Here is a 72,089-nt window from a genome sequence, read left to right as displayed (position 1 = left end):
TGGCGTTCGAGAGGTCACAGTGACCTTGGCCTTTGACCTTTGACCACCAAAATCGAATCAGTTCATCCTTGAGTCCAAGTCGATGTTTGAGGCAAATTTGATGAAACTCCGTCAAGGCATTCGTGAGATATCACGTTAACAAGCTGGAAAATGGCGTTTGAGAGGTCACAGTGACCTTGACCTTTGATCTTTGACCACCAAAATCTAATCAGTTCATCCTTGAGTCCAAGTCGATGTTTGAGACAAGTTTGATTCAATTCCGTCAAGGCATTCCTGAGATATCGCGTTAACAAGCTTGAAAATGCCGTTCGAGAGGTCACAGTGACCTTGACCTTTGACCACCAAAATCTAATCAGATCATCCTTGAGTCTAAGTCGATGTTTGAGGCAAATTTGATGAAATTCCGTCAAGGCGTTCCTCAGATATCGCGTTAACAAACATCATACGGACGTACGGACGTACGTACGGACAACCCGGATCCATAATGTCTCCGGCCTGGCTATCGCCGGCGGAGGCATAAAAATGCTACCTTATCTGTAAAGGGGAGACTCGTGGGTACCCATAGAACCCATTTACATTCAGATATCTTGAGGTGAGAGGTCAAGGACCCTTTGAAAATGGCCATGCAATTTCTTTCCTCGCAAACAATTTAGCCTAGCTTTGGAGCGTTATTTAGCCCCCTTCCTGAAAAGCTACTACAGTAGCATGACATGGAAGCTTCATATGATACCAGAAACTGTGCTCTGGCTTTAAAACTAAGCCCGCTACAGCCATTTGAATTGTATCACTATGAAACTGGGAGATTAACAAGAGAAACTACCAATCGGGAACACAGCAGGAGAAAGGGTTAAATATAGGGATATCCTCCTGCGCAAATCTGGAATGTTGGCAGGTAGGCTATGTCTAGGGATGCAGCGGTATGAGTTTTTGATGGTATGATAACCTTGGACAAAAATACCACGGTTTCACGATATCGCGGTATTGCGGACCATTTGTGTTTTTACAATAGCCGAAATATTCCCATACAGCCGACGTCATCTTTTTAGATGGGGGGAAAGTTCAGGGGGGTCTTTGCGTTCTCCTGCTTCAGCCATTATCACACGGTTGTAAATACATTCAGGGACAGCTCCTCACTGTGCTCTAGTCTCGGTAGGCATGCAGCCAGGGGGAGGGCAAACTGCACTCTGCAAGCGACCTGGGCACTTTGTTTTGGGAAAACAGCTGATACCGTGGGGAAAGTATGACGTCAAATCTTAGTGGTTTTGATACCGTGACTTTTTCAAACCGCGGTATACCTTTAAACGGTATCCTGCTGCATCCCTAGCTATGTCACATGCTTTCGGTGTTTCCCCCCTAACCCCCCTAAAACGTTTTTTTTTTATTGACTCGAGGGCCACACTGAGTGAGTACGGCTAGTCTCTCCCCAGACTCAAATATTACGTTGAATGCAGCCACTGCTGGTTTTGAAGGCAGGTTGAATTTGAATGAGTGACAGGTCATAGCACCAATGAGAGAGCGGTCCGAAAAATGGGCTGCGCCTCCCATGTCATCTGATCGCAAAGTCTGATTGGGGAAGACTGAATCCACCACTGGCCAATCACTGGCCAAGTGAACGGTTCTCTCCCATAACCAGCCGGCTGGGGGGAAGCGTCCCAGACCCAGAGAGAGCTCTGCAGCATGCAGTAACGTAGTGTATCAGCTTAAGAACTCTCATGGGTCTGGCACTGAGACTAGGGGCCCCGAGCGAGGGCCGCCAGTTGCCCATCCCTGAATCAGATCATAAGAGAACAGATATTCACATTCAAATAGCATACAACTAGGACTAGAACTAATGAATGCTCCCGGCTCCAGAGCATCGAATTCTAAAAACATCGCACAAAACCCAGCACAACGAAGGAAGAATATGCAGACAATGTCAATTTTGCCCTCAAGGGGAACCTCTGGTTGTCCATTTGCCTCAGCACACCTCCTGCTGTGTGCTGCTGACATCAGGACACTGGTAACTCCTCTGATCAAACATGACATTCCACTAGAGGGAATTACATGCTCAGATGATAACAGAGAAGGTCACAGTGTGTTACGGCAATCTCACCCTATTTTGCAGATACTATGGGTAATATTACTTTAAGAATTCATGCAAACTGACTACAAGTACAAGTTTACTACTGTCGTCAGGCATGCTGAGAATTAAAATTGCAATGGAAATATCCTCACCAAACAGCAACAACAATTCAGACATAAAATGATTAGTAATTTCACTTAAATGCTCTTGCCACAGCAGGTGACAGACCAAGAACAATTTAGCATCCAAAAGCAAACAAACAAACAAAATGAATCCATAAAACATGTAGGCCAGGCAGCATAAACTCACACTGAATATCAAAACATAGGAGCAAGCGTTAAATGGTTAATTAAAATTGTCAAACTACAAAGCTTGAGGCTGACTTTACAGAGATAGTTACTGATGGCTTAATCCAGGTCAATAAAAACAGCTCTCTGAATTTTTGATCTGAGATGGGTCCATCTAAATTATAGCTTATACTGTATTTTCTAGAATATAACAGCTCTGGCTTTAGGTGTGTTTGTAATGTTCACAAACGTATGATGCTATTCATTTTTTTTTGAGTAGGCTATAATATTGAGGTGGCTGACTGAAAAATAAGGCTCATGAAAATTGCATTTCCAGCCCTTCCCTTCCCATCATTTGCCAACATTGGCTTAGCCTTTAAAAAGCCTCAGTATGGCAGGTTATGCTCAACCCATCAGCTTTACAAGGCAACTACTCTGGATTGTCAATAACGTTAACAAAATAACTGTAGACTTCATTTACATGTTTGTTTATGGGTATATACATGTACAAGCATCAAAAATTGGATCTCGGTGATTCTTGACTTGCATTTATTCCAATAGACCAATCATTGATTAGAAAGAGAGTGTTCCCTCAACAGCAAATGGCTGATGGCAATGCCAGATGCCCAATAGCTCTAGCGTACCATAATATTCCCATGGAAGTAGAGAACCAACATTATTCTCTCCAAATAGAAAATCAATTCCTTAGCAGAATCTTTTCTGCTCGCAATATCCTAAAGAAGCTGCTGCATTCAAAATGAATTAAGAAATCCCTGTATGCCATCCCTTTTATACTATGTATTTATTCAATATTGACGTAAAATTTATGGCATAAATACAACTTGCTCAAAATTCAACGCATCCAAAAAATAAGAAGTCTTTGCATGGGGGTAAAAACACACAACAGGGAGCGGCAAAATAAGTAGCTGTATCCCAGCGGGTCATAAAATTAGCTCATATTTCACAATTAATTCCTTAACTTGTATCTGCTGTATTTAAAATTAAATAAATAATTGTTTTCCTTTCTTCAGTCAAGTGTCATGGGTGGAGAGAATGAGCTCCTGTCAGAGCACAAAGCTCCCCTCAGAAGTCCACTTTGCCACGTCTGTTGTTAGGACCGGGTCCACATGGGGCCAGATCTGATTGGAAAGCCCAAAGGGAGGAGCTGCACCAGTCACAGGGGCATTGTTAGTGCCTCCAAAATGGCCAGAGAAGAATGACTGATTATGCAACCACAGCCAGGGTTACTAATAGGAATTCTATTTGAATTTCTAACATAACAGATGTTTGCTGGGCACCTCCATGGAGTGTGCATACACAGTTATGCTAATTCTCCAGTGTTTCCCTTCAAGTTAGCTCAGAGTCATTAGAGCAGCCAGCTAGCTTGGATCCCTCTGTCAAACTAATAATTGGCCATTATTGATATTAATTAACATTTTTGCTCCCTATCTCCTTTTTGACCTGCTATCTGTTGGTAAATCCAGTTACTGAGTCCTATTAAGGCAATACAATCCAAGGCACTCTATAGCAGTTCAGTTGTGAGTCATTTATCAGAAAGTGAGCACAAGCCAATTAGGAAGGGGTGCAGAGCGTTGTCTTCATTCTCCACTGACTACTTTTTGATCTCCATTATAAATTTCTAATAGGGCAGATACTAACCAAGGGAGCGGGGGGGAAGGGGTGCCATTGCTCACTCCCACCCGGGATGACAGGTGAAAGGGACTGGTAATAGTATTGGCGCTTGATGAGGCTACAGCATCATCAGCTGCTATTTTTGTTTTGTTGAGACACATCATGGTGCAGCTCCTCCTCTACTGCTGGTCAGTCACATTCATTAGCTGAATACTTCAATATTACAGCAAGCCATTAAATTGGTGATGGGTCCTCCTCCAAAAGTAATAGCTTTCTGTCTCTCACCATTATGATGCAATGAGCATCGGAAGCATTGCACTCTATCGGTTTATGGGCTCAGATCAAGAAATCCTAATAGGTATATATCGATCAGTTTATTTTCCACAAAAGTCCAAAGGGACTGGTGGTTGCAAGAAAATATATCAAAAAGGCTATCAACAATGGTTGGATCTTCTGTAAAATCAATAGTGAGGCATAGATGGCTTGAGTTTTCACAGTTCTCTCTCGTCATTTAAAAAGACTGTAGGCGATGGAGGGGAGGACCCATGAGACCTTTGTAACGTAGCAACCATACTATATGTTTGGTAAGATACAGATTAGCAATACCTAATCTGTTTTGCTATTCGTGAAAACACGGCAGGCTCGCTGTTTTGAACTTGATAACCGCAACGGTGGAGTTCTTCGCTGTTCGAACTGTACATTTTAGGAACGAGTGGTTCGGCTCTGAGAGCCTCAATAGCATGAGGGATCATGAGATGTTGTTCAAGTAGCCTATGTGGCTTGTAACTTATGTTCCTGCTTGCTGAATCCAGATGCTGCTGTGGAAGCCCAGGTCTGTGACAAGAGGTATAGCAGTCCCGTAACTGAGCAGTATTTAATAGCCTGGATTCAAGTGTAAAGGCTTTCTCCCCTGTGCATTACACCCAGAACCTAATTACAAGTTTCATCATCAATCATGAGCGTTATTTATTCAGTGAAATGAATTTCTAATTAATAACTGATGAGCATTATGGCCTTGAAGACTGTAAAGCAATTAATTATGGTTGGCAATAGGGAATATCCCTTTACAGGCCTACGTGGCGAACAGTCACAGCACAGCAGTGCCAACAGGCAAATGTCCACAAAGAAGATGCACTGGATTGTTTTTCCACCTAAGCTTTATGGCGATAATTACTTTCACGAATGTTGTCTTGGGGCTGTCATACTGTTGGGGATGAAATGAGAGGTCTGTTGTTGAAAAACTGCCGACACAAAATGTCGGAGGCTATTTAAATTTTGTTGAATGTTACAGTATGAAATGCCATCTTCAATGCTCCATTGTCTAAGTCCACTGATTTTTTTATTTATTTTTATTGCATTGCAGCCGCTTCTATAAGTGACTATGTGTGTTACTAGCACGAGATGTGAGCACGCGATGTGTGTGGATGAGATGTGTGTGGATGAGATGTGTGCGGACGAGATGTGTGTGCTGTGGACGAGATTTAGCCTAGGCCACTCCCCCAGCTCCCCAGTTGGCAGACTCGGCACAGAGACAAAGGCAGAGGGAGAGAGAGAGAGAGGGAGGGAGCGAGAGCGTCTCTCGTTTCGAGGTCAACAGCAGTTCAAAGCCGGTAAAACACGCACGCATGCAAGCATGCACACACGCATGCATGCACACACATGCACGCACGCGTACTGTATGCGCCCGCACGCACACACACTCGCACGCACGAACAGTTTAAGAAACGTCTGGAAATCAATGGAGAATTCATTTCCTCATTGGCGAGACTTTGGCACGCTATGGAGACAGCGGCTCGAAACACGCATGTGCGCTGGCACACACACACACACACACAGTATCAGAGAAGCAGAAGGGTCGGACTTGCAAATCTGCACCGCTTACTTCAACAACTCACCTGGGTGTGATTTTATCATACAGCAAGACGATCCAGTGTGCAGCTCAACTCTACATAGTATAAACTAATCATTTGTATTTACTTTTATAGTGAACTTTGCCGCTGAAACTATCTTGGCCAGAGGTCAAGGACGCAAGCAATATTGCCATTTGCCTGGTTTCTGATTACAAGGAATGTGTCCTTGTAGATAACAAGCACAGAATCTGTACTGAATTTGCCCTTTGGGACACTAATAAACTTGAACTTGAACTTGTACTGACAAATGGCATGTATTCAATTCAATTCAATGCACTGAAGCATCACAGCATAATATTGTTAAATTAACAGCAGAGAGTGGGGCTTGGTTAGCCTCAAAAGGGCGCTAGATGGCTATACTTCTTTACTAGTCCCAAAAGATCTTTATCCAACTCACCGTTTCTGAGAATTTCATTTAGCAATTTTGGCCAGGCCGCAAGTATACTTTTTGCAACCCAGTTTAGGTGAAACCACGCCCCATACGCCACGTCACTTCCGCTCCCTGGCACCGAAGCTGGAAAGCTTGGAAAATACTTGGGAAAGATGAATGAAGATCGCCTGTTCTGCAGCAGAGCTGATATACTGTATAGACTTTATGCATAATATGACACATTAATTACGCTGATATATATCACTTTATTATTTAAGTAATAAAACAGATATTAACATTGTTTTTTCGTGGCTTTTAAAAGTAATCATCTCTAGTAGTAGTATGTTGGGGGCTGCAGTGTCACCCACGCAGCGATTTAAAGGGATACGCAATAATTTTGAGAGTTTAGGCCATTTGCCATATTGCCGATATTAAAACTAGAACGTACATGTCTTTATTTTCAATCTGCGTGCAGTACTACAAACTGTGGTAGAGCCCTCGCTGCTAATAGCTTAATGCTACAATGGCAGTCTATGGTATTTTTGCTTACTCCCGTTCAGTCGTCCAAAATGCACATTCCAACAGCGCCAGAAACACTCACATGTACATGTTGTTACTCGTGTATTCACCACACGATGAAATAATAATCCAAAGTTACGTGAAACGGTAATTTTCGTAGTAAATCCACACACCAAGAACTAAACAAAGAGTTACCGAACAGGAGTATAACCGAAGTTACTTCCTCCTTTGCCATGAGGCACAGCGCATGAGCCACATGAGGGTTTTGCTAGCTTGCTAAGCCATCAGAGCGGCGCTTCTTCCGGTCGCGACATGCGGGCGTGGTTGCAACTTGACATTTACACGAAGCAATTAAAAAATAATCAAGTCTCATGCAACACGGTAGTTTATTTCACTAAAACAAGCTAGCTAGATTGGTAATGTTTCATCTGTCATATTGTTTTTCATTTTCTCTCTCTGGCTACAGTATATTACTGTATCAAGTGGGGAGTGTCATTCATTCATTGTAACTTGCATCTTTGTATCTTATTTTGTATCATTTTCTAGCTGGACATAATATAAATTTGGGCGTGTTGTATCAGGTTTTCTTCTGCCACTACTTTCTTTCATTATGGCGAGAATAGGAAAAGAGCCATCAGTGCACCAATAGCCTACTTAACATTTTGATTGGCTGTTGCATGAAGCTAGTTTCACAAAGTTGAGAGGTTTGCAACTGTTGTTGCAGCTGAGTTTCAGACAAGTTTCAAGTGCGTTGCAGAGGGCTTTAGACCATGCAAATCATTTGTAACTTAGTTTCATCTCAGTTTCAACCAACTAAAGATCCGTGAAAGTTTCACCGTGAAAAGCCAGCCACACCTTAGGGTTTTTCATGCAACTGGCAACTCACATACTCACCAGTTGATGCACATTTTAAATGTTAGAAGCTCCATGTCTTCATCCTCCCTCATCGAGGTTGATGCCTATCCTAAACAAGCACAACACAGCAGTAATAGGGATGAGTTGATGTGTGTGTGTGTAGTGCCTTTTAAACATGAAGTCTGGATCATGTCAGGCTAGAGAGAGCAGGATATTTTCAGGTTTTACCTTTTTAAACATGAGGGGTCTTTGTTTAGAAACAACTGGATATGAGCCGTTTTTTCTGCCAGTGGGCGGGGGGGGGGGGGGGGCGGTGGTAGCATGTATCGATTACAAGAAATGTGATAGGAAACAGCTTTAGCGAATTTGTAACCAAACTCCATTCAAAAACATGCCGTTTTAACAGAGGGTCCATTCCTGGCATTGTGCCAAAAATGAGGCAGTCAAAATGGTGGTCGCACCGTCGTCAACCACTGTGGGTGATTTATTTTACAAGTGGCATTCAAGTCATATCTGACTAGTTTTAAATTTATTTCTCCCCACAAAAGTTAGGCTAGGCCTATACTGTATGTCTCGATATAGGCTATCAGTCAGTCAGCTCCTAGTCTCGCTAGCCAGCCTCTCTTCCCTTCCATCAGAGAGTCTGGCGCCGCAGGTTTCCATTATGGGATTGCGAAAAAAATGCTCTTCTTGGGCAGTGCTTAGCGTTAGTGCCCTTGGAAAATAGTTCTTCAAAACTTGCCATTTTCAGCATGTAGCAACGAGTTAGCCTGTAGGTTTCTGCCGTTAGCTTTCTACACTAGCTAGTTAGCGTCGTTGTTTTCACATTCGGCGGGCGGGAGCATTACAGCGACACACATGGGAGCTGATTGACATGGTCGGAGCCAATGACAGAGCGTGTGACAGAGCTTGCAAGCGGGGGAGCGGATATCCTGCTGCCACCGAAACAGCCGCTCGAATGGGAGAGCAGCTTAAGGCCATGGCACACCAATCAAACATTCTCAAACAAACACCAACAAACACCAACAGACAATTGTCTGTGAATGTTGGCAGATGTTGGAGATTGTTTGAAAGCATGGCACACCGACCAAACATATTCAGCACAACAGTCCCAAACATGTAAAAAAGAAACACCAGAAAAATAGAAACTGCACTGTGTTACAGCACATAGAAGATGGCTCAGACTGACAAAGTTAGTTATACATCTGTCGAGTAATACAATGATACACCCAGTTTATTTATTTTGTAGCGACAGATGGCATTAAACGCCACACTCACGTGACGCTTCTTGAGAGAGAGGTGAGGGAACGTGCATATTTCTGCAGACTTTATCGAGGGACCATGAAGGCGTCATGTGACAGGCAACGCTAGTTGAAGCCTGGACCTGGATGTCCTGCTGATGGCAGCTGCAACAGTGTTTTCTCTGCTATCAACCTGGTTAATCTCGCTATATTCTTCATCACAGCGGGTCATTACCCACTGTGCACTTAATCGTGCACTAGTTCTGCATAAGCACCTGCAGCTCTCTCCTTATTTTACTGACGTTCTCAGTGATCACACGGCTGTTTACATGTGTTTCTGAACGGCTAGCTAGTTATTAGCATAGCTCGTTGTTAGCCGTCATGGATGTTCTCTCTCTCCCTCATTATGTAACCTTGCTGCGCAAAACATTACTTATTTGCGGGAGTGCATGGGAGAAGTCTCCCGCTAGTGTTGTTGATGCCCAGTGTGATGGCACATGGTTGGCAGAGAAACGTATGTTTGCTGCGTCGCGTGTAACGTTAATTTAGAGGAGGCTCTGCTCTGCCTCTGACCAAACTGACCAGACAACCGCATGCGGCGCGCATGCGTGAGCTCCGTTTCCATGGATACGCGACTGAAAACATGGGAAGTTACAGACAACAGCGAACAGCGAACAACGCCGGATTGAACAAGTCGAATCCTGGCAAACATGACAGAACATCGCCGAACACGAACAGACAAGGACAGACAGCTATGGCACACCAAACGAACATTTGTCTTTGTTCGTGTTTGTTCGTGTTTGTTTGTGTTTGTTTGAGAATGTTCGTTTGGTGTGCCATGGGCTCCTAGGGGGAGGGCTTATCCCTGTTGCCTGTTTCCATGGCGCCAGACTCTCTGACGGAAGGGAAGAGAGGCTGGCTAGCGAGACTAGTCAGCTCCTATCCTCTCCGCAGTGTGGACGCACAGTCACACAACACTGCCTGCCTCAAATGGCTGCCTCACACAATAGAATTGGCTGCATCCAACTCGATAAAACTTCTCAGAAGAGACTAACGTCAGCGACAAATCTGGATCTTACACCGGCGGCCGAGGTGAATAAAATACGGAGTCACAGGAGTGCGCGTAGGCCGGCTAATTGTTGTTTAACATGCAGGCCGACCGGCTAGGAGCAGGTTATAATACGGATTCCACTGCATGTTAAGAAGTGTCTTGTGTGTGTGGGGGGGGGGGCGCAAATAGGTTTACTCATTGAGTGCCAGCCACTTTTGGAGAACGGACGCTCCCAGTGCCAGAGTTTCAGAGCGTTTTCAGTGATTTCTCGAGGCCCACAGAATATTGTGTGATATGTAAGGGATAATGTATATTGAGGCGGTGATTACGGGGGAAATAATGACCGACAGGTGGATTGAGCCCGACGCGCCAGCGGAGGGCTTAATCGTTCACCTGAAGGTCATTATTTCCCAGTAATCACCGCCTCAATATACATTATCCCGCTTAGAACACGGCCTACAACTAAATCATTCAATAATCTGACAAAAATAATTATTCAAATAGATTTTTTAATAGCGTTTTCAACGACAAAGCGGTTTCATTCGTAATTGGCACACAAGACACCACAGCTGCAACTGGTTGGCCTAATTAGTAGTGTCTTGCTGACAAAAAGCTCTTATCAACTGATTAATCCAGGTGTGGCAGAGCAGCGGTCGGTTGTCGAGAAATAATGACCGGTGAATATTGTTGATTGACCAATCAGAATCGAGTATTCAAGAGAGCCGTGTTCTAATACTATGTAAACACCAAACACGCACAAAGAACGAGGAGACTCTATTGTATCACCAGCAAAAAAAAGTTTATTGATACCATTTTCCGTTCTTTAGTTATCAGCCGGAGAAGATAGGTTGTTTTGAGCAAAAACAGGCGTTTCAAATTAGAACCTGAGATATTCCGCCTTTTGTGAAATTAAGCATTTCAAGCACATTCACTGAGTCTGAAGCTAATATTTTCTGATGTAGTGACGTGGTGTAGTTGTGTGGTGCCCTGCGTGCCCCACCCCCCTCAGCTGCAAACTCCTCCCCACACTAACACACAGCCTCACGCACCCAGGTCTATTTTCGGAGTGCTCCGTTTTTGTGCGCCGGCTCCCAGCGCGACACGGAAAAGCCAAACCGGACTGCTGAGAATGGTTTGGCCCTTCGGCGTCGGGTGCTGCTTTTCTGGCGGATAATCGTGTGGAGAAACTATACAGCAGAGACAGAGAGGCTCAGTTGTGGGCGCAGATTGACTGCTGTTCGCAGCCAACGTCAGCTCCAGCCAGAGCCATCTTTATGGCTCTGGCTGCAGCATGAGCGGTTTCTCTTTCATCACGGGGCTTTTTCCTGCTGTTTTCCTGACCTTTCTCTAATCTGGAGAGCACTGTCGCCACCTAATGGGTCTGTAAAATAGGTTATACACCTTCAATAGCTCCCATATTTTTATAGGAGATGTAATAGGCTTTGATCCACGTCCCACCGTCAAAAAACGCAATTGACGACTTTAGTCGTCATTGGCACTCAACATTACTATCCGAATTGACGACTAAAGTCGTCATTGGCACTCAATGAGTTAAAATGAACACCTACATAGCATTACCACAAGAAAACACGGCTAGGTCGGAACCTAGCATATGGCCAGCGCGATAAAGCATTCACGAGCATCGACACTCAAATCGGCGCGCAAATTGGACTGGACAAAGCCAGATATTGGGCCCGCTTGCGCTGGCCAAAAAGTAATGTAGTACTAGTATAAAATGTTATGATTGCAATCATATGCAATCATAGATTGCAAGCTAGCTTTCTGTTTCCTTCCAAAGCAAAGACCAAGCAAGTCCTCCATGACACTGTAGTCTCGCTTGGCAGATGTTTTGCGCTGTCCCCAGCGCAGGAGAGTCTGGCTCCTCTTATGGCTCGTGCAGACTACAGCGACGTTTGTCGCCTGCTGTCGCTGTTGCCCATTCATTTGGATACGTTGCCAGGTATCCCAGCATGCTTTGCAAGGTGATGAGCGGCGGACGACAGCGACGAGAGGAGGGGCCAATTTGAAATCAACCAGTTGAAGACAGAAATACAGCAAGACAGCCAATCAAGCTGCAGCACCAAGCGACCAGCAGGCGACAGCGGGCGTCTACATGCGACAAACATCATAGTCTACACGGGCCGTGACTCTCAAGCTGGTATACATTCAGGCAGTGTCTCGTCATAGACGCGTGGTCAATGGGTCAGCATGGGGGAAATCCTCCCATTCTCCCCATTCAGCATAGTTAGCATTTAGCTGCTAGCCCAGCCAAGGCAGACAGGATCGGGGATTCAACCCCCGCAGTAAACGCACATCTGAATAGATGTCTATGTCTATGTACCGTCCTACCATTTGTCCTACTGACACGATGATACCGGAAGTAACGTTTTGTGGGCGTTCCCACACAGACCGACTGTATCTATGGTGGGAAAAAAGGCTCCGTTACCTTTACAACCATCCATGGAAATTACCAAGCAGGCCTGCTTTATTGCACAATCCAAAATGTCGTCAAAATTTGCCATTTTCAGCGTGTAGGTTGCTAGCTGCTAGTTAGTGTTGTTGTTTCAGTTAGAGTGACCGCTCGGAGGCATTTGAGAGCGACTTGCAGGGAGTGGAAAGGGATTTCCCTTCGCTCTGACTGAAATGGTCGGCACGAATGGCAGAGCTTATTATCCCCACAGCCTGCTTCCAGTGAGTCAGACTAATGACACTTACATGACTGTTACTTGACTTGAAAAAGGAGTCAATCCGTTTCCTTTTGTGCATTTCCTCCTTTTTGTCTTGCATAACCTTAACAAAAAGAACAATGATAATGTTGATCAATGTCAAACTGGCTAGGAACTATCCCTATAACACTATACAATGTATTCACTAGGGATGCACCGATCGATCGGCACGTGACCGGAAATGGCCGATTTCCACGTGATCGGCCTCGACCGGTGATCTGCGCCGGTCACTCTAAATAGCCGATTCTGTGAGCCGATTTTCACGTGACGTGCGCGCACCCGAAAGCAGTGAGACCGAGACGGATGAGTTGCAGCCTAAACAAAAGCAGCCACTACACACATGCCACAGCATGTCTTCGTCGGTGCGGAAATTTTTCACTGTCAGTGAAGACGATACAAAGCTTGCAGTTTGTCACACATGCAAGTCGAAAATAAGCCACGGAGGGCCAGGGTAGGTTGGAGTCCACTCCAGTCTGAGCGGCTCGCTTCACCTCACCGCAGTCACCGGCCCCTCTTCCCTGACCAGCTGCAGTCCACATCACCGCTGCCTGCTGCTATCTGTCAGTCACGTTGTAACGTGGATACAGGAGAGGACTATTTGTTTTTCGTATTGCGAATAGAACGACGAACATAATAATAAAACGCATCAGACCAGTGTGCAAGGTTTTCTGTGCGAGATGATTTTTTTTCCGAATGGCGGATTAAAAAAAACTGACTCTGTGAGTCAACTCAAACTCATTTCCTCATCTACTCAGCCAAATCCACAACTGTAGAGTGGGCATGGCTTCGAAGGTCTCTGGGCTCCAGACCTAGTTCACACCGGGGACCCAAGCCTTGCCTATGCCTTGCCTTTACCCACGCTTTTAAATAGGCGTCCGTTTTAGTCAACGAGGCTGTGTACACCGGGCGCCTGAGCGTGAACCCTGCGTATACCCACGCCTTGCCTGTGCCTTGCCGATTTTATCGTTTAGGCGTGAGTTCTATTTTCAAGCCGACTAGGCGTGTGCAGGCAGGCTTCTTCTGTCAAGCCATGAAAGAAAAACGCGACAATATCCGTGGGAAATGGCAAAGTCAACTGAATTTCAAAATAAAATGGAGTTACTACAACAGTGTTGAGCAGAGAGAGAGAGAGAGAGATTGACGGGTGGCTATCACGTGGGGCTTTCTCCCTGTCGGCAAAACAATCTTCAGGAGAGAGAATAGCGACCGAAGAAGCAAGATGGACAATGTTGTTGTGCCAGCACATATTCTTGCAAGATTACCTCTCTAAAAAGTCAGACTATATTCAGACCTGGTTATACATATCCAGCATCAATAGAACATTAAATATTAGGGATGGGCATTTCTAGCAAAAACACTATTCGAAATTCGCTGGCCAAAGTCGACTTTTAATCGAAATTCGGGAGAAAAAAAAATGTAAAAAAAAAAAAAAAAAAAAAAAAAAAAAAAGATTTGTTGAGTGAAATGTTGCATTGTCTCCCCTGATTCTAAGTATAGTCGAATCGCTTGGTTTGAGCAAGTAAAACAATTTTTATAAGCATTTTAAGCAAGGTTTATGGAAAAATGAATGGCGGATGAAATCCCATGAAGAGGGAGAGGTTGCTTATAAGAAATGTTTTACTTGCTCAAACCAAGCGATTCGACTATAGGCCTACTTAGAATCAGGGGAGACAATGCAACATTTCACTCACAAAAAAAAAAAAAAAATTTTTTTTTTTTTTTTTTTCAATAAACGAATTTCGACTTTCAATAATAAAAGCCGACCTTGATAATAACAACGATTATTCGAAAATTCGAAATTCGATGCCCATCCCTATTAAATATATCAGATATATTTTACCTAGGCTACCCATGATAATTCGGGACCACACGTGAAAGAATACAGTCGGGAGAGAGGAGAGGCACTTGTGACTCGGCTCCAGGTTCAGCGTGCAAAGGCGTGCGGTGTGATCGATTCACGCCCAGCTCAAGGTCTGCAGGCGTAGGCGTGGGTTGAGGCAAGGCAAGGCGTAGGTTCCCTGTGTCTGTGTGAACGTAGCTATAGGCTATAAACTCCTTGTCCATGGATAACATTTTGACGTTTATTTATTTTATTTTATTAGTTTATTTGGCAGGGACATATACAAAAAAAAAAAACACCATAGGGGAAGATATGCTTTGTAACAGATTTAGCCATATAGGCTACTTTCCATCTGGAGCCCCTGTTCTGTTGCACCTTTTTTCTTTTGGAAAAGTAAATGTATGATAGCTGTTGTTTTATATTCATTGTATTTACACAAAAAAGAAAAGCTCTTTCCAGTAACCTGGAACACTTTTATTTTGAGATGTTTTTGAGTGAGATCGTCCTACCTCATGCAAATGATAAGAAATGTGACATGAATGTTAATTTTCTATTAAAGCAACGTAAAAAATAAAATAAAAAACATTAAAAAAATAACCCGTCAATTATTGTTCTTAGAAAGAAAATCGGAATCGGCCAGGCAAGTCAGACTATTCAAAAATCGGAAATCGGAATCGGCCAAGAAAATAGCAATCGGTGCATCTCTAGTATTAATCCTTATGTAGCCACGCCCATTTGACCCAGTTGTGTGGTCATGCCACGACTTCCGGCTAAGAAAAAGAAAAAGAAAAAGAAAAAGGCCGGCTGCTCCAATATCATCTAACTCTGAATTAACTAATCATTTAGCCAATTGTATGTAGCCTACCATACGAAATAAAAGCAAACGGCAATGTCTAAGAATGCAATGCCATGTAACTGGCTCATTAATTCTCGCATTCCAGGGAATTACGTTAAGTCTGCAGAGGACAGAAAACCATCTGAAGCTTTCTTTGTTGGAGTCCAGGTATGTTTTACAAGAAAGTGCTCGTCATTGTCGACGATAACGTTATCTGATCTGGCTAACAGTGGATCCGCTTGCTTGCTGTGTACCGAGCTCAAAGTAGTAGGCTACGTTCTTTGTTTTACCCCTTCACTGTCCGCTACAAAAACACCTCTCTTCTTCTGACTCTGACGTATTTTATATTTCGCGCCATGACCGCCAGAAGTGTTAACACGACCCGGAAGAATTTGGCCCACCCCCGCGTATGAACCATGGTATGAACATACAGTATTATCAAGTTAGCCAACCCTGGTCCAAGAGATATCCCCAAAAGAGGGGGGCATTCAGACTTCAACTTGCCGTGCTATAAATAATGTCAGCTAGCTACCATTAGTTGCATTCAACTTTGTTGCCACTTGGCTTGCATTTGCAATGACTAATGTTAGCTGAGACACACAAGAAAAGAAAATTCTACATTAGTACTTACGTTAAATCGTCGTTTCATTCTTATTCCCTGACTGTTCCTCTGATCCAGTACAGAAGCACCGTTTCTGCACCTGCCGGCACCTGCACGCGCACATAACTCTTCCTAGTTCCCTGCCTCGTGGGTTGGTCAAATGGCTGTGATTGGCTGGATTTCTAACTTGAAGAAGACCTCTAGAGGCCATCTGATGAAGCGCATCACCTCGTCACTAGCGTTCATGAGTGACTGTCTGACAGCCTGACCTAGCTTGTTTGCAACCACGTGATTCTGATGACCAAAAACTATGGTTGGAGCATGGAGGTGTAGTGTGTACTGTCAATGGTAGGACTAGGAGGGCATGAAGCGAAAAGCAGAATGGACGAGATGGAGGTAGGCTACTTTGCTAGTTGACGATATTGAGATATTGAGATATTGAGAAATTAAGGTAGGTTATAACACAACAGAAAATCATGTTGGATGTGATCTTTGTGTCATGATGTGAGGAGGAGGCAGTAGATAGGCTATATAGCTATTAGTTAGCCTAAGCAACTTCTCCAAAACAAATGAAAGCATCCAGGGGTGGAATATCTTAGTTAAAATTGGCTGTGGTGTCTCTGGTGGTGGTGTCTGTGGCGGTGTCAGTCACGATTGTGATGTCATAAATCAGTGAATTATGTAATCAGTGATGTCACTTGAGCAATTGTGATGTCATCAGCAGTGGGGAGTAGTGAACTACCGGTACATGTAGTTGAACTACGTAGTTGAACTACATTTTGCAGTAGCTTGCTGGTAGTTCAACTACATTCATATTTTTGTGGTGAGTCAAGTAGCCTAGTTAAACTACCTTTTGGTCATGTTTGTGTAGTTTAACTACTGAAACTACAAACTACAATGTTGGGCAATAAAATGAAAGGAACTATCTATTTTTATTTTTTTATTTTACCATTACTGTTGAACCAGGCCCCCATTTGACAGCACGGCCCCTTTTTCTTTCGTCCTGACCTCTTTGAAGGCAGCATAGACGGTGAAGACAGCCAGAATCCCAATAATCTTACTGTACTTCTTGACAAGAAACACAGCCTATGCTGCCTCTGATTGACCTGATATTCTTACTCTAACCTTAAACAATCCTAGCTCAAGACACATTATGCTGCCTCTGATTCTTGTCCTGAGAATCTTACCCTAACCTCAATCCTAGTCAAGTCTTTACTGTTTATTTGTCTGATAAAACGAAACCCAGAAGAACCCAGATTTGTTTAGAGCAAAAATATAACATTGAATGTAGGTTATTGGGTTTCAGCTATTGCAATAAACTCAATTGAGAGGTATATTTTTTGCTGGCATTGTGCTTTTTTGTAGGCTATTATATTTTATTTCATATATCACACATACATTGTAAATTTAATTCTTTTTTTTTTTACAAAGTAGTTTGAACTACTTTTTCTGTGTAGCTTGTAGTTTCCTAAACTGCATTTCTCCCAGGGTAGCTTTGCTATAGTTTCAGCTACAGTTGGTAGCTTCCTAAGCTATGGTTTCAAATAAAAGTAGCTTCCCCAACACTGGTCATAGAGCCACAATATTGTTATAATATTGTAATGAGTAACGATCCAGTCTTGAGGAATAAAGTGCACACTTTTGTCCTGGACCAAGGGGATTGGCCCTTTGGTTTGATGGTTAACGTGTTGTGCATGTTTAAATGACAGACCCGGGTTCAATAGCAGCATCCCCTGTTCCGTTACATTGGTGTCAGAAGTGGGATGGGATGACCGCGTGGTCATCGGAGGCATAGTCCCGTGGTTGCGGAAGGCTCCAGCCTTTCCCTGTCCCCACCCCACCCCACCTCCTCCCTTGCCCTGCTCTCTCCTCCCCCACATCACCCCACTCTCCCTCCCTTGCTCCCCCTCCTCCCTTTTCCTGCTCTCTCCTCTTTCCCCCTTCCCCTGCTCCTTCTCCACCCCCTCCCATTCCCTGCTCTCTCCTCCCCCACATTTCCCATTCCCTCCCCACCTCCTCCCTTTCCCTGCTCCCTCCTCCCCCACATTTCCCATTCCCTCCCCACCTCCTCCCTTTCCCTGCTCTCTCCTCCCCCACATTTCCCATTCCCTCCCCACCTCCTCCCTTTCCCTGCTCTCTCCTCCCCCACATTTCCCATTCCCTCCCCACCTCCTCCCTTTCCCTGCTCCCTCCTCCCCCACATTTCCCATTCCCTCCCCACCTCCTCCCTTTCCCTGCTCTCTCCTCCCCCACATTTCCCATTCCCTCCCCACCTCCTCCCTTTCCCTGCTCCCTCCTCCCCCACATTTCCCATTCCCTCCCCACCTCCTCCCTTTCCCTGCTCTCTCCTCCCCCACATTTCCCATTCCCTCCCCACCTCCTCCCTTTCCCTGCTCTCTCCTCCCCCACATACCCCCGCTCTCCCTCCCCACCTCCTCCCTCTTCCTGCTCTCTCCTCCCCCACATTCCCCCCACTCTCCCTCCCCTGCTCCCTCCCAACCTCCTCCCATTCCCTGATGTCTCCTCCCCCACATTCCCCCCGCTCTCCCTCCCTTGCTCCCTCCTCCCTTTCCCTGCTCTCCCCTCCTCCACATTCCCATGTTCCCTCCCCACCTCTTCCCTTCCTATTCTCTCTTACCCCACATTCCATCCCCCTTTTCTGACTTTCTCTCTGTCTCTCTCTATCATATGATTGTTCAATCTTGTTATTATTACTGTAATTGTTACTGTTGTGTCAGCTAGATTTAGCTATACATATTCTCTGTGAAGTCCTCTGAGACATGCTTGTGAACTAGGGCTACAAATAAACTTGACTTGACTTGACTTGACTTGACCTGACTTGACTTGACTCCAGCCAACTGCCACTGTGGTTGGATGGTTGGTTGGTTGGTTGGTTGCATGCGAAGTACGCAGGGGAGGTTACGACCGTAGTGTTACGACCTGGTCTTGAGGAATAAAGTGTGCATGTTGATCCTTGACTAAGGGGATTGTCCCTTTTGGTCTGATGGTTAACGTGTTGCGCTTGTAAATGACAGACCCAGGCTTGATACCAGCCTCGCCTGTGCCATTACAATATCAACAACCGGCCACCAGATATGATTCAAAGCTTGTGGGCTTTATGGAAACAGTTACGCCCACGTAACTGACGTAGCTAACAGCTAGCTAATGCCAGAGGCTAATGCTAGCTATTTACATGTAGGCTACTGTACATACTGTATTATTTGTCTACTGTATGTATGTCTACTGTACGCCAGTTGTCAGACCACTATCATGGCTGACATCATTACCCGTTTTTACCAACAACTTTTTTAGCACAAAATGAAGTTATTTGTCAAATAAAAATACTGGCAAAACAGTGTGGCTAATCAACAGACCAGGGCAGGACTCAGCAGCAAATTAAATATCTTAAAAATGACAAAATACACTGGAGGGGGGCTTTAAGTGGTTTAAAAGAAGGTACTGTTTCTGCTAGCCTGAGCTCCTTGGGGAGGCTTTCTGAGGAGGAGCCGACCTGATGGCAAATGCCCTGCCTCAGTTTAGAAGAGATGTATAGTATAGAAGAAAATGGGGAAAGAGGGCTACGGCGTTCTGTCGAGTGTAGGCTTTTTCAGAAGGTGCTCATTGGATCCATAGGGTTGAAGATTCAGTAGAAATAACAAAGGAAGTCCAAGGCAACTCTTCAAGAATAATTTAAAAAGCCTTTAATAAAATATGGCTTCCACCGACATGTTTCGGCCAAACTGGCCTTTCTCAAGGTAAATCACCTTGAGAAAGGCCAGTTTGGCCGAAACATGTCGGTGGAAGCCATATTTTATTAAAGGCTTTTTAAATTATTCTTGAAGAGTTGCCTTGGACTTCCTTTGTTATTTCTACTGATGTATAGTATAGTTTGAAAGCACAAATAGAGCTTCATTGGCCATACTAAAGGATAAGAAAAATAAGAACAATTGAATTCAGTTGTCTATGACAGTGACTATGCTTCTCTTCCTGTGGTGTATTAAACTCTGTGCACTGTCATTCAAAATTATTATTGATGCTATTGTTGATACTGTTAATATATTATCACATTTCCCAATGTTGGAAATCCCACGAACAAAGCACTGTAGGTAATGCAGTTCTATAAGTGTAGTTTAAAGAATGTGTTGTAGCAGTATGATCCTGCATTTACACTTCTGTAATTGTGCTGTTAAACTGATTCTTTTCAAGGATCATTTCAGTTATTGTATCTTTGTAGCAACCACGTGTCAAATACAGATTGCTTAAAATGAAGGTAGATTATTGTATATTTTCATCTAGACATTACAATAAAATAGACACATTATGAAGGAGACACAAAGGGAATCAGAATTATGATAAAGAACCATAAGAGGCTGTAATTCTTTCATTTAGGAAATGGAAATCAGTGAAGCAGCTCTTTAATTTATCTGTTGTTTCAATTCAGCACAAATTTTTGCACATTTGTGGCTTTTTTTCTTTCTTTTTTTGCATATACTCATCTCATAAACTCTGTCTGCACCAAACAGAGATGGATTGAGTCATGCATGGCTGTTTGAGCCATCCAGAGTAAATGTAATAAATGTGTATGACTATAATGCTGAATTGCAGCAGTGTCTTAATCTGTGTGACTGCTTTCTTCTGGGGTGAGAGACACAAGAAGATTTCTTGCACATCCCTTAGTTAATTAAAGTTACCACGTGGCAGTTTTCTTATGATTAAAGAATCGTATTAGTAAGAAAAGTATTAATACTGGATTTTCACCTTGGTCGTCAAACATTTAGAGGAAAGGCTTTATGGGTTCACTGGGTCAAAAATCTTGATTTGACCATAAACACAATTTGACCAAGACCAGTTTCCATTGGTCCATAGCCCATCAATGCTGGGACACATCTTGTTCTCGTTCTTGAGCAGTTTTTCATGATTACCTCCGCCAAGGAGGTTATGTTTTCAGTGCCGTTTGTTGTTTGTCTGTCTGTTTGTTAGCAGGATTACGGAAAAACTACTGGGCCGATTTTCATGAAACTTGGAAGTGTGTAGCATGGGCCAAGGAAGAACCCATTACATTTTGGAGCGGATCCGATCTTGGTCGGGTCAAGGGAGGGGGGTGGGGGATAGGGAAAAGGCCGTAGCTAGGCAAAGGAAGGTCGTAGAGAGTCGACATTCAAGGGGTGGGTATAGGAGAGTGGCTAGGTGTATAGACCAGAACGGCAATATAATCTCGCCCCTTTTAGGAGGAAAAGAAACACAAGCCACTGGCCGTCAACTTCAGTGTAAAGTAGCAGTACAAAAAAATTGATAGGAAAAAAAACATATTTTTTTTATTTTTATAAATGACCCAAAGACACCATGACATGAAAATATATTACAACTCGGCGATGCATAGAATACGCAAGATACATCAAAAATATTAGTAGTTACTACTTGCCTTATACAGTATGAACGCTGTATCCAGCCCACTGATGAGTTTCCACCAGGTTGCATGCAATGAGATCCACATTGATGGTGTCACCCCTACTCTATTAAAAAAAACATTGCACATTTTATATGAAGCATCACGTTAGTTCATGCAGGACATGGAAGTCATAGGTTACGCTTAACCTCCAGTCACCATGCTCTCTCAAAGGAGAGAGAGCCTGGTACAGGCAGGAAGACCCGTCCCTCGTACATTTTTGATCGGTGTGTTAGGCAGCGATGCCATTATTTGGTTTTAGTTGTTTGTTTGTTTTTTTTGTTTTTAGCTTTTTGGGTAGCTAGATACTCGCGTCGCCCATGTTTTCTGAACAGAACGTAAGGATTGAGTGGAATATTTTCCTGGAGTACAGCACTTTGGTTCCGGGCGGAAGTCGAGGGTGCGTTCCGCTCATAGCCAGAAGACTCGGAGCGAGGCTTTTCTATCCAGACTAGGCTACGCCCCAGCTGTAATCAGCTGACAGCCGCTGATTGGATCAGCGTTTGAACATTCACCAATCACATCCATTCTCACAACAAGGCAGTCCATTTAAATATGGTCTCCTCTTACTCTGATCTTGCTCCACCTATGCTGCCTCACACCACTGCTGCTGCGCTGTTGACAAAGCTTTGCCTCCACCACCCCAGCCTCCACCTTTCTAGTTTAGAGGCTCAAAGGTTCAACTTTATTCAATGTCTTGCTTTGGGCTCACTCGTGTATCCCCATGGGAGATTCTGCATTGTGCTCCCTGTTTAGCTCAGCATGCTGCTGGGCTGATTCAGGGAGCATCTTCTGTAAAGAGCCTAGCCATCATCGCCAAGCGCCAAACATACAGTAACTGTATTTCCATTTGTGGAACAAATGGTTAAATCTATGACTAAAGTGTTCCTGAATGAATTATTGTTAGTGAAACCAACAACACATCAACTCTTCAGAATATCGATATTAATTTAAGCAGTTTTAAATAGTTTGAAGTGTTTTAAGCTTCTTGTACAGTGTTTTCCTATGGCAGGTTTCCCCGTAAAAGGGGAAGTGGCCTATGAGCCTACTACAAAATGATGTGTTGCTGTTCTGTTCTATCTGGGTGGTGGGAGGGGGCACAGTCAGGAAAGGGGCGGGACTAAGGAAAAATGGCCGGTCGTCGAGAGTCGGGGTTCGAGATCTGGGTATGGGGAGTGTCTGGGTAGCTGTGGGTGGGTCAGGGACAGGGTTAGGATTCTCATCTGACTCAGAAAATTTCCATATTATAGCAGACTGGAGTATTGGCCTTGGCGCAGGTCTGCGCTCTCCAAGTGCATTTCATTCAATTCAAGATTCAAGATTATTTAATAGCCATAGATAGTGAGTAAACATGTTACAAACGAGGAATTTGTATTTGTGCAGTATGCAGCGCAGAGAGAATAGTCATTGCAATTGTGTGGATCTCGTGCAGATTGAGATGTACACACGTTATCGCTGTTTCTATTCAGACTATTGAGTGTGTGTGAACTGCGGATTCTGGCCGTGCCGTTGCTTGCACATGGCTTTATTCAAAACCTCTATGTTGATCAATTCAGGCCATGAACTTTTCTCCTGTTCATTTCTTTATGCTGAGACATTGCCGTTAAATACCATGATGTGCCTTTATTTGAGTTTTGTTAGGACAAGAGTGCACAAAGATTGAATTGGCAACATGTCCTTTGGGATTTCACTCATTCTTTCATTCATTTTCTCTACACGGGTATTCCTATTCAGGGTCAAAGGGGACTTGGAGCCTATCCCAGCATGCATTGGGCAGAAGGCAGCGAAACAGACTGGACGGATCATCAGGCCATCACAGAGCGAACACAGCCACCATGCGACACATTGACATTGTAGTGATTTAGGCTATTTTCCATTTTTGCTTCAACATCACTGAAATGTTTCATTTATATCACACAAACCTTTTATATCAAAATATGCCTTTCTTAATGGCGTCTGCTTTCTGCTGAACTCACCGACAAGCCATTCTCCAATTGCATTGCAGTGCGTTCATTGCGCACTGCAACACTTGTTATGGTCACGTCTGCATATCAACTCAATATTCATGAAATGTTGCCTTTCCCCGATTCTCTAAATCTGCTCTTGTGCGCCAACCTGGTCACATGTACACAGCTGATGGCACCGAAGATGTTTAGAAGGCAACACGATGGAATCTGTCCTTGATTGGGTGTCAGTATTTTGGTGCGTCTGCTCATTGTCATGAAGAAGTGCGGCAGGCAGCAGGAGAACGAGGCCTGAGATATTCCCATAACATCCCCGAACACCCTGTCCGGCTGACGCAGCAGCTGTAGCTAGAATGGAAAGGGCATGTGTTACCTGGGGTACTGCAGGAGGGATATCATATCAGCTGACCAAACCAACAGTGTTGTATAGTCAGATTCATTTCTTTCACGTTTTTGCTGCTCAAAAATTCATATCCTCGTTGTTACCTTTGTCTTGTCTTGTATTTATTAGTAGCTATGCAAATTGCTTGTATTGTGGAAACCGATGAGAATGCTATATTGCAGAAATGAGTGTACAAATGGACTGCATGTACTGACATGTAGCATTTTGTGTTTCTCAAAATTAAGACTGCATTTCCCATAAACCTTGTTGTTTCCTGTTGCAAAGAGGAAAGTACGACTTGTCCCCTCTTCCCCTACCTGGTGTCGACTCTTACATTTGTTTTGAGGAACAAGAAAAAGAACAATAAAGCAGGCCTACATATTTTCATAAAATCAACACAATGTTAAAATACCACATATATCACCTTTAAGTTATGGTCAGAATCTGTATTATTGTAATGTGAAGGTGGATTTGTCCCTTAGAAAATCACATATCAGGGTGCTGTATGTAACATGTTTGGGGATGGACGGAGTTGAAACAAATACTAATTATGTATCCAGCAGCAATTGAAAGTATCTTGGTTCAATCCCCCCCCCTCCCAGATATTAATATAAGAGTAGTTAGTAGCAGTCAGTTAAATGTTTATAGTTCAACACAAAACATACCATTTCGTAAAAAAAGAAAAAACAACAAGATCCACATTGTAGACATAGTCTTCCCTATTCTTGCATCTCTATCTGTCTCACCTTTCTTCTCAATTCCTTCATTGTTGTTTTTTTCTGCCTTTCGGAACAAGCCTTCACATCCCTGCCAGTTACATGTATCGCTGTCAGCGCGTAGCGTAGCAGCCTATACTTTGGATGTAGGTAAAGTACTTTTTCAAACAGCTAGTAGTGTGTGTCGTCTGCCCTGCTGTGTGAAACAATGCCTTTCCCCACTCCTCTTAATGGATTACACATAATGGCTTGAATGGACTGGTTGTAGCCAGATGACAGCAGGTCAGTTCATTATACATGATGCCACTTTTACAGCTCCACCGGCTCACCCACTGCAAGCAGCTCCCCATTGTCATTCCTCAAGATGAGTGAGACACAGAAGAGACAGGACTCTACACAGCCCATAACTGTCCTTCCCAGCAGGCCTTCAAAACTCTCTCTCTCTCTCTCTCTCTCTCACTCACTCACTCACTCACTCACACACACACACACACACACACACACACACACACACACACACACACACACACACACACACACACACACACACACACACACACACACACGCACACAGAGAAGGCTTTCTTCTTTCCATCTGCTAAAGTGGGCTGTTGTGATTGATTTGTGGATTTGCTCCCTCTTTTTTTCTCTCCATTTAAGTGAAATAATGTATGGAAGCAATCTGGCGACAGACATTTTGGAAAATCTATTTGAAATCATTTCAGCTGAAGCCATGGCAGTTTGTCTTCTAAGGGGAGAGGAGCAAAGTATAATTGTCTGCAGTCTAGTAAAACACAGTATAACTGCCATCACACTTGAGTGAGCTTATAGCCATGCTAGTCCCGTGGCCTCTAGAAGATAGAGCAGTTAATGTTCCCTTTTATTTTAGAGGATATGTCACTTGTATCGCAGATTTATACCATGATACAGCAATTTTGTCCAAACAGATGGATAATGGTGTCACCAGGAAAAAAGCCCTGTTTTTATCGAGTTTAGAGCATATTGTTTAGATGGGAAACTATGTGTTGAACAGCTCTGCCAGCGCCTTTTCTCTTTATCTCCCTAATCTTGGCAGTATTAGATTTGATCATTTTTGTTTGAAGGAGGAAAATGTGGCTGTAATGGCTTCCTAATAGCGAACACAGGGGATACAAATCCAGGGACTCTGTTCTGTAGTGCTTCCATAAGCACCACTGATTTATAGAGGTCTTTATGACAGAAAGGAAAATGATCTGCTGCAGGTATAAATCAGGTGAGGAGTAGGAAATTGAACTTAGATATCATCTTGTCAGATGCTTAATGCTCTTCCTCCTGTCACATTCGATAGGACCAATTTGGAGAATCCTGCAGAGGTAAAAAGAAGACAATTAACAATGACAGTGTGGTAATAGATGAAGCCATAAAATGAAGCTGCTGCCTGCAGGATGCTTTGTATGATTTCCACATGAGGTAGTGCCATGGGTGCGTTCAGTTTCCCCTCCTGAACATGGGTAATTCTGTTTTTGGTGCATTCTGGGGCACAACAAGTGACGTTCCTTCCCTCAAAAATATTATTTTTGTAAAACAGCTGAAACAGAGAATCCATTTTTGTGCTTTGGGTCTCCTGTACAACTGATATGTTTATTATTCTGCGTATGAAGGGACTTGTAAATTTAAGTAAATCCCATTTGTCTGATATTGATTCCCATGGCATTTTCCCCCAACACTGCTTTAAATTAATCAATATATCAATGGTCAAGCAGAAAATACTCTACCTATTGCCTTTAGTGCAAAAATAAATTGTATTACTGTGTTGAAATCTAATATACAGTACATATAATAGTAGATACGTTTTAGGTTTCGATGATTACTAATGCTATGACTAAATAGATATTTTCACACATTCTGATGTAATCAGGAATGGTCAAATCCAAAACAATGTACCTTCTGTATATGCTTGATTCTGGACTTCTAAAACTTTGCCCTCTGAGTTCTACTGCTATATATTGTTTACAGTAATAATTGCCAGAATTGTATTGCTGCTCAAACAGATGTCGTTACTCAGTGGTGTAATGAGTCCAGGATAGGACAGAGAATGACAATGCTCCCTGATCCCTGAATGTCACTCTGGTGTAAACTACAGCACAGTGCTTTATTGCCAGCATCATGCATTCAATGGCATGCATTCATGATTTGACAGATAGAATGTGGAGGGGAAAAATGGAACCCCATCCATCCAGCTGGGTGCGGCGGCATCAAATGGCCTGAATTTTAAAAACTAATTTCTTGGAAGCTGATGACCTTTTGTGAAATCCTTTTACGCTGCTCAAGTTTGTCAAGTGGCAATTCAAGTCCAAGTAGCTAAGAACTAATAACCAGAGATCTACTGCAGGAACCATCACCTCTCATAGCTCATCAAGAGAAGCTCTCGTATGAGCTAATTTGATTTTAATGCTTCTCTGAAGGGGATGGTGCTCTTATTACTGTGTAATGATGCTGTTGTCAAGAGCCAATGGTGATCTCTAATATCCCAGCCATGTTAACGGCTTTTGTGACACTCATCCCAGTATTTTCCACATCGCCTCCAATTCACAATGGGTTATGCAGTACATTTATTACTTTGTTGTTCCTCCTACTTTGTGATGGACAGAAACATGGTGAATCTTTAAAACTCCCTTCTTTATTATCTCGGTGCGATGTGGTACTTTTTTGTATTCAGTACAGTAGATAGAGGATAACGATGAAGGTCTTCGCTGAGATGAGGAGAATTTTGAAGTGCTCACACTCGGGGGCAGCAAATGGAAAAGTGACAAGCCTGGTGCACTTGTCTATTTTACTTATTCTGTGCCTCTGTTTCATATTCCGCTTCGCACTGCGGGGTTATTTTCCTCCAGGGTTCAGGAGGGCATGCTCTTTCATTTCTTCAGAAAATTGTTTCGCAGGATTTCAATCTTTGGCTGCTAGATATGACAAAACACAATATCAAGAACACTTATGTTTCTTATCTGCCATTTTTTCTGGGTATAAATAAAAGATCAGTATAAATTTAAGTCAAGTGGCCTCGAATGCACATGTGAGAGATGAGTTTGAAAAGAGCTATGGACCTTGGGACAGCCCCACTGTACATTTTCATCGCTTGCTCAGAATTACCTTGGCACTGGGGCTTTGTATGTCATTTGTCATCCTTGAAAATCAATTAGTGATACTATGATAACAGCACATATGTCATCCATTCACTTTTTGGACAGTTGGAGACAAAACCCTGCGGGTGTATCCTTTAACTTTATATTATATTATGTTATATATATATTAACAGCATTGCTTTGAGTTGGTCATATTATATGTAATACTGTAGGTCAAGCTGACGGGCAATTAGGTGCAGACTATCATCACTATAAACATCCTTATCAGGGGAGCTGGAGAGTGATCTCAAATATCGATTGTACGTAAATAGGCCTTAAACTTGCCATCCAATAAAAATCATCTCACAGTACAAATGTTCATAGCACCAGAGTAAGAATAGATTTTATAAGCAAAGATTTTTGATGACAGCTGAGAAGACAATCTTATTAAAATCTAAACTATTTTTCTGTACATTCCCGATTGGTTTACTCACTCCATCTGCCCCTGTGTTAAATCTTCCATACATGAGAAATGGTTTTGCGAATGAGGAAAAACTGACGGTAAAACAAAAGATTGAATGTTCAAAACCTTGCACACAAATAATTCTGACTCTGCAGTAAAAACTGTCAAGAAAAACAAATGCTTATGATTTAATGCAAGCACTGGAATCAAAAATGTTACACAAAAATTAATTTCCAATCCATCACAAAGGACAAAGACTTTTGTTAGTATGTTTGTTTACTCATGATGATGCACATATCTGTAGCCTAATGGCATACACTGAATAGCCGCCCAATGCTGAGAAAATATCTAAACATCATCCTATTGATGTCCCATCTTTTCCCCGTTTGGCTCTTGTCAGAGGTCAACCTCAAACAGCATGCGGTGGAATCAGGCGTTACTGTTGGTGTCACATTGATGCATTACAAAGCCCGGGAGGTCACGTCTCTGTAAACATACATTATCAAAACCCATAGAAGATGTGAGATGTTGACCTCACCGAGTTTACGGTGGATCTTCAGGGGAAGAGGGTCGCGTAATGGCAAAGAGCAACTTTGTAGCCACAATGACTTTCTTGTTGCAAATGAAGAGGGTCAAGCAATCAAGAGCGGTCGGGCTGCGTGTCAGCACCATTATCTTACGCTGTCTGAAATGATCAATGAGCTCAAATAAAATGATCACAAGCTAAAATTGGCCTTCTAATGAAAATGGACAGTTTTAACATGCTCTTCTAAATGTCCTATGGTGAGGAGCCGAGGTAGCCCATCACAAAAACTAACATTCTGCACATGCATAGATACATGCAGGTATTATTAGCCAATTATAAAACGGCTCTCTCAAATCAAGCAATCTGATTGGTTCACAGCCATTGTATAAATCCAATAACCCACTCCAATAACCCATGGCCATGGGTTATTGAGTTGCCATGGCAACTCTTACTAAAAGGCTTTGGTTACCTCAAATGACAGTGTAGAAAAAACAAATGGCGGAGAAAGCTGTCAGATCCTTGTGAATCGATCTTCGCTTATAACTTTACTAATACTTTGCAGAAAATTATGTTTTGTACAAGAATAGACGCGGGCTAATGTCTTAACCCCTCTCTCGCGCGCCCTCACTCTTAACCCCGCATTTCTAAATAAGACGTAACGTTAGTTGGTGTCGGCATACGGCTCTGGTGTCGGGCTTTGCAAAAAGCTCTCAGCTTCTCAGCAAGCGCCAGGATTGGCCAATGTCAACTTCAGTCTCCAGAACGATCCAATCAAATCACCCGCACGTCTATCTTCTTGCTAGAGGTCCCGCCTTACAGTAGTGTTTCAACTGACTATCAGAATACCATGCCAGTCGGACTTATAGTATTATTATTATATTTATATTATCATACTTGGAAACCGTTTTATAAAAGCAATATAGCACTCGAGCAGCGTGTGTTGTGGCATATATCCCGCTGATCAGTTGTTATCCCACTCGGCCTGCGGCCTCGTGGGATAACAACTGATCAGCGGGATATATTTGCCACAACACACTGGCTCTCATGCTATATTGCTTAAATATATTTCCAACAAAACAGTGGAGCTATTATCAGTTCAGCAGATCCTCCAGCACATATGATCTACAAAATCACAAATTAGGCCTAACTTATTTGATGGATTTGTTGAGATCCTGAGCACACATGTTTACGTTCTCAAAAGTTTATTTAATAATATTCAGACAAAACTGGCATTACACATTGAGCAAACAGCTTGCATTGAACAACAGTTCAATGACTTTAATGGCAATATCCTGAAGCAGTGGAGATGGGATATTGTGTAACAGTGGGTTGAGGGACAAAATTTGTGTAGGTAAGGGGGGAGAGAAATAAACCCCAAAAAGCAACAAAGTGTGGTTGGCCACAACTTCCCATCCATACTGTCTCAACATGTTGCATGTGTATCAGTCTTGACATATAAAAAGGCACTCAGGACAGGTGCAAACTACTGACATCTCCTCAGCAATAAATACAAATGTGCATTCCTATAATGGTACCATAGTTGTGTAAACACGTTAGTTCCATTGTGCTACAGAGTACCCAAGCTATTCATACGGCCATGAAAGGCACATTTTTATAGAAAAATATCGATAAATATTCTTTCCCATAAATAAAGATTTCATTTCCCACAAAGCAGGATGTTTTTGCAGTTCTGTAGATATAGAATAATGTTACTGTACATTCAGTCAAGAAACCACAAACAAAACAAGTGACAATATGGAAAATACATTTTCGATATGAAAACATAACCGCAAATAAATGCATTGAAATGAAACATGAAATTGAACATTGACATGAAATTAAACATTTCTTCTTGCTCTCAGTTACAATAGACTGGACATGTAAACAAAAAAATTGGGTCATTTGGCTGTTGCTAACAATACTTAGTCCTATGCATTTCATTATTAAATTCATATTTATTGCTACAACTATAAAAGCAATTCTGAAAAGAAAAGACTGTAAGTTGAAAATCGGGTTAACTACTGGCTCGCTAATGTTCTATTCCAACTTACGGTATTTACTTATATGTTAACCATCATGATGTTTCCTCACAGAAAGAATAAAGCTCCAGCATTACTTGTGTTGAAATCACTTTCTATTCCACTTCCATGGCGGACACATCTTGTTCCCCATCAGATTTTTCGGAAGGGATGTCCTGTGACTCTGGAGTGCCTTGCTCGTCTGATTCGGGGCTGCCTTCTGTGGTAGGAGTTCCTGGCTCTTGGGTGTCTGATTCAGCAGAGGTGTCAGCAAGCTTGTCATTTTCTGGGAATCAGAGATACATTTCAGTTTTGCATTCAAAATATGTATCAACAAATAACCCACAAAACCAAGCTTAATTTCAACCCAAATTATAGCTGCTGCACAGCAATGGGTCGTGGCCAGGCACTGATGACATCATCAGTGATATCACAATGCACAATTGCTCAAGTGACATCACTTGAGCACTCCATAATGTGTGGACCAAATTAATTTGGCATTATGAGGAACATACCTAAAAGAGGCTGGCTTTCATCTGCGTCAGGACCAGATGATGGTACTGCGTCAGGACCAGATGATGGTACGGCTGCTTCAGTCGACATCTTCTGCTCACCAATGATCTCAGGGAGTCGAGGGGCTTGAGGCCTGGTCTTTCTTGCAGGGTTCAGGAAATAACAATACGCACATCGGAAGGCTGAAATAAGACACATAAAACACTGTACATAATATAGTCCACGTCACCTGAGTCACTAATACATTTTCATACAGACACAGATTAATATACATGAATATGAAACCAATGACAAAAGAAAAAAATGCCAGAGATGCATAAACACTTCAGATCGATGTGCAGCACTAGTTTGCATATTCAATCTTGTGTTTTTGCTTACAGAGGTCGGTAGTGGCAGAGGCATTTAAGAGCCATATGATATACTATGCTGCCAAATGCTAGAGGGCAAATGAAGGCACAGTGTTTGATGGAGACTGACAAAGGGTGTTGTGTTTCTCTAAATCTTACCAACATATTCAAATTCCTCTTTTAATGCCATGCCGTTATGGGACAGACACTGCTGGCATATGAGAGCATATCTAAAGAGGGAGCAAAAACAATCTGGGTGAGAGTGCAGACATGGAATGACATTACCCAAAGATCATTCTGTTGATATATAGGATGACATTTTCCACAGCTCAAGTGGAGCACAAGTATTAGTAATCCACTAATAATCTTGGGACATTAATCTGCATTTTGACCTCAATTTCCATAGAAAGAAGGTGGTAAATTTGGCAATTATGTAGAATATGAAATGCATCTAAATAATTCTAGGTGGTGCATTTTGTGTGTGTATGTGTGTGTGTGTGTGTGTGTGTGTGTGTGTGTGTGTGTGTACAGATTGGGATGAGGAACCTAGTGTATAATACAAAACCACACAAGAAAGAATGAAGAATCTTTATTCCAAGGTAAACTGTTAAAATATGAGTGTATTACTGAAAAGAGCGGTTTAAAAGCAGAGGTTGCGTACCTGTTCTGAGGGCCATCTCCAACAAGATACTCAATGACCCTGTCCACAGCGCCTCTCTCCCTCGGGAGCACAGGTCTGGCCAGGGGCGGGCCTGGGGGGTGGATCCCTGTTAAAGCATAGCACCCATGCCCATTAGCTACACACACTCTGCAGCCTGGAATACAAATCAGTGTAAACAGGGCCACACTACAGCAAGAGCTTTGTGAAATAGTGAGGCAGAGGTTCACTTCACAGTTAGCTGCACAAGGCATGATCCATTTGTACAAAACCTGCCCCTTTTTCATAATGACTCCAAAACTGCATCTCACTTGCAAAGCACGTGCAGATTCCCTGCCGTGTTGGTGAGTAGTAATTAATATAATCTAACATCAAGAGCAATCATAGGAAGATGACTGGTCATTTCTGTGAGACTTGGCAGAGCCTCAGTATCCTGCTGGTTATTAATTTACCAACATATGGAAACTCTGTGGTGACTCTTTGTATCAAATTGCTTTTCACTTTCAATTTTCAACAGACGCAGCTGATAGCATCAAGTCATGTAAACCATTTGTGAGGTGTGCCCAATGCCAAAGGTAATTTCACCAAGCATTAAGAGACATTTAGTGAGATTCCACCACCAATGCCCAGAGAACAAACGCAGGTCTGGCTAATTAATCACAGTTAACATGATCTTGCTTCGTGCATACCTCACAGTTGGCATTCCACATGGCAATTACAGCATGCTGCTTCCTCTAGGAGCACATTTTCCTTTACTGTTTGCACTTATTTGCATCTTCTGGGGAGCGTTCATAGTCCAGAAATAATTCATATTGAATATTCAATACTTACACACTCCAAAGAAACCTTTTTACAACAAGCGTTCTTTGGAGAGTTCCTCAGTGTTGGCTGGCTCCCATTTCAAATCTTTAAAAGCAACTCAAGAACTACACACGTTATATTACTTATATAAAGGCAATAATTGTACATTTCCAAATTATATCAGAAGTTATCGCCTACTTTTCAACTGACTTTGCTATTATAGTTTTTTTTAGAAAGGCTTAGCGGTAACCTTGTAGTAAAATATTTGAAAACTACATCCACACAATTACCCATTACAACTATACAACATATACCACCCTTGCTGACAACACACAGAGCCTTGAGCAACTGGGGACACGGAGCCAGGGAAGAGTAAATCACACCTTAATCGACCACATTATGATGTGCTCCCCCTGTGTGCAGGTAACTCACCCACTCCTAGAACAGGTGTGCCAGGGGTCACAAGCTTCCTCATCAAGCTCTGCTGAGCAGCTACAGCCGACAGGCTCCTCTCTGGGGGTCCACCTGGAGCAGTGTGGTGAGATCGTCCAGGGTAGGTGGGCCCCGAGGCGAGAGGGGGACGGGCTGCGGCATTGCCTGCAGGACTCAACACCACTGGGGGGGTCTTTGGGATGACATTGCGCTGCCGGAGTTCTAACACAGGAAACATTGCAGGCTGCTTAACACCGGTAAGCAGCAATGCCAAAAGAGAAAGTAGGGCCCTTTAAAAATAATGGTGTCATCTTCGAAAATAATAGCTACCTTGTCCTGGTTTTGCAATCATGTGAGGTCCGACTGGAGAGGATTCCAGCTCCTTAATATGAATAACAAACAGTGTTAGGGGATTTTTTTCCCCAACATTCATGGTATAAATCAAATGGATGGCCCATTTACCTTCACAAGTTATAAAAAAAAAACCCAACCAAGTATTTATGAGAGGACAGAAAACTTACGTTTTTCTTGGAATCAGGATCAAACCTCTCAAGGATCATTTTAGCATTTTTATACGTCTCAGTCTCCATAACTTCTTCAAGCTGTTAAAAGATACAATGTATATAATATATGTAAAAAACTATTTTTCAATATAGTTTCAACAAGAAAATCAATACTAGAATAAGAGTATCAAGTTGGATTGCATAGTAATCAAAACAACAATTAAATGACCATCATAATCATTGTAATAAATGTTTTCTTTTTTTTTGACTGCCAGAAATATCAAATGTTCAGGTGAGTGTGAAAGGACACCAATAAGTTACCTCCCTAAAGTGTACATCTTCATTTAAAACAAGTACCAAACATTTCTAATTGTTTACACATAATATGAAGAATAATTACATTCACTACTTCGATAATGGAGAGTGTGAAAATCCATCAGCCCTAATTATTGAAAGTTATTAGACTTGACAGAGGATGACAAGCAATTCCTCAGATTTATTTATTTCTGGCACTAAATGCTATTAATTAAAATGATATTAGCACAGTGCTTTACTGAGTTAAGTCACTGTACTAATCAAGTGCTGTCTGCATTGATATTAGATTATTTATTAAGAGTAGCTAATTATCTTGCTCCAAAACGCTGAGAAGGATCAATAAGAGCAGCACACAGGCTTAGGTACATGACTTGCAGTATGAAGGGAAAGTCTTCACTTCGCTGGAGAAACTACACATCCAAATTACAATGCACTCTATATCCTCTTTAGACATTATGGGCCATACCTTATGCCCAGTGCAAGGACAAGGGCAAGTGTTGTCTTTGCTAGTTTCTAGCACTCAAAATCTTTTTTTCTTTTAATTAGTTACCACTGGGTCACTGAAACACGTCCTTTGATGTAGTGACCCACTGGGTCACTGAAACACGTCCTTTGATGTAGTGACCCAATGGCAATTAAAAGAAAAGGGAGATTTTGAGTGCTAGAAACTAGCAAAGATAACGGTTGCCCTCGCACTGGGCGTTAAGATACGCCCCTATATGAGTTACAGTACATAATGTTTCTCTCACTCATCATAGAGTTAGCTGCAGATGCATGACACTTGTGGTTTAAAGCAGTTATCTCAAGCTGGCAGTGCTGATTTCAGAGTTTTGAGAGACAATTCAGGGATAAATGCCTCAAGCTTTTGAATTGACACCAACTATAGGACGAATCAGCGTGACATCACAACCACCCGGAAATGCAGAACCGCAGCAGTTAACTAGTATGAGGTGTCCCAAACAAACATTAAAGTGTAACTAACCCCCAAAACACTTTTTTTCAGCTTTTAACCAATATATATGACTTTGGGGGTGGTGTGTGAAGAATGCTGGTCAAAATTTCCACATTTGAGACCAAACAGTTGCCATTTTACCATTCGTATCATTTTTCAGCAGCATAACTGGCATAAGTGCCCTCTATGGGTGGAACACTGCTTTTTTTTGCCCTCAAATGAATGGGAGATTTGGTACAACCTGACGTCACGTTGTCCCCAAAGACTATGGGATTTCAAGATAGTTACTCCCCTACTCCCCCTGTACCCTTTCCCGGCTCCTCACAACTCAAGCTTATTCATAGCTTTCAAGGGGCGTTACGTGCTGCCGGGAACGCCCACCTGGCGGTCAAAAAAAAACTTGTTGATTCCGTTGCCTGCGAGTCGACTCACGCTGTTTGTTCAGCCAAAGTGCCGGATAGCCTACCTGTTGTGCTATCGGTTGCACTAAACCGATGAGGAAACACGCCTGGCTTGTGTTTTACAGAATCCCATCTGAGAAAGAAAGGAGGAGGTTGTGGATTTGTGCGACGTGGTTCAGTCGCTGGGAAGGGCAAAAAAAATTGCTTTTTTTTCTACCATCAAAGTACACACGTCTTTGCTCTTTGCGGCCAACATTTCATCAAAGGTAAGCTCAAGTAACGTTACAATAATGATTAATACCCCGTTAACGTTACTTGAGCTTACCTTTGATGAAATGTTGGCCGCAAAGAGCAAAGACGTGTGTACTTTGATGGTAGAAAAAAAAGCCATTTTTTTTGCCCTTCCCAGCGACTGAACCACGTCGCACAAATCCACAACCTTCTCCTTTCTTTCTCCGACGGGATTCTGTAAAACACAAGCCAGTCGTGTCTCCTCGTCGGTTTAGTGCAACCGATAGCACAACAGGTAGGCTATCCGGCACTTTGGCTGAACAAACAGCGTGAGTCGACTCGCAGGCAACGGAATGAACAAGTTTTTTTTTGACCGTAGGGTGGGCGTTCCCGGCAGCACGTAACGCCCCTTGAAAGCTATGAATTGGAGGGAGGGAGGGGTTATTGTGTGTTTGCAGCTGCAGCTCCGAGGCTCCCCAGCCACACAGTCACACACAGACCCTCACCTGACGTTAGTCTGCCAGGACTCATGTCATGACATGTAGCTTTCTGCTCAGTCAGCGACAGACAGTGTGCTGTCAGTACGTAAAAAACAACGAAACAAGCCGTGTGTGCCGCGTGTCCATCGGTGTACAGCGCAGACAGCTCCCGAACAGAGAGAGAGAGAGAGAGAGAAACAAGCCGTGGGTGCGTCCGTGTGTGTAGGCTACAGCAGCAGACAAAGGAAAAATCAGAGGTGCAGTAACTTAACAAGAATCACGAAAAGCCCCTAAACGAAAATTAAAAATTGATTTCATGGCGCGGTATATGGCAAGTTGGACGAGGGAATGACGTGGAGAAATCTCGCATTGTGATTACATGAGCGTGAGAGCGGGGCGTTTGTCCTCACTATTGTGCTGTGGTCTCGCGTCACTAGTCTCTTTTAACGTAAGTTACACAAGCCGCCACACACATACATGGGAGAAAAATAATTAAATTTCTAGTTCACCACTGAATGGCCAAATTGATATAACTTTCAACCATTTTGAGCAACGCTGTTTCCATACAGGCCACCAGCATTGGCTAGTTGTTGATATTTATAAAGATTTTGCAGCTCTCATATAAATTATTTTCGAGGCGGTGAGCAAACTGTAATGGCGTCGATTTCCTTGAAAAAATTCCTGAGCTGAGCACAGCCAAAGAGTATAGTATAGACAAGAGGATACGTAATTTCTTGGTTTTTCCCATATGTTTTTTCAAATCGCCGTTTTGTTACATATCTGGGGGGTTAGTCCCCCTTTAATATCTCAAAAGCAATACATCACATCGCTTATATTTTGACATTCTGAGTGAGAGCAGAAGTAGCTCAAGGGTCTGATTTGTATGTCGTGTTAAAGTTGTGTAAACTGTCGCAGTTTTTAAAATAAAGTTAATTTAGAAAAAAAACACTGCCCGTTAGAGTGAGACACTCAAGGCTGGCTTCATAGGGTCCCATTATAAAGTTGCCCCCAGTAAGCCATTTGTTTACCAACACTGATCCCTTGTATAAGTGCTAAAAATGATCACTACAATTAAAATACGGTATATGCCCCAATCTTTTTAATGCCTTTATCATGCCTACTACTACCCATCTAGTGAGTCATTTGGTGGGGTTAAGGGGGTGGCCAGACAGAAATGGATGAAATGTATCAAGTTCTTTCCATTCTTTGTCTGATTGGAATACAAAATCAAGCTGTTGCGGTTCATGAAGAGGGCAGATGGATATATTGTGTAAAAACCGAAACATGGCAAGCCCGATAAGCGCAGTCTCTTTGCGATCGTCTTTCTCATTCAGACAACAGCAAATACTCAGTGCTGTGGGTGCATACAACTATGGGAAGCTGTGTACAAATCAAATGTGTTGCTTTTCCATTTTGAAAATCAAGACGAAGAGCAAGCTCCACCTTCGACATCTCTGATAATCTAGTGAACAGCTACACAACAACAGATGATTATGTGTATAGTGCAGTCAGGCGTGGCTTTAAGTCATTTTAGGGCACGGCCACTTTGGCTTTTGATAAATACCAACTTATTTGGGCATCGCGGCCCAAATGTAGGACACCAAGGCCAAAACCAATATTTATTAAAAACGTTTTTGTTTTTTCCCCCCCAACAAAATAATAAATATCCTAATCCTAATATAACAATTAAGTCCTGCAGTCCTACTTACTGAACTTAACATTTAGCAATAGCTTAGCGGTTACGATAGCTTCCCTCTCTCCCTCAGTTTAATTAATTCGCTGTTAATGTTTACGTTACACATATTTATGGGACTGGGAGAAATCTCCCGCTACTGTTCATGTCCAGCGTGATGACGGAGACTGGGAAATGTGAGTTTGATTATTTGCTGCATTGCATGTAGTTTTAAATGAGGAAATCCACAATTGTCTTATAAGGGCACAACGTCCAGTTCAAAACAGGGCATGGTAAACTGGCCGTGTCCAGAGTTAATTTTAGAAGGGGCATTATGGTCACACTCTGGGGCACCCACGACCCTGACCTTTTGGCCTTAGTAGAGATCAACAGTCACGTTTCCTCCCCCACAAGTGAATTCCCCGTTCATTTTCTCCATAGACATTTCGAAAAATCCTTATATAACGAGTTTTAAGGCTTGAACCAAGCCAACCAGTCTTCCAGAGAATCATAAACAAGAAATAAATCTTTTTTCCCGGCATTAATTTGTTGTTTTTGCTGAAAGTGAAATGTTTTATGGTCACTCTCGATTCTCTGGAAGACTGTTTGGCTTGGTTCAAGCCTTAAAACTCGTTATATAAGGATTTCTCGAAATGTCTATGGAGAAAATGAATGGGGAACTCACTTCTGGATCAAGAAACGTCACGACTGTTGAGCTCTATCATTCCTGTCCTGTAGCAGTTCAACAAAAGTTCAAATGGTTTCAACTTTTGTTGTACGAAGCTACAAACGCAGCGTAGACAGATTGACAGCCTGCCTGTTATCCATCAACATATAAATCACATAGGGAATTAAATTGCCTCAATTTGTCTTCACTGCGAGATTTTATGTCTTGTATTATTGTTTGACCCCTGATATCATGATATATCATGACACAAACAAGTGATTCTAATACAGCAACAGTGAGTTATTTTCACTACACTTTGCTTTCCCCCCCCTGACCAATCTGGGGAGAGCCGTAGACACACACATGCTTCCTCCGATACATGTGCAGTTGCCAGCCGCTTCTTTTCACCTGACGGCGGGGAGCTTCACCGGCAGGACGTAGCACGTGGGAGGATCACGCTATGCCCACCAGTTTCCCCTCCGAACGGGCGCCCCGACACGAACCTGCAAGTCTCGTGTTGGTAGGCAGGGAATCTACTGCTACACTACCCGGACGGCCCCACTTTGCATTTTTCAAACAAATTATTTTCATGTTTACGCCTATCAACTTCAAATGTGTTACTCAAGGGATATGTTGTTTGCCTTTCTTCTTGTATCTCGATTACAGTATATTATGCTATCCATCTTTTGAGTTCATCAATTATTTTCTTTGTATATTAAAGACGTTTTGAGGCAACTTTGTCCATGTGTGTCTTAGCACAGCATCTTTCTTTTCAAAGCATCAAGAGGCCAAAACCAGCCTTGGGGCATTTCAAACCACAAGTGTCATAGGTAACAATGTTCTTTGACACTATAGGCTACAGAGTGGAAAGTGAGGAAAATACTGTATATAGATCCAAAAAGAAAGCCACTTACTATTTTCCTTTTCTGTGCTTTAAGTTCTTCTAATTTTTCATCTGAAACAAAACATTTTTAGAATTTATATTTAAAGACCATATAAAAAATGACTATGTGGTATATTATGTAACAACAATAAATAGAATCTTACTATTTTTTTCAGTTCTCCGTGAAAAAAGAATTATAATCATTTTCCGAAGAAACCACACTCTAAAGGGCAAAGCAAGAGACAAACTGGTTCATAGGTTTTAGTTACTACATAGTGAAAATGTGATGAATTATTTTGTATACTTACATTAAAGGAAATACTACAAATGGAAGGGACAATATAAGCCGCCCCATCAGCTGTTCAGGCAGGTACCAGAAATACACAACTAGACATGTGATCAGGTAGAGGAGAGACGAGTAGAGAAGCAGACGCCCGACCCATATCTTCAACTGCCTCTGGTACTTTTCACTGTATTCCTCAAAAGTCTGGATATCCTGTGAAAGCAATTACAAATCAGTGCATTAACACAGCAGTCTTTTGGCAGATGAAAACATTTCAAAAACGTAAAAGATATAGGACAGATTAAGATGTCTATGGTGACGCATTCAAGTATCCACTTTGTTAAACCAATTGTATCACATTATAACCATTCAAAATACCTAATAAGTGTGTTGCAGATTTGTTTTAAAGTTAAATCTATTATGCTTAACTGTTGCATTTTTACAATCAATACCATTTTCTTTAGTAGGATTGATAATTAAAATGCAAACATGCAGCTTATCAGCACAGTATTATTCAAACTTGGCTTAGAAAAGGGGAGCATGTCATGCAGGAAGGCGTGATCAAATCATGTGCAAATTTCCATTCTGGCAAAAAAGAAACAAAAAACTCCTTCAGTTCAATTCACTTTCATTTTGCACTTAACAAGCAACTCATTCATCCTTCCTTTTTATAAAGAAGGAAATGCAACCCCAGTGCTTTAAAAGTGTTGATAATCCCCTCCAGAAATAGTTGGTGGACAGAATGGGAGCCAGTGTTAGTCACTGTGGATAAAGTGATGCTGCAGTTACAGCAGCATGTGTGTCTGTCACTCTGTCTGAGCATTGCATAACCGGATCTCAGCCCCAGCCACACAACAGGCTGTGTGGGTCATGGGTGTGGGTAAGGAAAATAAAAAAACAAGACGACAAAATACTTCCTCTTTATTGATGCAAAGGAAGACTAAACAGGCCAACAACCATCTCTCCACATGACAGGATTCTATTCTACACAAAGTTTATTTTTATTTTTTGAAAGAGGGAACAACATGGAATGAAAGGCTAGCCCAGTAACTAATGATTTCTAGGTTACTCCTGGTACTATTGATGCCCATTACTGCCAATGCCAAAGTGCCTATGAGCAATGTCGCCTAACCTCCTAAGTACAGTAAGGGCAGGAGGACCTGTATGCATAGTATTCTGTGAACACAGCCATCTTGGTAGGAAAATAGCAGGTGTTTCTAATCAATTAACAGGTGATTCCAATCAAATGACAAACACATTCAATGAGCTGTGTGTATAAAGTGGCCATACAGGTCAGAAATGCATGTGACATCATGGGAATATTATGAATATCACATCATGGTAACTTTTCATTTTGATCATTAAGAAATTGCCTTTTTTTGTATGGGAAGTGGATAAACAGCACTCTCCCTTTATATCAAGAAGACACCTTCAGCATTTGTAATTGACCACTGCAAACCAGTCTTCTCTAACCTATTGTCAATTTTCACCTAGGTTTAACCTGTATCACTATTCCCAAGCCTATGCAGGATAAATAAGTGTAATTGCTATAGCTGATATGTGCAATGCATACATAAAATTCTCCATTGTTATGCTGCTGAAAAACTTTAATTTATCACATTAGGCATGTCCTCAGCCTTTCTATTTTCCCCAAAGGACCACAATATAAATAAACTCTTTGGCTTTATTCTGTATCATGACCCTTTAAATTCATGCATATCTTCTGCCTTAAAAACTGTACATGCATTATCAACTGGACTTGCTTTGTAAAATAAATTTAAACCACCCAATCAATCAATCAGCACTAGCTCTTGGGCTCTGCGTGTGCACACTGGATGAGCACGAATGTTTTAAGTTCATGCTGTTTGTGTCTATCTACCTGTGCTTCTTATGATGCGACCATATTTAATGGCCTGGCTTCATTTGCATAAGTTCCACAATGCACATTAGGCGATGCAGTACAGGCTACTAAATGTTTAGGACATAGATTTCTATTGCTTTAGTAGGTCATTTATAGCACATTATCTCATAGCACATATCCGCAAAATGGAAAGAGGAAAAACTTCCAGGAAGTAGGTTATGAGAGCTAAACGTATTATATAATATCACACCAACACCTCAGGCAATCTATCTTTGGGAAGGGTTTGGGTAAAACATACCTTATCAAGTCCTTCCAAAACCTCCACAGTGGATGGTTTAGCCTGCAAGACAAAACATTTCTTTTTAAATAATAATAAAAACATTTGCCACAAGAAGTCCTATGTTTCTGCATGAGAGTTCTCTCTGGGAACTAGAAGCTCCTTTCATATATATAATTTTTTTTGCATATCCTATTTTGTATAGGCTATAATTGTGCGGGTGTGTTGTCTGTGGTTTCAGTTGCTTTGCACAATCAGTTAGGCTACATTGCAGGTGTTCCTATAGACGGTTTTCACCAGAGCGCAACCCCACAGCACTTCCTTTTTCTCAGCATTCGGTAAACTGCAGAAATATTCACTCGACATCGTTACTTTTGTTTTCGCTGCTCAGCTGTATAGACGGTTTTCACGGAATGGTCAGTCCTGCACTTGAATGTTTTTTTTTCTTTTATGTCCATAGCAAACACTGCAACAGGAAGTGAGCGGGGGTTCAATTTAGAATGTTTTTGTTGTCAAGTTAAAACCGTCTATAGCTGACTGAAGTGGGAAAGAGATCTGTTTGTAGCTGTTTTGACTTGTGCAACATATGCACTTCAATTAGTCTGCCTGCTTTAGTCCAATTAGCTTTAAAGCCGAAATGAAACATTTGATCATGTGACTCTAGTAGTTCATTTGCATTTTACCCTAGACTAGACAAGATGGGACAGTGTGTTCAAAACCAGAGACTGACTTTTGGTTGGGCCCAACCACAGAGGCAACCCATCTGCCTCTGTGTAACGTTGCGTCCTCTATTTACGGCCGGGTTGGTCTGATCACTGTAATTCTTTAAGCAGGCTCACAGCATACACTGTTGGGTTTCTGACTTGTTTTGATTCATCAAAACATTCAAAGTACTTAGTACCAACACTCGACTAACCTGTACTGTAGCCTACTGTACAGTACGGCCACCCCCGTGACTTCATGCTCTGACGCACTAGGCTACAAATATAGCACACAGGCATTTTCAACAACAACAACAACAATTATTTTCTCAACAATGGCTTACTTTTATAATAATGTTATTTTTTATTGTAGTACATCTCAGTAATACAGCAAGCTCTGTCTATGTCTATTTTTGTTGTTTCATGTCCTCTTTAAGTTCTACATGCCAGAGAGGGCAGGGAACAGTTTAAGCCAGGGAGTCAAAGAATGACTATTGACTAATAGATAATAATATTATGTTCTAACCTAAACATGCCATCTTAATTCTGATCATTTGTACACCTCTAGCAGGGACACGCTCTCTATTATGTATCTGTCCTATAGCCTACACAATGATCTGTCCTAAATATAGCCCAATACGGAAAGCCTACAAAGAAATTACCTTTGAGTACAAAATGTACATGAAAGAAAGTAGCCTGCGTTAGTAGTGCAGGAGCACCAAACAGCCATAACCAGAAATATAATACAAACCCTCCACCGCGAGACAATAGCCCCCATGTTGATGATCCTACTGGGAGCCTTCGCTGGGTATCAAACAGACAACCTGTTGACAAAACATTTGGTCATCAACTTGCAGAAACTGTCAGTGTCTGTCAGTACACCATGGCATGGGTAGGCAGTCCCACCGAGCTTTTTAACGGTGAGCATTACATAAAGCTACAAACAAATACTATATGGGTGACCTTACGGTGTAGGCTACGTTATAGTGTCGATAAATGATCTAAGGACTTTAGGGGAACATTTAAGGTTAGCTCTCAAGTTTGCGGATGCTTACTTAGCTACATTCGCTAACGTTAGCAGAAGAACTCAGATCAGCATTTCTAGTTTTGTGGCGCAACCGATATCTCGGAAACTACAAACAGAAGTAACCTTAAAGTTGACGTAAACCTCACAGGGAAGGTTCGTTATGTCGAGTATGTTGCCTAGCGTTACTACACTGCCTACAACTTGCGTTGCCTACTCCTACTGGATACTAGCCAGTGCCACTAGCCTAGTGGCTAGCTAGCTAGCGTTACCATTATTCACCACGTTAACTTAAGTTAGCTAACGTCAACTTACTAATACGCTCGTCCCGGTTTGTCCAAACAAGAACTAACAACACACACGGCAAGTGAATGAATGAATACTAAGATACCGTCATACTTTTTTCAAAGTAGTACTAGGGGGTATTTACCTTAGCACGGTTGGCAGCCAACTTCTCCAGTCTCCCCGCAGGGCTCCTGTCTTTTCACGGTAGGCGTGTTGGGACAAGATGGGGGAGTGTCTCTGTCTGTCCTTGGGCCTTCAAGCAGCTGGGCTGGGACTCCAAATGAGTTGCTGGTGGGTCCCCCCTCTCACGACATAAGATCAGTCTGCTGGTGAGTCAACTCACATCAGATGTTGTAGTATTGTTGAATATTGTTATATAATATCATTATTATTGTTACACGCACATTGTTACAGGCACATACCCGCCTAAAATTGCTATCAACTGCAGCCGAGGATGTTGTCTCTGGTCTGTTACTTGGTGCAACATTTTCTCTTGGGTTTGGAACTTGGACACAAAATGCAATGTGTTCTGACAGCCACAGCCCTTCTTTATGTCTGTGTTTATTGCAGGTGCTAACAAATTATGCATACAAATACAAAAATGACTACTAGCTAGCAACCGAAGATAACAATTAATCTCCAATGTTTCAGTAGCTTTTAGGCCTATACACATTATTTGTTTTGTTTTCAAAGTAGCCAAACTGTGGAATAATGTTCTTCGGGATTTTCTCAAATAACTAAGTTGACAACTATCAACGTTGTCTGCAGGGTTCAGCCAATAGACTGTAGAAAATAGGCCTACCTTTAAAACGTCAAAACTCTGCAGCGTTTAGCTGCAATAATAGGAACTATACAATGTTTCTCTTTTCCACACCTAGGAGATGAGAGAAGACCATTTCCTTCCACTGATTGAATAAAAATCATGCTTCGGCTCTCTCGCATGATAATTGATATGTTGGTAGAAACATACAAGATGTCAGTGCTCAGAAATCTTCTGCTTCCAAGGTTCATGGATATTTATTGTCATTCCAGAACAGATACATGAAAGGGAACGAAATGAGTAGGCTACTCAGGGTACTGGTTAGATAGCATCAATACTAACAATACTAAAAAGAATCAGCACAGTAAAAATATGACATAAAAAAACAACATAATAGAGAGAGGTCTAAAAATGCTATGAATGCAGGTGCACAAGTGTGAGAGCACCTGCCTGTAACTAATGTATTAGGTATTCCTTAGCTATATAGTATATTATGTGCTATAGAGTCAACAAAACTCTATAACAATATACATAATTTTACCTTCAAACTTGCTACCAGGAAGCTAGCAAGCAATCAGAAGTCATGGAAGTGCAAAGTCAGATTTCTCCTAGCTGACTTGCATGTAATCATAAGTCTCTCATGCTCCTAACGCGATTTCATGCACCATATCTATTTTGATGTCCCATGGATGTTCCTTTATATTTATGTTTACCGTATGTGGTTGCCTGGCAACATTCCCTATGCTATAATATGTCATGGCTTTTAATCGGAAAGAATTGGTAGAATATAATTAATTTTGCTGTCAAAAGGTTTGCAATGCCTTTGGATATTCATCCCAAGCACTTGGACATAGACTGCTCCCATAGTGACCCCATATAGAGTGTCACTGTACATCACCCCTGGACTAGTTTTAGGGTGCAGTGCCTTTGCTCAAGGACACTTTGGCAGTGATTGTGGCCTTTGTGGGCATCAATGTAATACTGGTGACACTCCTCATACACCCTCTCATTTAGGGATTTAAACTAACAACTCTAGTTTCAGAGTTACAGAATTACACCCCCTCTGCCGACTCTCACATGCCTCCTCCTACATGCATGTAGTGTCGCCACGCCGCTTCTTTTCACCCGACAGCAACGAGTTTCACCGGGAGGATGTAGCGCATTATTCCCCCAGTTCCCCTCCCCGCTGAACAGGTCCCCCGACTGACCAGAGGAGGCACTAGTGCAACAACCAGGACACATAGCTATTCTAGACTGCTACACCACCCGGGTGCCCTCCATTTTGGGTCAGCTAGTTAACTAGCACATTATATTACATTACGTCATTTAGCAGACGCGTTTATCCAAAGCGACTTACAATAGTACATTTTGTCAACAGCAGTGAAATCAACTGTGCAACACAGTCTGCACATCAATCAAGACCTTTTAAAAGGAATATGCAGCATTTGTCAATAATACTTGAAGGAATAAGTAGCATTAGTATATATTTATTTTAATAGGACAGTGGTTAGTTCAAGAATGGTCCAGGTGTAGCCTGAAAAGGTGTGTTTTTAGTCTCTGCCTAAAGAGGGGCAGTGATTCAGCCGTCCTGCAGAAGGGGAGAGCTCGTTCCACCATTGTGGTTGGTGCCAGGGACCAGAAGAGTCGTGACCGGGATGAGTGACTTTTGAGCCCACGTAGCGATGGAGGGGCGAGGCGATTTGCAAGGGTGGAGGACCGGAGGGAGCAATGTAAGGTTTGGAACCTGACCATAGATTGCAGATAGGGAGGAGCAGTCTGGTGTACTGCCCTGTAGGCGAGTACCAGTGTCTTGAATTTGATGTGTGCCAAGATGGGAAGCCAGTTAGCGAACAGTAGAAGAAAATGTTTGCACTAGCAGTGGCTAGTAGTTGTCACATGTTAACATGTTAATGTTACATTAAAATTGGGTGTTAACGATGCCAGAACCTTGTTTTTAGGTTACATCAGCTAATTGTTCTCAAGCTACAACTCAGGGGTGTTTTGGAGTAGACTACGCACACTCAATTCTAGGGTGGAGACTCTGAAGATGATGAACCAAGCTTTGCACGCTCAATTCTAGAACAAAGCACCATTTGGGAATTTTTAACTTAAGTCACCCTTGACCTTTCCCCCGGTCCTGAAATTTGTGACAAACGTGTATGTAGGCTATAGCGTGTATGTAGGCTATAGCGTGTATGTAGGCTATAGCGTGTATGTAGGCTATAGACGCTTCTTAACAGCATAAATGTCCCTAGCTTACTCCTTGCAGTGTTTGCTAATACAATAGCTGACAGGAAATAAGCTAGGTTTCAAACTGTTCTAAATGTAGCAACTCTGTGAGACTATATACATAAACCCTGGGCACACTTTTTTGCTCATGCCATCAGTGATGTGACATCATCAGTGATGTAGAACTGTATGACATTAGTGATGTCACTCAAGCAACTGTGATGTCATCAGTGATGTAGAAGGTATGACCTCGTCAGTGACTTAATGTCATAGCAGTGTGAGCTGTGATTGGATCTAAGATGTCAGCACCGCTTGGTCTACGTAAAATATCGCTTTAGTGCCCCCATGGGCATTTTTTCCGCTCCGGATTCATGCCAGACCCCTGAAAAGTGTTTCGGCTAATTCTTGAGGCGATCGGGGCAATGGTGTGCCTTGCAACTTTGGACAGATGCATGCACGAACAAACACGCACACACAGCTTTCCAATTTATAGTAGGATTTATGATTTAGTAATGTTGTTTTTTGGTGGCTGATGTTTTACATTTGCAACACAGTGCCAAAATGAAGATGAGAAAAGCCATGTCAGGAGGTATGTAATGAATGTCTTAATTTATTAAACAAAAATGTGAATCAGAAAAGAGAAAAAATTAGCTTCTTGGATACTTATAGACAGGTTTTAATTTACGAAGTAAAGTACATGTCTGTCTACTACAATAGTTAAACAATGTACATCTTCAATAGACAGGGGCACAAAACGCAACGCGTTTCAACTCTCTGGTCTTCGCCAGGCTGTAAACAAAAATGTACAATAAGTTAAAGGAGAATTTTTTTTTTTTTTTACCTGCAGCCCTCTCCTCACATTAATTATGATCTGACGACTCACCCAGTGCTCTCCGCAGCGTTTTTGTCGTCCTAGGCGTTGTTTTGAGATCAATAGCGTCCAAGCCACTCCTAGAATGGAGCTCCGTGAGGGCCAAGTGGCAGCATGCTTTTCCTCCATTTAAATAGACAGTTTTATTCCCGTTTTCGACGCATATCGTCATAAACTGTTCCCTAAGGAACGATCAGACTGCATTTCTCCCCCTCGCTCTTTTCACTAGTTACAGGCAGCCCATTTTTGCCTGTCGGGTCAGTGAGAGACACAACTCTCGTCTGGAAAGTCCCGCGAGACTTTCTAGTAGTTATAAATTACATCATAGTTTTTATCATTGACCTCCCTCTAAACGTCACATCTCGGCAACTCAGGTCTTCTCACTCTCCCACCTCAGTGACTTTCCCACTACATTGCATCATTCATCTGTGCTCACTTTGTAACGATGCTATTTCTGACAAATTGAAGGCAGGGTAAACCGGAAAACACGCTACAACATCAAATACCTCGTCATGTGCGCCGAGGGCTATGCCGTGGCTGGCCAGCCTGCAACTCCCTCGATCCCTAGGCTCGCCCGCTGCATGGGCTCGCCCACAGCTCGGCTGCTGGTGGCCTCACCCGTCCTATTGGCATGCGCCATGCGCAGCACACAGTTGCTCAACTTCCCATCACTGATGATATCACTCACTGATGACCTCACAATTGCTCGAGTGACAATCACTGATCACATCATGGAGTGCTCGAGTGACATCACTCAGCGCACAATTGCTCAACTTCGCATCATTGATGACGTCAGTGAGTCATAAACACTGTGACATCATCAGTGACATCACAATTGCTCGAGTGACATCACTGATGATGTCGTAGACATTGTGACATCATCAAATCTCACAATGTGGGACCAAAATCGCAGAAAGACAGACAGAGCCCACTTACTCAATTTTATGATAAATAATGTAGATGGGGATATAACAGGAGAGAGTGAAAGCTAGTGTTACCAAGGCACTACATTCTTTCCTTGGGCTAACTTCTAGTCATTGAAATCCTAGTGAAATCACACAATTTACTCATTTTGCTGGGGCCTCTCCCCTGCGACCCCCTCATCAAGCTGGCATTCGAGTAGCTATATAATGTAGGTCTCGCTGCCATCGGCAATGCTCCAAGTCGAGGCTGACGTTGTAGCAGGTTTCCAGCTAAGAGACACAACTTCACCAAATTGAATGCTCGAACTCTAACCCTTCAATGAAACTAACTCCACCCTCCATCTTGCTTTCACCTAATGGTTGTGTCCCTACTCAAACAGCCCTTAATCCCCCAATCTCTGGACCATTGACTGAGGGCTGTGTGAAATTGGATATTGATAATTAAGTTAATTATTACCACGCTCTCTTTGTGCAAACCTGTATTGTACACTTTGCACATTCACATGCAACTTAGTCCTTGCAGTCATCCATTCCGTTTCAACCTCATCTACAGCAAACAACAAACTATACCTAAATAACACATTCATACATTTTGTAGGCAAAGGTCTTGGTGTCCCCCCCCCCCCCCCCCCCCCCCCAAATACCATGTTTGTGAAATTCCTTTTTGTTGACATTCCAACTAAATAAGCAAGAAAATCCATATAGATGGACTGTACTCTGCAAATTAAAGTGATTCTTAATTTGTAGTTTGGACAGTTTAAACAGTATTTTCTGTTTTTAGTTACAGATGGAACAAGACTGAAATGCTGAGCTCATGTTCTTGATGTCCTCCTGGATCCTGTTATTCAGTGTGATGGGGCCAAGGTATGTGATACAAACCACAAACTCAATTATTCGTCTACTGATCTCCATAACTGATCATAACTGGTTAAATTGCCGTTAGTAGGCACAGGTGAAAGTAATAACTCTGCAACCATCGGTTAGCTGTCCAGTTTTGTACCTGTGCAACTGCCAGCTATGCTAACTGGCAGTAACCATTGCTGGCTTGCTAATTCAGAAATACAATCTCAAACTCCAGAAAGCTCATTAAGCAGTTAAACTGACTAGATGACTCAAAGATGTATTACTCTTAATTGGAGAAGTGCATCCCTTTGTTCTGTGTCAAGCAAGTGTAATCTTCTTTTCGTTTCTTTGAAGCATGGTGTTATATGACAGTTTCCCATTTCTTTACACAGTTCTTTGCATTTTTATTGAACTCTGCACTGCAGTCTGCAAGGTCTTTTGCTCACTATGGAGCAAGTGTAATGTGGTGAGAAGACTTTTGACTAACTTGATTGTTTTGGGCTCTCTTAACAGCCTGTGTGATGATTCAGGAGCTGTTCAATTCGTAAAAGAAATACCGTTTTGTAGCCCACAACACTTTCAGCAATTGTTCAAACTAATGTTAGACTTGGTCAGGTCCACTATAAGATAATGATACATTTGGTAAACTATATCTACCGCCATGAATTTGGACTAATTTCACTCGCTCACTCGCCTCTCAACCATTTCGGGCGGCGGATGAGCTCCAGACAGCAGGTCTTTCGTGAAGCACAGGGAATCGGGAATCAGTCACCTTCCCGGCTCCGCCTCTCATCTCTGATGGTGGGCTTGATCTCTCCTAGATGCTGATGGTACACCGAAATCTGTGACCACCGAAATGTGTCACTGCAAAGGGCGCTGATGCACATTTTCTGCAGATTTCGGTGTAACACTGGACAGTGTTATCTAGTGCCTTGTCCACAATAAAGGTAGCCTGGTAAACCAGCCGGTCACGTGAACTCACATTTGATTTAATTCTACCAGACCGTCTCGCCTCAAGCTTTCACTCAGTGTTTGGAGTGGGCGGAAGTTGGGCGGGTGTACTTGCCTTGACAGACAACTCATTCAGCCAATCAGCTTTGGATCCAGTCAAATCCAAATCCACACAGGGGCGAACGGCAAAAACATATTTTCCGCAGAGAAACTCCGCTGTTGCATACTCCTGTACTTGTTTAATTGTTATTGAGTCTATGTCTGCAATAACTGCACTTTATGGCTGTTTAAACTCGGTGAACGTTGACATTACTGCTCGACGCGGACAGGCACGGAGGCAGCCATTACTGTTTTGCCAGCGGCGTTCCTGATTGGCCGGTTACGATGTCAACTACGAGGCAGGTCGCTGATTGGCTAGAGCACTTTGCAATTTCTGCAAACAACCTCCCAGGACTTGAGGCCACATGGTCTGGTAGAACGAAATTAAATGATCAGACCGGCTGGTTTACCAGGCTAGACTAAAGGTGTTTGGCCACGAAGTCAGTATTTTTCAGATGCATTTTTTTAATCCATCATCCGATAAAAATCGTTATGCACAGAAACCTTGCATACCGAGTCCGGTGTGTTTTATTATCTCATTCTATTCACTATACGAGGGATCAGGTTGTTGCTTCTGGGGGCAACTCCCATTTGTTTTAAACAGCAGTTCAATGTGAAACCATGCCCTCTTTGAACTGTAACTGCTCCTTCATACTTTAAGCTAGACACTCCATTTAAACTTTAAACGTGTGACCACCTTTAAGACTCTATCCTCTTAATTCAGCTTTAATGTATCTTTTGTACTGTTTGAGAAATCGCAGTTTATGTTTTATACTTTTTTCAGTCTTTATAATGGGACCCTATGGAGCCAGCCTCACTCTAGTCTAGCCTCACTCTAGCAGGCTGTACTTTTGACTAAATTCACTTCATTTTAACACACAACTTTAACACTACATACATACATACATACATACATACATACATACATACATACATACATATATTATACATCAGACCCTTCAGCTACTTCTGCTAACACTCACAGAGTCCAAATATAAGCGATGTGATGTATAGTTTTGGACATATTAACATTTGTTTGGCACAGCTTTTCAGCTTTATTTCATACTATTTAACTGCTGCAGTGGCACCCGGAAGGGCTTTTTTGTTGTTGTGATGTCACTGTGATTCGTCCTATACGAGACAAATGGTCCACAAATGTATCCACATTACAACATAGGCTGACAGGCAGCTGATCTGCAGCAGCGGTGATGTGGATTGGAGAAGGCAGATGGCAGCAGGTTGGGGAATGGTAACCGTATCACACTGGACAAGGGCTCTGTACTAACCTTCGCCTTGCCAAGACGGCTGTGGTGCGCCATGGCCGGGTGCCGTGCACCGCTCGCCGAGGAGAGGTAGCGAAGAGGGGCCAGTGAGGTAGAGTGAACACAGACACAGACGGGTCAAACAGCTCTCAAAAGGCTTTTGATGGATGTGAAAAATGCAGAAAATCGAACCTGTTCTGAAAACTTAATGACGAAAGAAGGTTTCAGAGTTAGTGTGTAAACGTGAGATTGACACTACATGAGGTCATATTTATTTTTAAACGTGCGACAATTTCAACCAACGAAACGGCTTTCAAGTCACGCTCTCCAAAGTGAATCAATCTGAACACGCTGGCTTCGTCTTTGTCAGACGGTGAAAACTGAGTTTTTAAAAAATGTGTATGTGGAATTGTCATGATGCTCAACTTTGTCTTCTGTCCAGACAATGAAGTCTGGCTTGCTTTTGTCCATGTTTTGTCATGATTTGTCATCTTGTTAAAGGAGAATTTCGGTTTTTTACACCACGGTCCTCATTTCCAGCTTAAAATATGATGTTTTCTACCCCCAAATACTTTTGGGTTCATTCGGATCCCCACAGAAGATTTGTCGCACCGAGTACACTCCTCAAACGGGCTAGAACGGGAGCCTGCGGGGCATGCTGCACGCGCTCTGTAAATGACACTTTTTCTGTCAGATCACGGTTCATTATGGTTGTAAATATAATTATTTAGCTAATAGCTAGAAGCTAAGCTAACAACAACAACACAGCAGTCGGCGTTGATCTGCCCCGGATGGGGTTACAGTGCTTATCTTCCCCCTTCTGGGGTTTCTCTGAAGAAGTGTGGTTTCACAGAGGGGGAAGATGGGCACTGTGACCCCATCCGGGGCAGATCAGAGTTGAGTCGCTCGGTGATGTTGTTAGCTTAGCTTTTAGCTTGGCATTATTATAGATATCTGATGTCAAGATTATGGACGTTTCAATTCGATTACCGCTCGTGTGGAATCATGCCACATATCGCCAACAACAAACAGCAGCGGGAGATGTGATCTATCTATGTGATGACACCCGGACAGAAAACGGAGTGGGCTGTCGGGACTCCCAGCAGACGATGGTTAGTTAGATATCGATTTCATGTTCTCATAATTATATTTGCAACCATAATGAGCCGCGATGTAACAGAAAAAGTGACATTTACAGAGCGCAGGCACCTTGCCCCGTCTGCTCTCGTTATAGCCTGTTTGAGGAGCCTACTCGGAGCTCAAAATCTTCCGTGGGCATCCGAATGGAGCCAAACATATTTCGGTGAGTAGAGCATCATATTTTAAGCTGGAAATGAGGACCGTGGTGTAAAAAAACGAAATTCTCCTTTAAGTCTCTGCTACTGCAACCATGACACCACCACTCCAGTAAACAATGGTGATCACAGTGGTAACGACATGGGTCGGAGGCTTGTACATGCCCAATAGGGTAGATTTCACCGTTTCCTATATTCTTAGCATATACGTGTGGAAAAACGCCATGGAAACGCTAGTGTGGATGGAAATGTAAACGACGCAAAAACTTCAATTTTTCAAATTTACCCGGCTTAGTATGGACACTAGCAGTAGGCTACTCGGGGTCCTGAGGTCCAGGTTACTGCAATAAGTGACCTGCCCATGAAATAATCATTTTGAACACTAGATCGTAGTTCCTGCAGCAGACTCTGCTCCAGCCTCTGTCTCCAGCCCTGCATCTCATCCTCAGCTCTGGGCCTCCACCTGGCTCCGCTACTCTTCAGATCCTGCTCCGGACGTGCTGCCCTCTGCTTCTACTCCCCCTCTTCGGCTTGCATCCCCACATCTAATAAACTACCTGTTTACCTGATTCCTGTTCCCAGCCTGTCTGTGTCTGCGTTTGAGTTCACCTGTCTAGTTGCCACGTAACAGTACGATCTGGCCAACTATGGACCCAGTTGACACACCAGCCCTCTCATCTCCTGAGTGGATTGCAGACCATCTCCCTGTTTGCGTACTTCGCCGGTCAACCTGCCTTGTCTGCTCGCCACCAGTCTCCTATCTACGAGCCGAAGCCACTGCAGCCTAGCTCCCAGCCCCAATCAGCTAGCCTTGAACCTGCTATCCTTCAGCCTACACCTTTGTCTGCTCACAACCACCCTGCACTCCAGTCAGTTAGGCTCAGTGTTGTGAGCCTCAAGGTCTCATTATGCTTCCCACATCAGTGAGGACCGCAAGTGTCCGCACGGAAAAGTGACGTCAAATCAGCAGACACGCCCCTCCGCAAGGCTCCTGTGCGGACGGTTTTCGCCTGGCCGTGGACACCCCGAATTTTGTAACTACGCGGACGCGGCTGGGTGGACAAAGTGGAGTTTTCAAGACTCGCGCTCACTTCCGCGAGCAGAAACCCGCACAGAGTATAAAAGCTCCACACGTTTCCTCGTCAGGATTCCGTGTCTCTCATTTCCGTGCGACAGTCCAAACATCAAGCATAATTCCAGCTTCAGGCTGCTGGTTCTGAGCTCGCCATCCTGTGATCAGCCTGTTCTGATCTTGCATTGCATGTACTCCACTGTTTATCTCAGCTGCCCTGCCCAGCTCCTTTGCATCACTCACAGCCACAGCAGTCTCCAGTACCTGCACCACCGAAGCTGTCTGCTCCCAAGCTGTGGCAGCCCCTACCTGTTCCTGCACCCTGCAAGCTCTGTTCCTGAGCTGCGACTCCCTCCTGTTCCTGCACTGTGGAAGCTCTCTGTTCCTGGGCTGCAGCTATCTTCAGTCCCTGACTTACAAATGCCTTCTATTCCTGAGCTGCAGTTATCTTCCGTTTCTAGACTGCAAGAGCATTCTGTCCCTGAGTGGTCAAAGCCTTTTGTTCCTGGCCTGCAGCAGTCTCCTGTGGTTGTACTCCAGCAGTCTGCTGTTCCTCTGGCTCCTCCGGCCATACCTGCCGCCATCGTCCAGCCAGAACCCCAGTCATGAGCCACACCTGCTGCAGGACTCCAGTCCTGCATCCAGTCTCCGGTCTACTCCACTGACTCCAGTGACGCCGATGACTCTGGTGGCACTGATTACTCCAGTGACTCTATTGACTCTCTGTGCCTCCTGTCTGTCCTGCTTCTGCTGTCACTTCTGTGTCTCCAGTGACACCAGAGACTCCACTATAGTGTATCTCGCGTCACCAGTGCCTCTGGTGACTCCTGTAACACCAGGGCTGATTCTGTTCCTCTGCCATCAGACTCCGGTCCTGCACTCCAGTCTTCCTCTTCCGGTCTTTCCCTCCTGCTGTCCACTCCTGTATTCACCTTATGTTCATACGCGGGGTTGGGCCAAATTCTTCCGGGTTGTGTTAACACTTCCGGTGGTCACGGCGCGAAATACAAAAGAACGTCAGAAGAAGAAAGTTGTTTTTAGAGCAGGAATGCGTTGAACATCGCCCGCAGCTGCGGTCTGAGTAATACAAATCAAGTCGAAGAAGAAAAAGATGAGATCAACAAAAAGAAAACAACGGAATGGGCAGTTAACAGCAACACACTGAGAGACGTCCTTGTACAAAACATACCTGGACTCCAACATAGAAAGCTTCATATGGTTTTCAGTCTCCTCCGACTATAAGACCCGCAGACGTTAACGTAATTCCCTTGAATGTGAGAATTAACGAGCCAGTTACATGGTGTTGCATTCTTAGACATTGCTGTTTGCTTTTATTTCGTATGGTACATACAATTGGCTAAATTATTAGTTAATTCAGAGTTAGATGATATTGGAGCAGCCGGCCTTTTTCTTTTTCTGTTTTTTTGCCGGAAGTCGTGACACAACCACACAACCGGGTCAAATGGGCGTGGCTACATAAGGTGAATAGACCCTTCTCACGGGGGCCATTTTGTGCCAAAAAGGCAGGGTGAACACAGGTGCAAGCAGGACACTAATGAGGGTTTCCAACTTCCATGATTGGAATTTGGAAACCCTCATTAGTGTTTTGCTTGCACCTGTGTTTATTCTGCCTTTTCGACACAAATTGGCCCCCGTGAAAAGGGTCTATTCCGTTCACCGGCTGCTCATCCAGCAGCCTGCCCCCAACCTGCAGCCAAATCTTATAATTTCTGCGCTTTCTGAACTCCAACTTCAGCATCGACCTCCTCACTGCCTGCATCGCCATCGTTCAGGCCGTCCTCCCAAGCGGCTTTGCCGGTCTGGTAATTCTCCAGGCCGACCTCCCAGAGCTGCTTCATTTTTGTCGCCAGTATCCGCCAGAAACCTCTGCCCACCGGAGGTTTCCTGCTCCGCCCCTGTCCTGCTCCTGGGCCTCTTGCCTCTGGATCTCGCCTCCAGGCCCCCTCTACCCACCCTGCTCGGTGTTCCTGGTCAGCTTGAAGGACATCAGAAGCCCTCCCTTGAGGGGGGTTGGGAGGTACTGTCAAGGTGCCAGCTGTGACTCTGGTTTGTCCGTGTGTGTCTTTGTGTTCCCTGTCTCTGTCCCTGTGTGTCTGGGATCATCCAGTGGAGTCAGGTGTGCTGGAGTCAGAGTGGAGTGCCACCAGCCAGCTGCATTCTATCCTGTAATCAAGACTACTACTCTGCCACATCCTCCTTGCCAGGTTTCTGCTAATTCTGTCTGCTCTGCTCCAGCCCCTGTCTCAAGCCCTGTATCTCATCTGCCCTGATGCTCAGCTCTGGACCACCGCCTGGCTTGGCTACTCTCTGGATCCCGCTCTTCTCTGCTTCTGTTCCCCCTCTTCGGCTAGCATCACAACATGCAATAAACTACCTGTTTACCTAATTCCTTCCTGTCCCTGGCCTGTTTGCTTGGGTTCCCCTGTCTGTCTCATTGCCGTCATGGCCACTCTGGCCATGAGACATGGCCACTCTGGCCATGACTCATGTAATTATACTGTCTGCTCCATGTTTTTCTAGAAATTTGATATAAGTTTGCCACCTTGTGTGAGATGTGATCTGATTTGGGAAAGAAGCTTGTGTGTGGAATAGTCAGTTGGTTGACATGACTTGATGAGATAGCTTTTTTAAAGTAATAATGTGAAATTTTCAACTAAATAAAAATTATTTTTTACTACTCTCTATTGACAATAGTGATTCAACATACCTAGTTCATGTAAACCATTTAAAATTTCTGCTATAAACACCCTCTGTTGGGGTAGCTCCGGTGTTGTGTCAACATTTGTTTCCCTCTCCAAAATACGTATCTCCTGCTTAGTTTTAGATTCATGAACAAAATTCCTACCGCTGGCTTTTCAAATGGCAAGGCAACATTTTAAAAACATTTCATGGTATTACAAAGAACTAAACTAGCCTGCAAAGTAGCCTTGTGAAGAAGTTGTTGTGTGATACATTTGTCTACTTGTCATTTATTAAGTGCATTTCCCTCATGAGAATTTCCTTAGGGCATAATAAAGCATAATATCTGCTGCACAGGAAGTGTGATTTGGAAGCAGCAACAGCAGTTTGTTTGGAATAAATAGAAGTAGATTGCAGTAGTTGGTATGACCAGTGACAGCCATCATGGCTGAACCAAGCTTAACAGACAGAGACATTGTGGTCCATATAGAAACTCAAACTTTACCAAAAGAAAATCCAAGGAAAAAGACACATGGAAGCCAGCAAGCACTGTTTGATTGCCACACGATCTCTGGAAAGTGCAGTAAAACACCACAACAGGCATCGCTTATTACCAAAATTGTCAAATATCATATAGCTTTTATTTTATATGCCTCAAGGGATATTTCTGGAATTTTTAAATCAAAGGTGAGGAATGTAGTGTTATCTGACGATGGTCATCTTTGCAGCCCACTTTCTGAATTGGGAACAGTTTATTCTGCCCTTCCCATTTTAGTGTGCTGAGTTATGTTATTGTTTTGTTTAACTGCATGAATTTGCAAGTATCTGGATGGTGTCTACTGTGTAATTGACAATCTGCCATATAGTCCCCAAAGTATGTATTAATCAAAATGCATTACACCAGATACAACTACAATGTGTTTGTTATCCAATGATACAAAATAAAATAAAAATCACCACGTGAATGAAAGGTGTGTGTACTCTCCCTTTACTTCCAGTTGAAATTAGCCTAATCCTTGTTGGGGAGTCACTATACAGATGACTATCTGTAGAAAAATGGCCATGCACCTACACTAGAGAGAGTTGAATTTTCATGACTAAGGTGAATGAATGTGTTTTGATGTACAATGTTACTTTGTGACTGAATTTGGGAAAGACCAATGGACAAATGACTTGGAGGGCTTCAAGGTATTCTTAGTGCATTGAGGCCTTAACAAAACAATGAACAGTTGAACAAGTGAAATTTTGTAGAAAGCTGACACAATGTAATTACATGGAACATGGTGCATGGAATGTAATTTACATGTTTAGTATTCAATTACATAAATAAATAAATAAATAAATAAATAAGGTACATTAAGTTAATAGCTCTTCTGTCCATATACCCAAAAATATTAATTTCACAATTTTGCGGTTTTAGTAATATTGCTACATAAATCACCAAATTGTTAATTTTACATACTCCTTAAATAATGCATTGATTTAACCTCTGCATGTTCATGTCCATGTGATTATGTTCTTGTTTATCAGAGAAATGTGTCATCTTGGGACCCAGGCTCGCTGCTCATTAAAGCATATTGCTGTACACAAGTTATTTTTTACCTATATTTGACAAATCTATAAAGTCAATAGTATGATTTAATACAGGCAAACATTTTATCAAAATCACTGGACACTCAAAGATTTTTTTTATTTTTTACTTTGTCACTCTTCATCTGACTCAATATATTATCACATCATGACAATGAACTCAATTGATAAGGGAACAATTACCACAAAATCAATGTATGACTTATTTTTGTGACTTTGATACTTCTGCATTATGTAACAATTTCCAGTTGGGTAGAATTTTAGAAGTCAAGAAGCTTTGCTGCTATATGATATGTCAGCAAAGACTCAAAAAGGCAGTTTCCCATATCACTAAAGAGGGGCAAAGTGAACATTGGTATTTGGTTCTCATTGAGATTAAGATATCAATGAACTTGGGACTCAAAATAGTAAAAACAACAACAACAACATTGGAACAGAATGGAAATCAATAGACATGATACCTTTTTATGACAATTTATTTTAAATGGTAACTAATCACTTTATTGTAAAGCGTTGCACCATACCCCAGCATGTCCCCATGCAACCCCATCCTTGAAAAGTGCTGCTGTATAAATACCTACAACATAACACAAACTTCTGTTAAGTTAAGTGGTCAAGTATTATATTCTGAAATGTGTTTCTGGACTAGAAAACTGAACTGCATGACTTCTAATAGCATGCAAAGTCAAGAACAACATGTGTTTATAAAAGCAATGTCAATCAGGGTTCTTTGACATAATCTTTGCAACCACTGTATTTCTCAAAATATTTCTTGCAGTTTATCATCTAAATTACTTTTTAAGTAACACCCCAAACATATTGCAACACAAAAATAATTGCAGATTGTAATGTGTAATCTTCAGGCTGTTTTTCAAGAGCAAGACAGAAGAATAACAATTTCATTTGTACCACCTTAACCATATCCAGAGCAGAGTGGAAGAATTAGTCTTTAAACCAATGAAAGCAATTTCCAAAGATAATTGAGAACATGTTTCAATACATATGCATGAAAAAAGGATTTTCCATACGACTGACTCATATGCTCATGTAATTGATTGAGGGGATGACCCGTTATATTAAATGTTATTTGAGAACCATCAAAACGCGCAAAATTGCAAATTGCCCAGCTTGTATCTGAATTAATACCTCATTCATCATCATTATGAGTTGATAAGTTAATTTAACCATTTCATTCTGTCTTAATGAGCTATAGTTGAATTAATGTCATGTAATATATGAAAGTAACATTTGAACAGAGGCAATGATTTGAGACAGAGTAGAGACTGCTTCAGAAGCATAATGGTGGCATAAATCTCCTCGTCAGACTGCAAGGCCCATGTTGCCCGCTTTCCTAATATTTTGGCGGACTATTCTATATTAAGATGTTAAAATGCAAGTTGAGATTAACCTAAATAAGGTTTTGGGTAATGGTGTGCTTTTATGATGTGATGCAGTATAATAGGTTATATGATGTAATTTTTTTTCTTTTCTTTTTCTATTCAATGCATTTTGCCAGACAAATGAGGCAACAGCTGGTATGTCATATACTGCATCAGATTCAAATATGAGGACAATATGCTTTTAAAAATGTGGGGAAATCTCCCATCATGGAATCATGGTGTTTTTGAATATGGACAAAATAAATACATAATTTGTTACTTCAATTATAGTCTATACTATTATTCGATCGACTAATAAACTTATACGATTCGATTCCCTGATCTGACGCTGAGTGACTCTATTTGACCACAGTGTTTTGTCTTGCGTATAGTTCCACCTTAAATGCGTTTTGGCCCCGCTTGCTCCCTGTAGTTTAGGTTTTTTGTCCTCCCGCAGCAGCTGTCACCCTGCATTACTCGCAGTCAGCTAAATGAAACATTATTCTAAACATATGCATCGTAATCAGTCCGGTCACACTTACAAGAACACGCGTTAATAAGGCAATCAATCACTCTGGAACAAGCAAGTTGTTCTGTAACAGCTCATAAACAGTGTGTAATGAAGAATTGGAGGTTAGCATGACACGGCGCTGATCAGATAATCAATGTCAAAGATGCGATGAATGTCAGTAAATGTAGTTTTCATGTCGTTTCTATAAAATCCTCAATTTACAACAAGCAGTTCAATTACCCTGAAAATACAGTCAATTAAATAGGGTGATTGGACAGTAGGGGCAGGATCATCGATCTTTGCATTTCTATCTCGCTGGTGGACATTTAATTTGTTTTTTCTATTAGCACCGAAATAAAGAAAATATAAAATATATTAAACAACCCAAAGATTTATTTTCTTGTCAAAAACCATTCAGCGAAGGTGACAGACAGTCTTCTGCATTTTATGATGAATTCTTTTTTCAGTCTTGCACATTGGATACAAAACTAATCGTGTTATTGTGGGCAGTGTTTTTCTGGCCTCTGTCTTCTCCTCTTTGCACCTCCATCTATCTCAATGCCTTTGTTGTATGGGTTGCAACCCTCGCTTTAGTAAAGAGCAAGGAAACATGGTGATATATCACGCCCATATTTGCTGCTCTAATCCTATTTCCTTAATGGGGACGTTCAAAAAAGCAACTTATCTTAAAGTCCCTTGGGGGCATTCTAGTGTAGGCTATATTTTAACCAACTGCAATTAACGACAGTATCAGCTTGTATCATTTAGAGGTAATGTAAAAATAATGGTAAATTATAGGGCCAGAATGACCCGTGATGGCAGACCTCATATTCCCAGTAGTTCTCTACGTATTTTTAATTAATGTTAGACAGAGTTTCCTCATATAAATGGTGTCACAGCACCTATGTAAGCCTAATCGGCGAGACGTCTTCATTGTCAGAGCCTATTGCATTTTTGTTGTGGATACAAATTCAATTAATTTCATTTTTTTTACAATTGTTCAGCACGACGATAAACAACATCTGATATTAGTGTTTAGACGGTCTCAGGGAGTGAAGTTAAAGAAAGTTAAATTAGAAATAGGTTAAGGAGACGACAGACAAAAGACAAAAAATCAATCAATCTTGAAGCCAACATTTGATTTTGTTCATTTTGCAGCATGTTTGTGTCATTAATGTAGAGGCAGAAATGTGTAAAGATGTTTATTATTTATTTTCCAAGAACAAACACAATCAATAAATAACATGATTTACATTTCATATTGCACATTTTTTCAAGTTAAAATATTTAAATTCATACAGTCATTGATATTTTAAATACAGAGATATAGACTAATGTACAGTTATCACAGAGACCCTAGGGACAAAGGCCAATACTATTTTCATCATTTAATTTCAGTGCTCGTTTATCAGCCCTTTAAAGCCTCTTTTGAGTGGACCATAAAAAAATCTCCATCTCCATAATTCATTCTTAATTTGCACGAAATATAGATCATGAATTTGGATTATTGGTGAGTTCACAGGCCAATTGTAGGCTATGTGATGGTCCTATTGGCGTTTACATCCAGTGTTTTAACATTGAAAACATTCAGCAAGTCACATAAATAATAATAATAAAAAATTATTAAAAAAAAATAGCCCACCAACCACATAATCATGAAGCTATTTCCAGGGCGATCAAAATTTCAGTTTTCAACTATCAGTAGGACTATTCATGATATTTGCAAAATATTTCACGATTTACAGTTCACATGTTTTATAATTAACATATTGGTGATGTCCCCAACAGGAACGAATAAAATATAGCACGTAGCCTATTTTTTACAGGCGCAGACAGATTGTAAAGCCAGGCTATTGTCTGAACTTTAAGTCCCGTAACTCTGTGCTGAGTGAAGGAGTCATGTAGAATTATATGGAAATACCGGATTTGATATAATGAGGTTCAGCAATGCAAATCAAAGAAATGTGTCGAGGTATTTTCCCATATCAGTAAACACATTTTTAAGGGCTCTTGGTATTTCGTTATTGACTGTTTTTGAAGCCCTCTGTGTGTCAAATATTAGCCTAATATACTATACATTGTGTACCAGGAATATCGGTTTGTTCCATGCTCTTTTATTATCTAATGACTTCCCTCCGCGGGTTGTTAGCACTTGACAGCGGGTCTCAAAACGAGGAACTTTCTTACAGTCATGTATTCAAAGGAGCTCCATCTAGGTATGATTGGCAATTTTTGTCATGATCCTCTCATTATTAACATAAAAATTGACACCGTAGACGCAGTGCAAAATTGCATGCACCTTCTAGCTGATTAGGGACGTCCCTGGAGCGGTGACTGGGTGTTGGAGAGGCTGTTTTCTGCCAAAATCTCAATCTATTAGTGTTAGTGAAGAAAGATATGCTGACGAGAAAAGCAACCCCATGTGCTATCTAAATTTAGATAGCATAATTTGTGTCTTATAGTCAAGACAGCCAGGCTGGGGTTGAGATTTGATGATTGAAGAATTATGCCTGATAAATAGGAATTGTGGCTCCATTTCAGTTTCCTATTAATTCAGTTCCTCGATTTTAAGATTTGTAGAAACAAGCAAAATAAGGCAAAATGTATTTAGAATGAAACACTGAGTGAGACATGGGGGAAAGCACAAACGGTTATTTTCCTAATTCATTGTTGTAGCAGTTACAAGCTAATCCAGCACAGCCCATAAACATGGGTCTGAACTGGCACAACATCAAGAGCAAGTTCATTTTCGGTGTTAGAAATAGCACTTGATGTGCTTATTAGTTTATTTATTTTTGAAGCAATCTTTTGGACTGTAGAGAAATAAATGTTTACCCTACCTTTCTGTGTGTGTGTGTGTGTGTGTGTGTGTGTGTGTGTGTGTGTGTGTGTGTGTGTGTGTGTGTGTGTGTGTGTGTGTGTGTGTGTGTGTGTGTTGGATGCTGCCTATTAACGAATGCTTTACCCCCAATGATATTTAAAGTAGGCCTATCCCCTAAACTAGGGCAAGAGCAAAATGTAATTGACGAACGTGTAATAACGTGTAGGGTGCGTGATGAGTTATCTGTTAAGTGAAGTTTCTTCTCGTTGGTCTGGTGACGGGACTGAGGTCTTGCTGAGCACAGCGGCAGAGTAAGGCAAAAATCCACTCTCGGACCTTTGCCCGGCCGTGCAGGTGAAGTCCGCGCTGGCGCTCCTGGCTCCCTGCAGCGCGCTCTGCGCCTGCGCATGCGCCGCCTGGCTGCTGTGACAGCTGAGGCACGAGCAAGGCCCGGCCGATGGCACCCCGACCGCCGCTGCCGCTGCCGCCGCCGCTGCAGCAGCCGAGGCCGCCGCAGAGCTGTTCAGGCCCGCGGGCGACTGGTACAGTCCCGGGTGCCTGAAGCTGCACAGGAGCTCCGGTCGCGAGTAGGGATGGGACAGTGCGCGGAAAGTGTCGAGAGGGCGGATGGAGGTGGCGAAAGGTGACGGGGCGCCCGTGGCTGCGGCGGCGGCGGCTGCCGCTGTGACGCCGACGTGCGGGTAGTAGTGGAGAGGCATGTGTGAGTGGAAAGGGTAAGGTAGACTTCCGGTAGCTGCGGCGTGCGTCATCATGTAGGTGTAAAAGCTGGGGTCTGCTGGATGGGGCCAGGACATCGCCAAACGCTGCCTTTTGTCCTTCATCCGCCTGTTCTGGAACCACACCTGCGTACAGTCAAAACAAGGCCCATATTGAGGCTGCCATGCTGTTCCAAGCTCTCAATTACACCTCTGCAAGTTTGTGGAGGAGGCTATAGGTAAACTGTACGTGCATACCAAGATATTGATAAACGCCTGGCCAATGCACTCAAGTGATCAGCAATCACCTGCTGCAGCAATAAAAATGAACGATTTCTGTTCAAAAAGGCTATATATTTCCCAATCTATTTTAAATGTGAGATCAGATTTTATAAATTAATTATAGTTGATGGTTGTATTGTTTTGCATTTAGGTGATCAGGAAATAGAAGTGTGTGTGTGTGTGTGTGTGTGTGTGTGTGTGTGTGTGTGTGTGTGTGTGTGTGTGTGTGTGTGTGTGTGTGTGTGTGTGTGTGTGTGTGTGTGTGTGTGTGTGTGTGTGTTTGTGCGCAAGTGAATTATTACAGCGTTACTCATGAGCAGAAAATAATGATTAGGCCTATATGGATATTTCAGAGTAATATTTACCATTATAGATGGAATTGTTTTCTCTCTCTCTCTCTCTCTCTCCCACTCACACACACACACAGGCTACGCGCATATACCGGTACACACCTGCCCAGCACAATGGAGATTAAGAATAATAACGAAGATTATTCCTCACCTTAATTGTAGTTTCAGGCAGATTTAATGCAGCAGCTAATTCACATCTTCTTGGTCTCGAAACATAATTTTCCCTATAAAATTCTTTTTCCAGTCTTCCAATCTGTTCTCTGGTGAAAGCAGTCCGATACCTTCTGACTTGATCGGCATTTGAACTGTTTGATCCTCCCATTGAATTACCGTTCATATTGGAGAGGGAGGTTGAGCTTGCATTGGAAGATCCAGAATTACTGTCTGAGAATCCTAAAAAAAAAAAAAAAAAAAATGTATAACAATGTTTCGATGTTGGCCTTGTTGAAATAATGCTCTTGTTTAGGCTACAATATGGATTCAATTCCTATTTGACAGTCTAATAATAAGAAAGAAATAATTCAATTGATGTTAAGTTCATGCCATAATGTCACAGCAAAATAATATTTGTGTTGTTTTTAATATTTTAGTACTTATATTATATATTGTATATTATAAATACATAACAATAATAATAAACGGAATAACAGCAGTCATAATAATAATACTGTAATAATAATAATAATAATAATAATAACCTAATTAACCTATTCCTCTTCGCTATATTTTAGTAAAAGAAAAAAATACAAAATAAATATCCGGTTTTAGGCAGAAAATCCCGTACCTTTGTTGTTCTCCTTGTGCTGGCTCGGGGAGCGATGCGATGGGCATCCCACCTCCACATCACTGTTCATATCTGAGTCTTGCGAAACTTCAGCATATAGGCTCATTTTCTTCCTGTTTTCTGAGGATGAAATGTCCGCTGAAGAGGTATTTTCGCTGTTGTGATGAGTGCCGAAAAGACTGTCAATTTCAAATTTGCCTTTGGTCGGGATGTCCCCGAGATTTCCATGGAGAGATGCCGAAGTTATTCTCGGGCTTAGCCGTCCACTGTGCTGAGAGTTTTCCAGGGCCTCCAGCACTGAATTTCCAGCCGCGTCTGAAAGCCTTTTCCCTGCAATGGGACTGTGCAGACCTCTCTCCATCAATATCATCTCTTTTCTTATCCTCTCCATCATTAAGCCGAGCAAGAAGAAAGAAAAAAAACAACACCACTTGTCCAGGGGGCTGGAGCACCAATGAGTTGTGTCGGAGCTAAATCCGCATGCAACTCAGCAACTGTCCTCTAAATAACTGTCTCTAAGCCTTTTTATAAGCGAGACGCAAAAATGAAAGAATCTGAATGCAATCGACGAACGACTGCTCAAAATGAGCCGAGCATCCTCCCTATAGCGCCAAAAATGTCATTCATCAAAAGTGGTTGCTGCTCGTTGTTAAAATGGTCGGCTGACGTTGCTCCAATGATCATTTATTGTAACAGGTTTATAAGCAAATAAATAGGAGAGGGCTGTCACTTGATGATGGAGGCGGCCTTCGGTCAGACGAATAATATCCAAGTGAGGAGAAGTGAAGAGCGAGGTGCTTGTCCCTGGGTTGATCTCTGAGTCTGCTTTAGATTGCTCTTGGGTTTGGCCTCTTGGGTGAAATTGACAGTCTGATTAATAAAATGAGCGGGGCAACATTTCCCTCTTCATTTAGGAATATTATTATGCTTTGATTCTCTATTGTTTCTCTCCTTCTGTTCGCCCTCCCCCTTTGTAATCGTCGTTGTTCTCTTTATTCTCGTTATTTTCATTTTCCTTTTTTATAATTTCCGCGAGTTTTTAATCAGTTTGTGAAACGCATTAAGGTGCAAGTGTATTCGTTATGCTGACTGCGATAAGAGATTAACATTATTGTCCTTTTTTGTGATATTCAAGTGTTGTTGAATATTGTGTGTAGCATATAGGCAATTCTTTTTAGATTTTGTTCCACCCTTCTTCAGTCGTCAAAGGCACATTTTGAGGTGGTGATAATGCGCGCATTATTACACATTTCCGGCACAACTGTACACATTATATATTTATTTAGCACAAGTCTGTATTTATAGGCTACAAGGCAGAGAATAAATTGCAAATACTCGGAACTTGGAACATGGATTGGATACAATGAATGATTTAGTCTCATTTTTATTTAACAATAGTTTCAGTTTGAATTTCAAATGTAATTTCAACATTGCCAATCCTTTTACCATTTTCCAATGTTTTGGTCTTCATATGAACTACAAAACTTTAGTAGCCTATAGCCTATACTTGTATGGATCGTTTATCTTTTCAACCGCATTTCTCTTTATCTCTTTCAGGTTATCACAGCACCTGTATCTGTCTGTATATATGTCGAACCCGTTATTTCATGGTGTTGGATAGGACAATTATTTCATGTGCCCATTAACTCCTAACGGAACGTGCTTCATAGTCGTCTTAATGGAGAATATGAAATGATAGTCATAAAGACATGAAAGCCACGGACCCCAGGATTCTTCATTATGAGATAAGTAGAAGGCACTATCAGAAAATTGTCTGTGCGTTCTCTGGCGCCTCCTGCAGGCTTTATTTTTTATTGCAGGGTAATGGGTGGTGAACACCTGTCCACGTCTTGTGTCTGTCCTGAGCTGACTGAGACCAATAGTAAACTAAAACTAAAATAAACTATTGAATCTTGCTATACACAGTCACCTGTGTAGTCAGGAGATGCTAGATCAAATCCGAACAATTAAAAGAAAAGTGCCTAAATAGTATACCCAACCTCACTAATTGTAAAGGATACAACAGTGCATGTTTATAACGTCATGTCAACCATGTGATGACACATGACAAAATGGGCTGTAGAGCCAACATGAATATCTTGAATTTGCAATAACAACTTACTGCATAAAATAATATTATTCAAGTTATTTGGCTTTATTGCCTGTTTAATGTCTTGATCTGTTGGAAGAATCATGTTTTACAACTTCTAGTCAGGATAATAAATTTTCACTAAACTTGGCATGTTACAAATTAAGCTTAAAGGATATGTTCACTCAAAAATGAAAAGTAATCAGTCATTATCTGCACCCTGCATGCTGATGGAAGGACGGATTACGTTTTTTAGTCCATAAAACATTTGTGGAGTTTCACAGGTGAGACTACAAAACTTCACCCGTCCATCCATTGGCATGGGGGTAAGTAGATAATGACTGAATTTTCATTTTTGGGTGAACTTTTTGGGTGAACTCTTTAGCACACGGGTGTCAAACATTCGGCCCGTGGGGCAGAACCAGTCCACTAAGGGTCCAATCCGGTCCACAGGATGACTTTGCAAAGTGTAAAAATTGCACTGAGAAGTCCTTCAATCCAATGTGATGCACTTTGTGAAGGCTAAGAGCTACCAGGTTTCAGGAGCAAGTTAAATATTAACTAGCCTATTCATGTTTTCTGTATTCATCACTAAATCATCATGGTAAACTATTTTCATTACCCTTGACTATATAGAATTGCACAGTGCTGTCAATTGTAATGCACAGTTAGTTTTGTTTCATGGTAGCTGAGATCAAGCATATGAAAATGTGTTCTTAATGTAATTCTTTACACTATAAAGAAACAGGAACATTTTGGACGTTTTGTCATTTGATTTTCATTGTCTGCCCCATTTCAGACCAAATTGGGTCGTATTTGGCCCCTGACTTCTCACCCCTGCATTAGCATATTACACATTTACCTATTCTTTTCATTTGTCTTAGGCTACAATGATGTTGTTCTTGTTGTTGTTCCTTATTTTTTATATATTTGTGTGACTGGACACATCTTCCTTTGATGACAGTTTTGACAGTGCATACATTCATAATCTCGTAAATTGTATAAACCTATACAGTATCTAAGAATTTTGCAAATCAAGTGTTGAATCCACCACTTTTGGTAGGCCAAATATGCTCGGTAAACAAGGCACCCTTCTTTGTCCAGAGCTCTTTTCTTGGGCAGATATTATCTATTCCATTACCTCCTTTGCTTGATAAAATATGCCATAATTTATATATATATATATATATATATATATATATATATATATATATATATATATATATATATATATATATAACTTTTCAGTGACAGTCATATTCATTGATTCGCAGCGGAAAAATACAAATGAAAACTGGTATTTTCTTAAGGACCAAACAATTAATGTAATTTCATACAGGAGGGGAGTCCTTGCTTCAACTTATTGGTCAATAGGCTGGATTTCTACTTGACTGTGAAGTAATTCATGAATGAAAAAAGAACACTGTTCAGCTTCTTAAGCTGTTATTTGTTTACAAATCCATGTCTGGTATAGAAGAGTTGTGGATTGTGCCAATTTGTACCCTTCAATTTAGTAGCACAGTTGCACTGATTGGCCCTAACTGTACACACTGAATACAAGCAACTAAATACAGGTGAACAGCAACATTATGTTTACAAGGATGAACCTACAATTTAAGTATTCACACAGGATGTGATAGAATAGAATAAGAGTTTAACATGCACTCGCTTCCTCAACACCTTTACTCTACAGCAGTTGAATAGCTTTGACTGCAGGCACAGGGGCGCAAGCCTGCAACCCTCGTGTTGGTAGGCAGGGAATCTACCGCATGCTGTGTACAGTTAACTGATGTCATGTCCCATGATTTCTGTGTATAGAAGTTCAAATTGTCCAGCTGTCTGGGTAGTGTAGAGGTAAAAGCACTCGCCTACCAATTTGAACCAAAGACCCGGGTTCAAATTCCCGGCAGTGGTCCTTCCGGTTTTCGCCAGACGTTCCTAGAGACACAATTGGCCGTGTCTGCAGGTGCACGGGAAACCCGTGGGGTATGAGTCCTGGTTGCTGCAGTGCCTCCTCTGGTCAGTCGGGGGGCTGTTCGGGGCAAGGGGAACTGGGGGGAATAGTGTGATCCTCCCATGCACTACATGCTGCCAGTGAAACGCCTCGCTGTCAGGTGAAAAGAAGCAGCTGGCGACTGCACATGTCTCCGAGGAAGCTAGTCGGCTCTCTCCAGATTGGCAAAGGAGGTGGTGCAATGACCGGGAGAAAAATCTGTAAAAAAGAAAGAAAAAATATGGCGCTAGCCTTTTAGTGGCCTTAAACGCCACCAAATTACTCCCACCACGAACAATAATAGTATTTCCATTATGTGGCCGGGCCCTTCTTATGTGGACCCAAGTAATAGCAGAGAATGGGCCGGCTCTGCCTATGCTTACATCAGCGTCTATACTCTGACAACTGGGCTAAGTAGGAAGCACACTTAGTCAGGGCACGGGGGCGGTGGTTATTTTCAAATGACCACACTCTTCAAAGTACTAGTTTTGGCCCCCTTGATCGGACCACATCCATCTTCAAACTCGGCCTTCGTTTTAATTTGAACTGCACACCTGTAAAATTTTGGGACTGCATCTTGGATGGTTGTGACGCTATCGTGTTCACAAAATCTGTCCACAGACATTTGAACACCTGGCAAAGTACTCAAAACTGCATCTCTGGTAGTTCTCACTATACAGTAGGTGTCTCCAGGACCACATTTTGCCATGATGAGCCCATTTGCTAGCCTGGTAACCAGCCCCAATGAATCCTTCATTATGAAGAGGGCTGACAACTGCGATACATATGGGGCTGGATACCAGGCTACACGTCCGATCAACTTCAAAATTGGGGAGTGCGCTGCTGAGAACCTGACAGAGTGCAGTGCTGAATTTCATGCAATTTGGCATATAGCACCACCTTCTGGCAACACAAAGAACAGTTGATCTCGACAACCGTTCCTCCAATCAACTTCAAACTTGGGGAGTGTGCTGCTGGGAACCCAATCTGGGAACCCAGAGTCTATTTTTATTTGAAAAATAGACTCTGGGACAGACCTACCTTTTTTCCCGGCTTCCTCTACAGCGCACCTTTCCTGCCACCGTCACTTCCTTTTTCACGTCCGTGCTCCACTGTTTACAATCTGAATAGCAACTTGCACCGCGACTTTGGCGATATACTAGTCACAACAACTACACCTCCAATAATTTCCCACTGTTGTTGTGAGACGAGTGGATGTCTTCTATGCAGTGTGTTTTTGCATTAAAGTTATTAGAAACGGACGCGGAAAAGGAAGTGACGGTGGCAGGAGAGGCGCACTGTACAGGAAGCCGGGAAAAAAGGTAGGGCTGTCCCAGAGTCTATTTATTTTTCAAATAAAAATAGACATGGGTTCCCAGATTGTTGGAAACCCGACAGTGTGCAGTTCCGAATTTCGTGCAATTTGGCATAGCGCCACCTACTGGCAACACAACGAGAACGTTCATCTGATCGACTTAAAACTTGGGGAGTGCGCTTCTGGGAACCCGAAGCATTTTGTGCAATTCAGACATGCACATAGTCATAGCGCCACCTAGTGGCAACACTAAAAGCACTTTATCTCGAGAACCGTTGGTCCGATTGACATCGAACTTGGCGGATGTGCTGCTGGGGACCCAATAAACTGCAGTAATTCAACCCATCGAGGGGAGGGTGAAGAATAGGAGAGCATAATGTGTCAATGGGGGAAGGGGAGTTAAAAAAGTTAACATGAGCTAAACTGAATTCAAACATACTGAAATTCACATTTGATAATTACCAAGTTTTTTTTAATTCCTCATTGACATTTGTAAGCATAAGAAGCAGACTACAGTAAACCCAGAGGAATTTAACATCACAGGAGATAAGTGCACTAACCAAGCCCATATTTGGGCAAATAAACAGGCAAACACAGTATCAGCTACACACCTCAGGTACAATCTAAGCTAGCACCATAAACATATAAAACAGGCAAATTATCTTTAATTGTTGTCATTGACCCTGTGGGTTTGTTTAGGGCAGGTATGCCCAACGTCCGGCCCGGGGGCCAATTGCGGCCCGTGGATCGATTTTAAGTGGCCCCTGGGTAGTCTCTCAAAATACTATATGTGGCCCTCCACACAGTATTGGTTAATCAAGCAAGTTCAATTCACATTTGTTTTTATTTTTTGACAGCACTATCATACAGTTAGTAAACAAGCACCAAGTAGGAACAACATGTTTTCAGAAGGTAAACAAAATCCTTAGAGTACTATTGTATGTTATATTTTTTAATAACCCATATGATGCGAAAAGGAGCTAGCCTCCCCGTATTTCCACATGATCTAATCTGGCCCCCATTCAAAAAAGTTTGGACACCCCTGGTATAGGGGGTCCTGTTAGGAATTCTGGGGGCCTGGACAGTAGCACCTTGCCTCTCCGAAGGCAGGGACCCCTCCAGCTTGGGACCCCAAAAGGTTGGAGCTCTATACCCCCCACCCCCAACCTAAGCTTTTGTTTTAGGGTGAAGAATATTTTACATTCTATACATTTAGCCAAGGTTCTTGATTTGCAAAAATTGCAACAGTAGACTAAGTTTCTTAGGATCACAAGCAGCTAATAGTGAGAGACTAAGTTTAAATTCTTAGCACCACACCACAAGCAGCTGAGTGGAGCAATGGCAAGGTTGCTGCAGAGAAGTGAGAGCTGATTGTACCACCCTCTGGTAGTAGCAGAGTGCAGGGAACATGAGTTATACTGCCT

The 72,089-nt window shown here is 42.3% G+C and overlaps 2 protein-coding genes across 2 annotated transcripts; both read right to left on the bottom strand.

The window, feature by feature from the left end:
* Positions 1-29,608: 29,608 nt before the first annotated feature.
* On the bottom strand, positions 29,609-44,032 carry lnpa (limb and neural patterns a). The gene is made up of 13 exons (XM_083638723.1): positions 43,976-44,032; positions 43,273-43,345; positions 41,842-41,883; positions 39,708-39,895; positions 39,564-39,622; positions 39,431-39,471; positions 33,818-33,898; positions 33,627-33,678; positions 33,297-33,518; positions 32,067-32,172; positions 31,565-31,635; positions 31,061-31,240; positions 29,609-30,831 (listed from the first exon to the last, which is right to left on the bottom strand). The coding sequence occupies exons 2-13, from the start codon at positions 43,297-43,299 to the stop codon at positions 30,662-30,664; spliced, it is 1,239 nt and encodes a 412-aa protein (XP_083494849.1). The 5' UTR covers positions 43,300-43,345; positions 43,976-44,032; the 3' UTR covers positions 29,609-30,661.
* A 19,343-nt stretch (positions 44,033-63,375) lies between these two features.
* On the bottom strand, positions 63,376-65,662 carry evx2 (even-skipped homeobox 2; the record flags this gene model as incomplete). Its single annotated transcript, XM_083639070.1, has 3 exons — positions 63,376-63,999; positions 64,636-64,877; positions 65,269-65,662. 3 exons carry the CDS (start codon positions 65,660-65,662, stop codon positions 63,376-63,378), a joined length of 1,260 nt encoding a protein of 419 aa, XP_083495196.1.
* Positions 65,663-72,089: the final 6,427 nt, after the last annotated feature.

The sequence above is a fragment of the Poromitra crassiceps genome (assembly GCF_964638095.1).
Source record: "Poromitra crassiceps genome assembly, chromosome: 6".
In the NCBI taxonomy this organism is placed as follows: Eukaryota; Metazoa; Chordata; class Actinopteri; order Beryciformes; family Melamphaidae; genus Poromitra; species Poromitra crassiceps.
Note: the sequence above shows the minus strand (reverse complement) of the source record. Positions and strands in the feature narration are given on the sequence as shown.

Coding starts and splice junctions, on each gene's coding strand:
- lnpa (XM_083638723.1), bottom strand. CDS start 43,299: ATGGGGGCTATTGTCTCGCGGTGGAGG. Junction 32,173..33,296: donor CACACCTGTTCTAGGAGTGG/GTGAGTTACCTG, acceptor ATGCTTTAACAG/GGATCCACCCCCCAGGCCCG. Junction 31,636..32,066: donor GGAGATGGCCCTCAGAACAG/GTACGCAACCTC, acceptor CTCCCTCTTTAG/ATATGCTCTCATATGCCAGC.